Source organism: Microchirus variegatus, assembly GCF_963457635.1.
Source record: "Microchirus variegatus genome assembly, chromosome: 11".
NCBI classification, from domain to species: Eukaryota; Metazoa; Chordata; class Actinopteri; order Pleuronectiformes; family Soleidae; genus Microchirus; species Microchirus variegatus.
Genome location: NC_139812.1, coordinates 23,457,083 through 23,529,171, shown reverse-complemented (window position 1 = coordinate 23,529,171; position 72,089 = coordinate 23,457,083). Strand labels below are relative to the sequence as shown.

Sequence of the window (72,089 nt, the reverse complement as noted above, 5' to 3'; positions counted from 1 at the left end):
CACACACGTGCAGCTAATACAGTAGGATTTATTTAGGATTTGTTATTTAGAGCAGATGTTCTCAGTTTTTGGAAAACAGAGGGCGCCACAGAGCTAAAAGTTATTTACTGCTAATGTCATGTTTTAAAATATATACAAACATAGTAAAATGTTTGACATTTGGAGAAAGAGAACACAAAATGTTGTGCAGCAGGCCTCAGGGTTTCTGTGGCTCTGTGGTGATTGATAGAATCATCTTAAAAAAATGTTCACTGCAAACAACTGAAAACTCTTTGGCTCCCTCTTGTGTTTGTAGACAAAACAGCAGAGGATGAAGCCATAATAGTCTGTAACAAGCAGACTGTAATAATGCCATTATTTATTATCTGTGAGTCTTAAAAACAACGCATTATTTCATGTTTCCAAACATAAAAGGTCTAATTTAATTGACTGATTATCACTGTTTGATACAAACTTTATTCTCATAATATTACGACTTTATTCTCTATAGATTACGACTTTTTTCCTCTAACGATTACGAATTTATTCTAATAATATTACGACTTTATTCCCTAAAGATTCCGACTTTATACCCTAAAGATTCCGACTTTATTCCCTATAGATTACGACTTTATTCTTCTAATATTCCGACTTTATTCTCATAATATTACGACTTTATTCCCTAAAGATTACGACTTTATTCTCATAATATTACGACTTTATTCCCTTAAGATTACGACTTTATTCTCATAATATTACGACTTAATTTTCTAAAGATTACGACTTTATTCTTCTAATATTACGACTTTATTCTCATAATATTACGACTTTATTCCCTAAAGATTACGACTTTATTCCTCTTATATTACGACTCCATTCTCATAATATTACGACTTTATTCCCTAAAGATTACGACTTTATTCTTCTAATATTACGACTTTATTCCCTAAAGATTACGACTTTATTCTTCTAATATTACGACTTTATTCCCTAAAGATTACGACTTTATTCTTCTAATATTACGACTTTATTCTCATAATATTACGACTTTATTCCCTAAAGATTACGACTATATTCTTCTAATATTACGACTTTATTCTCATAATATTACGACTTTATTCCCTAAAGATTACGACTTTATTCTTCTAATATTACGACTTTATTCCCTAAAGATTACAACTTTATTCTCATAATATTACGACTTTATTTTCTAAAGATTACGACTTTATTCTTCTAATATTACGACTTTATTCCCTAATGATTAAGACTATTCTCTAGATTATGACTTTATTCTCATAATATTACAACTTTCTCTAAAGATTACGACTTTATTCTCATAATATTCCGACTTTATTCCCTAATGATTAAGACTATTCTCTAGATTACGACTTTATTCTCATTATATTACGACTTTACGACTCTGGGAATACTAACGTACTAATGAATGAACAGTCTCTGCTTTTGTTATGTCACACACCTGCTGCACACAAACACAAAGGTCATAATCCCGTGTTTACCTGACAATGACTCCTGGCCTCAGATCAAAGTTCTTGTTGACAATATGGAGCAGCTCTGTCTCTGATTTCTGAGAGGAGCCGTGGGTGAACAAGGAGACGGACAGAGGGTGAGCCACTCCGATAGCATAAGACACCTGTGACACACCCCACACAGGACACAGTTATTAGTTATTAGGCTGTGATGCTTTTAAAAAACACTGAAGAGACTTAAACCTTTTAACTCTAACACACCTGAACCAGGACTCTCCTGCACAGTTTGGCTTTGACCAGAGACTTGGCAACCCATCGTGCGGCGTACGCAGCAGAACGGTCCACCTTTGAGAAGTCTTTACCGGAGAAAGCTCCGCCTCCGTGAGCTCCCCATCCTCCGTATGTGTCTACGATGATCTTCCTTCCTGTCACACCAGCATCACCCTGGTGGGCAAAAACATACATATATATATATATTTATATACTGTATATAGATTATAGAAAATGTTGTAAACACACAGGTTTGTTCAGCTATTCTTCTTAGGACACTGCATTGACTTTCACAACTTTATTCTTGAGAGATTACAACTTTATTTCTGAAAGATTACAACATAATTCTCATATTATTACAACTTTATTCTCATAATATTACAACTTTATTCTGATATTACGACTTTATTCTCTAAGGATTACGACTTTATTCTCATATTACGACTTGATTCTCATATTACGACTTTATTCTTTAGAGATTACGACTTTATTCTCAAAAGATTACGACTTTATTCTTTAAAGATTAAGACTTTATTCTCATAATATTACGACTTTATTCTTGAAAGATTACAACTTTATTCCCAAAAGATTACGACTTTATTCTCTAAATATTACGACTTTATTCTCATAATATTACGACTTTATTCTCAAAAGATTACGACTTTATTCTCATAATATTACGACTTTATTCTTTAAAGATTACGACTTTATTCTCTAAAGATTACAACTTTATTCTCAAAAGATTACAACTTTATTCTCAAAAGATTACGACTTTATTCTCAAAATATTACGACTTTATTCTCGAAAGATTACGACTTTATTCTTGAAAGATTACGACTTTATTCTCGAAGGATTACGACTTTATTCTCGAAATATTACGACTTTATTCTTGAAAGATTACGACTTTATTCTTAAAATATTACAACTTTATTCTCAAAATATTACAACTTAATTCTCGAAAGATAACAACTTTATTTTCTAAAGATTGCAAGTTTATTCTCATAATATTATGATTTCATTCTCACAAGATTACAACTTTATTCTCATAATAAGATACTTTATTCTCGTAATATATGACTTTATTCTAGAAAGATTACAACTTTATTCTTGAAAGATTACGATTTTATTGTCATAATATTACGACTTTATTCTTGAAAGATTACAACTTTATTCTTAAAAGATTACAACTTAATTCTCATAATATTACGACTTTATTCTCATAATATTACGACTTTATTCTCACCACTTTATTCTCATAATATTACGACTTTATGCTCCAAAGATTCCGACTTTATTCTCAGAAGAATGCCAAACTAAATAATATATATGCATGTTTTTTAGGGGACATTTTCACCTGAGGTCCTCCGATGACGAAGCGTCCACTTGGCTGCAGGTGGTAGATGGTCTTGTCGTCCAAATACTGAGCAGGGACCACAGCCTTGATCACCTGACACCATCAATAAACGATTAAAAATGAAAACCACAGGGACATGATGTGAATCTGATGTCATCATGGTGTGTTTTCAGAGTCTCTTACCTTCTCCTTCAGGATTTTCCTCTGCTCCTCCAGCGTGATGCAGTCATCGTGCTGGACGGAGATCACGATGGTGTGAACTCTTTTGGGGATGACGGCGCCGCCCTGCTGCTCGTAGTGCACGGTCACCTGTGTGGGAGAACCAGACATTCTTTATTAACTGACATTTATGGAATTCCCTGCTGCAGCAAACTGTATCATTAACAGCATTGTAATGTAACGACGTACAAATTCACATATCTGTACTTTACTTTGTTTATATTTCCAGTAACTTCTGCTTTTACTCCACTACATTTCCTCTAACTATCTTTGTTACGCGTAACGACCAAATAAAATCAGAAGAAGAGTTGCTATTACGGTCTGTATTAGTATATCGCTTAGAAATCTGAACTAACTGCTGCAGACACAGGTGTTTTTTTTTTGTTTTTTTACACCGAAGTCTCACAGGAGCCAGTGTTAATCTGATTTTCCTCAGCTGGTACTGGAATAAATCTCTTGGAAGACGCCCAGAGTAGAAACAATCTAATTCACATTGTGGCCAAAGTGATGTTGTGTTTGTTATTAACTTGTGCATGTGCTGTGATAATAGACTCCCCTTCTTCCGGTTCTCTGAATAACATCGATGCAGAAGTAAAAAAGACATACGTATATAATATATACAGCATGTTTATATGTATATATATATATATGTATATATATATATATATATATAAATACATATATATACATCCAATAGTTGCCTGGCTGCATGGTGTTGGCTAAATTGACAAAAAAAAGGCATAGGTTAGTATGTCATCCAAAAGTTCCCAAAAACCTCATATTATACTATGTTGTCCAAAATTTTACAATTTTTTGAAAAAAAAATTTTGGTGCAAAATTTGACCCAAATGTCATACTTTACTATGTCTTCCAAAATTAGAAAAAAACAAACAAAAAAAACATCATACTATACTATGTCATCCAAAATTTGACAATTTGTTTGAAAAAATCTTTTTGGTCCAAAATTTGACCAAAGCGTCATAATATACTATGATGTCCAAAATGTAACAATTTTTTTGAAAGAAAATTTTTTGGTCTGAAATATGATCAAAAACATCATACTATACTATGTTTTCCAAAATTTGACAATTTTTTTGAAAAAAAATGTTGTTGCAAAATCTTACCAAAATGTCATACTCTACTAATGTCATCCAAAATTTGACCATTTTTTTGAAAAAATATTTTTGGTCCAAAATTTGACCAAAGCGTCATAATATACTATGATGTCCAAAATGTAACAATTTTTTTGAAAGAAAATGTTTTGGTCTGAAATATGACCAAAAACATCATACTATACTATGTTGTCCAAAATTTGACAATTCTTTTGAAAAAAAAATGTTTGTGCAAAATTTTACCAAAATGTCATACTATACTATGTCATCCAAAATTTGACAATTTCTTTGATAAGACACTTTGGTCCAAAATTTGACCAAAACATCATATTATACTATGTCGTACAAAACTTTTGTGACAATTTTTTTTTGTACAAAATTTGACAAAAAAAGTCATACTTTAGAATGTCGTCCAAAATTGCAAAAAAATTTGTGTTTTAAAAAAAAATGGGGATTGGGTGCCTTGCTCGGGGGCACCCCAGCCCTTCACCTGGCAGGTACTCGGCCCGGCAACCTTAAGTAGCCACACTGCTCACATGCTTGGCTGTGTCCTCACCTGTGTTTTGGAGTCGGGACGCAGCCAGGGGACAGTGCCGTTGCGTCTGAGCTCAGCCATCTTTGAGTTGAGCTTGTGGGCCAACATGATGGTGAGAGGCATGCACTCCTCGGTTTCATCTGTGGCGTAACCGAACATCAGACCCTGAAGAGACACAGAGAGCGAATCAGAGTGGGAACAGAAAGATCCAGAGTGTCATGACACAGAACAGAAAAATAAAGAAATAAAACACACTGTGATAGAAACCTGTAGCTTTTTTTGTCCACATCACTACTGATAATAAACCTGAAAACAGCATTACATCGTCTTGTACCTGTCACTTTAAGAGTGAGTCAGACAAACTGTGGTAGTAGTTGTTTTCTTTTCTTCCACTATCAGCCGATCTTGCAGCCGATCTGGTCATCATTAGCAGATGTACCTGGTCTCCAGCTCCAATGTCCTCCTCGTGTCGGTCGATGTGGACGCCCTGAGCGATGTCTGGACTCTGCTGCTCCAGAGCCACCAGCACGTTACACGTCTTATAGTCAAAACCTGCAGGGAGACAGTGGAGCGTTTGAGACAAGTCGAGATTTTTTTTGTCACAAACCGGGACCAAGACTTACAATATTATATAGAAAAAGACCAAAACGTCATACTATACTATGTCGTCCAAAATATTGAAACACTTTTGGAAAAAAAAAGGTGGTTCCAAAATTTGACCAGAATGTCATACTATACTATGTTGTCCAAAATTTGAAAAAAAAACGTCATACTATACTATGTCGTCCAAAATTTGAAAAAAAATCATGTTTTTTTGCTAAAAATTTTTGGGTACAAAATTTGACCAAAACATCATCTTTTGACCATTTTTTGCAAAAAATATTTGGGTCCAAAATTGGACCAAAACGTCATACGTCTATGTTGTCCAAAATTTGAGAACATCTTTGATAAAAAAATTTGGGTTCAAAATTTGACCAAAACGTCATACTATACTATGTCGTCCAAAATTTGAAAAAAAAAATTTGGCCCAAAACTTTACCAAAATGTCATACTATACTATGTCGTCCAAAATGTGACAATTTTTTTGCTAAATTTTTTTGGGTCCAAGACTTGACCAAAACGTCCTACTATACAATGTTGTCCAAAATTTGAAAACATTTTTGAAAAAAAAATTTGGTCCAAAATTTGACCAAAATGACATACTATACTATGTCGTCCAAAATTTGAAAATATTTTTGAAAAAAAAGAATTGGGTCCAAAACTGACCAAAATGTCATACTATACTATGTTGTCCAAAATTGGAAAAAAATGTCATAGTTTACTATGACGTCCAAAATGTGACAATATTTTTGCTAAAAATTTTTGGGTCCAAAATTTGACCAAAACGTCATACTATACTATGTCGTCCAAAATTTGCAAACATTTTTGTAAAAAAAAATTTGGGTCCAAAATTTGACCAAAACGTCATACTATACTATGTCTTCCAAAATTAGAAAAAAAACAAAACAAAACATCATACTATACTATGTTGTCCAAAATTTGACCAAAACGTCATACTATACTATGTCGTCCAAAATTTGAAAACATTTTTGTAAAAAAAAAGTTGGGTCCAAAATTTGACCAAAACGTCATACTATACCAGGGGTCACCAACGTGGTGCCCGCGGGCACTTGGTAGCCCGCGGGCAGCCAATACGGTGCCCGCGGGCTCACTTCACTTCACCTCATTTGCATGTATCCGTATGATCGCTCAGTAAAATATCTTTGATATTGTTTATAAAAACTGGTAATCGTTAGGAGTAAGCACTGGAATTAATGTGTATGCAGTTGAATGCATAATATTAATCATTTAAATGGTAAACAAACAAAAAAATATTATATGGTAGCCCTCCATATTATTTTTTACCCTTAAGGTAGCTCTCTGTCTCAAAAAGGTTGGTGACCCCTGTACTATACTATGTCGTCCAAAATTTGAAAACATTTTTGAAAAAAAAAATTGGGTCCAAAATCTGACCAAAATGTCATACTATACTATGTTGTCCAAAATTGGAAAAAAATGTCATAGTTTACTATGACGTCCAAAATGTGACAATTTTTTTGCTAAAAATTTTTGGGTCCAAAATTTGACCAAAACGTCATACTATACTATGTTGTCCAAAATTTGCAAACATTTTTGGAAAAAAAAATTGGGTCCAAAATTTGACCAAAACGTCATACTATACTATGTCGTCCAAAATTTGAAAACGTTTTTGTAAAAAAAAATTGGGTCCAAAATTTGACCAAAACGTCATACTATACTATGTCTTCCAAAATTAGAAAAAAAAACAAAACAAAACATCATACTATACTATGTTGTCCAAAATTTGACCAAAACGTCATACTATACTATGTCGTCAAAATTTGAAAACATCTTTGAAAAAAAAAATTGGGTCCAAAATCTGACCAAAATGTCATACTATACTATGTTGTCCAAAATTGGAAAAAAATGTCATAGTTTACTATGACGTCCAAAATGTGACAATTTTTTTGCTAAAAATTTTTGGGTCCAAAATTTGACCAAAACGTCATACTATACTATGTTGTCCAAAATTTGCAAACATTTTTGGAAAAAAAAATTGGGTCCAAAATCTGACCAAAATGTCATACTATACTATGTTGTCCAAAATTGGAAAAAAATGTCATAGTTTACTGACGTCCAAAATGTGACAATTTTTTTGCTAAAAATGTTTGGGTCCAAAATTTGACCAAAACGTCATACTATACTATGTCGTCCAAAATTTGAAAACGTTTTTGTAAAAAAAAATTGGGTCCAAAATTTGACCAAAACGTCATACTATAATATGTCTTCCAAAATTAGAAAAAAACCCAAAACAAAACATCATACTATACTATGTTGTCCAAAATTTGACCAAAACGTCATACTATACTATGTCGTCCAAAATTTGAAAACATTTTTGTAAAAAAAAATTGGGTCCAAAATTTGACCAAAACGTCATACTATACTATGTCGTCCAAAATTTGAAAACATTTTTGGAAAAAAAAATTGGGTCCAAAATTTGACCAAAACGTCATACTATACTATGTTGTCCAAAATTGGAAAAAAATGTCATAGTTTACTGACGTCCAAAATGTGACAATTTTTTTGCAAAAAATTTTTGGGTCCAAAATTTGACCAAAACGTCATACTATACTATGTCTTCCAAAATTTGAAAACGTTTTTGTAAAAAAAAATTGGGTCCAAAATTTGACCAAAACGTCATACTATACTGTCTTCCAAAATTAGAAAAAGAACCAAAACAAAACATCATACTATACTATGTTGTCCAAAATTTGACCAAAACGTCATACTATACTATGTCGTCCAAAATTTGAAAACATTTTTGTAAAAAAAAATTGGGTCCAAAATTTGACCAAAACGTCATACTATACTATGTCGTCCAAAATTTGAAAACATTTTTGAAAAAAAAAATTGGGTCCAAAATCTGACCAAAATGTCATACTATACTATGTTGTCCAAAATTGGAAAAAAATGTCATAGTTTACTATGACGTCCGAAATGTGATAATTTTTTTGCTAAAAATTTTTGGGTCCAAAATTTGACCAAAACGTCATACTATACTATGTTGTCCAAAATTTGCAAACATTTTTGGAAAAAAAAATTGGGTCCAAAATTTGACCAAAACGTCATACTATACTATGTCGTCCAAAATTTGAAAACGTTTTTGTAAAAAAAAATTGGGTCCAAAATTTGACCAAAACGTCATACTATACTATGTCTTCCAAAATTAGAAAAAAACCCAAAACAAAACATCATACTATACTATGTTGTCCAAAATTTGACCAAAACGTCATACTATACTATGTCGTCCAAAATTTGAAAACATTTTTGAAAAAAAATTGGGTCAAAAATTTGACCAAAACGTCATACTATACTATGTCGTCCAAAATTTGAAAACATTTTTGAAAAAAAAAATTGGGTCCAAAATCTGACCAAAATGTCATACTATACTATGTTGTCCAAAATTGGAAAAAAATGTCATAGTTTACTATGACGTCCAAAATGTGACAATTTTTTTGCTAAAAATTTTTGGGTCCAAAATTTGACCAAAACGTCATACTATACTATGTCGTCCAAAATTTGCAAAAAAACGTCATAGTATACTATGTTGTCCAAAATTTGAAAAATTTCTTGAAAAAAAAATGTGTATAGAGGCCCATTTCCAGTGTTCTAATGGTACATTGTGTTTGCTAATGGCGTTAGAAGACTATTGGATGATTAGAAAACCCTTGAGAACCCTTGTGCAATGATGTTAGCACAGCTGAAAACAGCTTTGCTTGCACAGGAAGGCTCAGAGCGTGCTATTTTCTCACCTTTGTCTGAGTTGTCGTAGCCGATCTGCTTGATGGCTTCTCTGACCACCTTCTGGTAGTCCACGTTGGCTCGGGACGTGATCTCGCCGCAGAGCAGCACCATGCCGGTCTTACACACCGTCTCTATCGACACAATCGACACATTATATCCAATAAATGAATAATCCACTGGAACACGAGTTTCAGACTTTGGCCTGGCACAATAATACAATAATCTCATCAATGTCTCGCAGACTCGAATTCCCGGTGCGATTCGGGTCACGGGGGTTTATTCTCGTCGAAAAACTCCATGACCTTGGTCTCACTGAGCACTCACTCAGTTTCTCTATTAGCGACTCTTTATTCGTGACACTGACGTAAATGCTGCGACTTGATGTACTTGATGAACTTGATGTGACGTGGGGACGTTTTTCACTCACCACAGGCCACTTTGGCGTCCGGGTCCTGCTTCAGGTGAGCGTCCAGGACAGCGTCGCTGATCTGGTCACAGATTTTGTCTGTGGAGAGAAGATTCACAGCGACGATGTTAGAAATAATGATTGTGCTGTGGTTTCTACACTCTTAGAAATAAAAGTACTAAGTAGAACCATATGTTCTTCGGCTTGTCCTCATTGGAGAACCCTTTTTGGCTCTAGGTTCTACCTGGAACCCTTTTGGAGGGTTCCACCAAGAACCCTTTTAAAACCCTTTATTCAGGAAAGGGGTTTTTAAGGGTTCTCTGGATCAAAATGGTTATTACTGGAACCATTAGTGTTACCAAGAACCCTTGAAAAACCCTTTCTTCGTGTGTCTGAAAGGGTTTTTCAGAAGCAAATGGTTCCAGGTAGAACCTCAGCCCTTGTAGAATGAACCCTTTTGGAACCCTTATTTCTAAGAGTTCTTTCACATTGAATTTCCCTTAAAATACATTAAACAACAACAACTTCATTATCCACTATGTGGCTCCGAATAACGTAAATTACAACATAAGTACAACATAACGTAACAATATCATAATTTAACCATTTAACAACGTGATAAAAGTAGTTTGGAAACCATCATGCTCATGTTTTAAAGTCTTTTAAAGTGAATTGTTCAGTGTTTTAAGTGCAAAATACGGACGTTTAAACTTATTTTAAAGGAGGACGGTGAGCTGGGAGTTTTAGTTGTGTTAGTTCCACGGTTTCCTCGGAGTAAAAAATGCATAAACCAGCGTATGCGATCTGAGTTTGCTCCATTTATTTTTTACGCCACTGTGTTTTAACGTTGGCTCAATATTCTCCTCAGGTGGTTTTTGGTATAAAAAAGTTAGAGAACGCAGCAGCAGCAGGAGGAGGAGGAGGAGGAGGAGGAGGACGATGCCCCCACACCAGCATCACTATAACACGTGTCACATCAGGAATCATCTACAGCTACATTGACTCACAGGTTCATATCTACTGTATCTGTGGTGTAAAGTGAAGTACGTACGCAGGTGGAAACACACGCTGGCCTCGTTCTGTGGGAACAGCACAGATTTCTGAGTTCTGTTATCGAATCAAAAGGCGTGCGTGTGTGTGTGTGTGTGTGTGTGTGTGTGTGCGTGTGCGTGTGCGTGTGCGTGTGCGTGTGCGTGTACGACTTCAGCCAAGGCCACAGGCTTCATGTCACCTGCACAGTTACTTAGAAATAGAAATGTATGTGATAAAAACTTCAGTGTGCAAACTGGGCGTGACATTTTTTTTTTTTTTTTTTAAAGACATTTTTGACATTTTCTTAAATAACTATAACTCTGGTAAAGGCCATCTTTTCCTATAGAACAATAATAATAATAATAATAATAATAAACTTTATTTGTAAAGCACCTGTCATACGAGGAGCTCTAAGTGCTTCAAAATAAATTGAAAAAAATACAATTTAATAAGAAAAGGGATGCATATACGACAATAAAACCCTGTTTTAACTGTGAAATTAAACAAAAGATGCAAATAAAAGAGTTAAAAAACAACACAGGGTGGAATAAAAGAGGCTTTTAGGGTTGGTATAATGTTGTGTGTGCACCTGTGTTTGGTGTTTTTTATTACTTGTATGTACAGTGTATATAGTTATATGGTCTTTTTTCCAAGTGTATACTACTGCATGTATAATTACCACGTAACAAAAGGCAATAAAAGAAAACTTCTGCTGCTGCTTAAAACATTCATATTTACATTAAAAATCCTGGTTTTTTAAAAAGTCTTTCTTTGAGTTCCTTTACATAACACTCACACTTGTCATGTTCTGACCTGATGTGTGTGTGTGTGTGTGTGTGTGTGTGTGTGTGTGTGTGTGTGTGTGTGTGTGTGTGTGTGTGTGTGTGTGTGTGTGTGTGTTTACTGATTATCAATGTAACACAGAGGACTTTGAAAGGTTACGGGTTTGTCAGAGGATTGCGACACAGCCAACACGGGTGTAGAGTGCACTTTAATGTTCATCGTCAGTGTGTTAACGTTATATAATCATTAATACACATTTAAAGGCTTATTAATATACTCTATGTATACTTTTTTTTAAGTACATTTGAGCTTCATTGGATGAAAACAGCAGCATTTCATTTGCCAGGTGTGGAAAAAGTCAAAGATTTATTTATCTTGACAGGCTACAGTGTAATAATATAATAATTATTATTATACATCAGTGAGGGTTGGGACACACACAAAGAAAGAAAGAATTAACTTTATTCAAAAAGTGGTGTTGACAGTAGGAGCAGCTGCTGATATCAGACACAGCCCAGTGTGTCATTGATTAAAGTTGAGTTAGTTTAGTGTGTTACTTATATGAAAGAGACTCAAGGTAAAGATTGTTAATATTTTTGGATTTTGACACACACTGTCAAAGTTAACACACAATACTTGTAAGACAACGTGTGTGTGTTTTTATTGGATGGACAACATTGAGGTTATTATTCCACTTTTTGCACGCCGATGTCAACATGAAAACCTGCAGCTGCAGAGTCCACATGTCCACACTCTGTCCCTGCTCCGACTTTTATTTTTCTCTTTAGCATGCAACCTTACACCACCCTGTCCCTCCCACACACACACACACCCCCCCCCACACACACACACACAGAGTCTGGTATCCATTACTTCAGAGGACATTGCATTAACTTGTGCCAAACAACAATGTCCTCGCCTCCAAATGGAATCATTTATCTTTCTCTTAACTTTGTTTTTTTTGGTTGTTATCCCCCATATTGTGATGTAGGTCCCCACAACAGGACTAAATACCTGACACACACATTCACACATTCACCTCCTGCAGCCCATTGGGCAGAGTGAGGGTGGGGGGGAACCAAGCACATGTTGCTGTGTGAATGGAATACCAACCAGGCTCCGAGCGTAATTACGCAGCACTGTGGAGTTATTTTGGACGCGCACTCAGACTTGTATGGAGCTTATTTAAATAAATACACTGCATGTTTTCCTTATATTTTAAAACACAAGTGTGTGTGTGTGTGTGTGTGTGTGTGTGTGTGTGTGTGTGTGTGTGTGTGTGTGTGTGTGTGTGTGCAGGTGAGGAAAAAATAAAAAATAAAAAAGTTTGATGAAAGTTGTGCAGCTCGTGGACACTCACCTGGATGTCCCTCTCCCACGGACTCCGACGTGAACATGAAAGAGCCATCGTCTAGAACATCAGTCAAGTCAGTCATGTTTCTTTCTTTTTTTGTTTTTTTTTTGTTTTCTTTTTTGTTTTCTTTTACAGGATCAGGTGTTTGACAAGACTGTGGGACAAGAAAGCTTCCTCTGGTCCAGACTGATCTGATCTGAGAGCTGCTTTATATTCCCCGCTGCTGCTGCTGCTGCTGCTGGGTCCCTTTAAGACAGAGATGACAGGAGGACAAACAGCCGTGCAGCCAACACACAAAGACTGTCCCACTCAACTCCACGTCCGTGGACACATAAGTGCAATATATATATGGCCTTAGCCTTACAGGACAGGCACGCACGCGCACCCACCCTCTCTCTCTCTCTCTCTCTCACTCGCACGCGCACACATACATGCACACACACATACACACACACACACGCGTCATGTGAATCCATGGGGCAGTCCATTCTGGGAGTGAGGGGGGGGGGAGTGGATGATGGGTTTGGCCATTTTCAAAACCTTCTTAACCCTTTGTGGACAAAACGAGATTCACACACAAGTATAAAAAAAACAAAAAAACAAAAAACAAAACAACAACATAGAAATTCTCATGGTTGCTATATATTTGCATGTTATGTGTAATTGTGGGGTCACACTGAAGAATTTCATTAATAAAAACCTTGCATAAAAACAGAATAAACCCAGTTTTTCCTCTGTCCTGTCCTGTTTCTCAAGTGACATGAGAAAAAAAAAAGAAGAAAATTACGAAAACATTTTTTTTGAAATCTCGAGTTTCAAAGTCGAGATCTTGAGTGCTAGTTTGCAGTAAAAAAAAACTTGAGATCTCGAAAAAAAATCATAATTTTTTTTTCATATTTTTTGGAAAGTCCAGTTCTGGACTTTGAAACCCGAAATCTCGAGTTTCCAAAAAATAATGAAAAAAAAAAAAACAATCATAATTTTTTGGAAACTCAAGATTTAAATTTTTTTTGTCACCTCAGGGGCTCCATAGTCCTGTTATCTTAAAAAAATAAATAAAAATGTCCCAGATTTCAGTCTTTTTGTCAAATACAACAATAAAAAACAGCACAGGGTGAAAAGGCTTTAGTCAAAACAGTGAAGAAAAAAAAAAATGTTTTAACAGTGAAATAAAACAAAAGATGCAATTAAAACAGTTAAAGGTGCATTATGTAATAAATCTAAAGCAACTGGCCATAAAATCCTCCAAATATGTCACAGAGACACAGAAATAATGTTCATATAACAAACTGAACTCAACAACAACAACAGTACAGACAAAATATTTGCATTAAAAAAATCTTTTGCAGACTGCAAATCATGTTTATGTTTTGAAATCATGTTTTGGCATGATTAACGGGTTGGCAAGGGTTGCCAGTTAGGTCAGAAAACGAAACCTAAAAGACCTCTGTGTTTTAAATTTAAAGTGTAGTAACCGTTTTTGGCCACATTCTTACATATGGCGCCTTTAAAAAAAAAAACAACACCAGATGGAATAAAAGAGGAAAAGGCTCGAGTCAAGAGGTTAAAACCTCTGTTTTTACTTTAAAATAAAGCGAAAATGCAAAGAAAACACAACTTTTGTTGTTTTGTCTGTTTATTTACATTTTTAAATAAATGGTGGTATTTACAGTATATAGTTATTTTCCCCCCAATCGTATACCACTGTATGTGCAACGACCATGTAACAGAAAGCAAGAAAAAAGGTAACAAAAAGGTACAAAAATAACAGAAAAAAGTCCTAGATTTCAGTCTTTTTGTCCAGTCCTTCTTTCCACACAGTTCCCAACAACAAACAGTGAAAAAACAAACATTTTCATCTCCTTAAAACACTCAATATCACTCTTTAATGTCTCCACTGTCGTCTTTTCTGTGTCTGAAGTCGTGACACTTGTTGTTGTTGAGGCTGTGGTGGAGTGGACGCTCAGTGACACCAGTGGAACAGCTCTGTGTGCTGCTGGGCTTTGGCCAGGCTGTGTGGTCATCTGCAGAGAGGGGGAGACGGAGAGAAACACTTACTGTTGTTGTTGTTGTTGTTGTTTATTGCTTACATGATGCAATTAGTCCCTTATGGTGAAAAGAACAGAAGGTAAACAAACACACGATGGCGCAACAACTGAAAGGAACTATTTTCCCGGTGTAAATCATCCTTCATTTGAAGCATTCAAATACTCACTGCACCACATTTAAAAACTCTGTTCTCTGCTTACGTAACACAGTTCATTATTTTACACTTGCACACAATAAGAGATCACTTCCTTTGAGCTCAGTTCCTTTTCCACTGCTGTCTGTAATCGAGTTCAGAGCAGACGCTCGGTCCACCTGTCGTCTAAATGCTCTGCTCCGTCCACGCTCGGCCCCTGAGGCTGTTCCACACAAGTCCTTCAAAAAAAAATCTCAAGCCATTTCCTGAGAGGTGATCGAATAACGGAGATGAGTCCCTGTGATATATCATGAGGCCTCTCAGGTGATGCACTGTGTGTGTGTGTGTGTGTGTGTGTGTGTGTGTGTGTGTGTGTGTGTGTGTGTGTGTGTGTGTGTGTGTGTGTGTGTGTGTGTGTGTGTGTGTGTGTGTGTACTGTATCATCCTGGTGTGTGCAAGTAATGCTCAGACTCACCACTTTTGAATAAAGTAAGAGGGAAACTTGAGTAAAAGTGCAAGTATCTTACCAGAAAATGACTTTGGTGGTAGCTTTTTTTTTAGAATAATATTAATATAATATATAAGTAAAAGTCGTAAAGTTTAGGACATTTGTACTTAAGTATCACAAGGGATTTTCGTGTCGTTGAGCAAAGACACTTAATCCTTTAAGGTACGCACCAAGAAAAAAAGCAAAGGAAAAATAATTTCTTTGCATTTTTTATTATTTTATTTTATTTAGCTATGATAACAATAATGACAATCAATATTTGTGTTCTTTTTTTCAACCCTACAGTATTTCAGATACAGGCCTCTACCAAACGGTTGAGACGTCTGTTCATGATAAACCTGGTTTGCATAATTCATAAAGTACAACATTAAGTGTTAGTGAGTTCAGCTTGATGCATTTTTCAATGAGATATAGTGACTTAAAGTGTGGTCGACCAAATGGTTGAGTAGAACCTTAAAGGGTTAAGACTTTTACTTAAGTAATATTATATATAAAAAAGTGACATTTCTGGTAAGAAGGTACTTTTACTGAAGTATCTCTTTAAAGCAGGGGTGTCAAACATCACATCAACATAATAGTTACCCTCAAAGGTCCAGATGTAACTGTCATACAGAATAAATGTAACTAAATGTAACCAAATATAACGTGAAATAAAGGTAACTACTACGTAACATATTGCTAAATAATTTATTACTTATTCAGTTTCACTCGTCGCGTGATGCATATACAATGATACACTGCGATCTAGTGGCAGGATGCCGTCACTTTGCAGGTCACGCGATCGCCATGCATTGTGGGAAATGTAGTTCATGGTCAGCGCACACCTTAAAGCAGCATAGACCTATTTTAACACAGATTTTTAAGACCAATTAATAACTCGCGGGCCACATAAAATGACCCGTGGCGTGGCGCCTTGAGTTTGACACGTGTGCTTTAAAGGAACAAGGACACAATTAATATTGTTACATTTTTTGATGAACGTAAACCGATTTCGCCGAAATATGGTATATACTGTATTTAAAAAGTACAAAGTCATCAAACTACTAATATTGAGAAGAAAACTCAATGTAATTTTGAACTCAAACGTGAAGAAGAGACAGAAGTGTCCTAATAAATGTTGGAGAACGAAGAGTCGACACAGTTCTAGTTTAGCTTTAACAGTTCAAAATGTTTCGCTAAAAGAAATAAACAAATTCACTCAAAGGTCAAACTTCAAGCCTCTTCAATTATTGCCGCGCAGAGAGGCAAACACGGCGGAATGAAACAAACACAAACTAGATCAAACTGGAGACGGCACGAAATGTCCCGCCTGAAGCCGAAGGGAGCAGAGAGTGAAGGCAGAGTGTGACCTCTGTCCGTGTAGCATCTGCGACTATCTCGCTCACTCTGGACTCATGCAGGAGAAAGAGAAGAAGGAAAGGTAGAAAAGAAAAGAGGGATTTTTTTCTTCTTCTTCTCTGTTTGTGCGCTTTGACTCTAAACACGTGTTAATGACTGACCAGGAAAAGTTGTGGTTATTCGGAAAAAAAGATAGCTGATATCTGAGTTGTCATGCGTCAGCGTGAAGGTTGAGGGGCGGGAACCGCGTTCAGGGAGGAGGGGGCGACATCATCGAATGAGGAGCATTTGAAAACATAATAAAAAGAAGTGTGACGTATGGATTATTGTGGATTATTGATTCTGGAGTGATCTCCACATTCAAACTCTGAGGCGTTTACAGGGGGATAAAAACAGAAGAGGTTAAAGTCTCCTGAGGTGAAAATGTTTGACCTCAATGTTCAGAAGTTATCATGGACACAGAGGTCAGAGGTCAAACCAGGGGAAAAACAAGGCTGCAGCTCACAGCAACGCTAAACTGATTCACAACTTTTCATGGCTCATAAAACATCTGATAATCCATTCATCGGTTCTAGAGTTTTTTGTTTTATTATTACAATTAATACAAGCTTTCTGATTTTCAGCTTCTTAAATGTGAACATTTTCTAATCTCTGAATGTGAACATTTTCTAATCTCTGAATGTGAACATTTTCTAATCTCTGAATGTGAACATTTTCTAATCTCTGAATGTGAACATTTTCTAATCTCTGAATGTGAACATTTTCTAATATCGGAATGTGAACATTTTCTAATCTCTCAATGTGAATGTTTTCTAATCTCTGAATGTGAACATTTTCTAATCTCTGAATGTGAACGTTTTCTAATCTCTGAATGTGAACATTTTCTAATCTCTGAATGTGAACGTTTTCTAATCTCTGAATGTAAACGTTTTCTAATCTCTCAATGTGAACATTTTCTAATCTCTGAATGCGAACGTTTTCTAATCTCTGAATGCGAACATTTTCTAATCTCTGAATGTGAACGTTTTCTAATCTCTGAATGCGAACGTTTTCTAATCTCTGAATGCAAACGTTTTCTAATCTTGAAATGCAAACGTTTTCTCATATCGCAATGCAAACATTTTGTAATCTCAGAATAGGAATATTTTCTGATCTCTGAATGTGAACATTTTCTAATCTCTGAATGTGAACATTTTCTAATCTCTGAATGTGAACATTTTCTAATCTCGGAATGTGAATCTCTAATCTCTCAATGTGAACATTTTCTAATCTCTGAATGTGAACATTTTCTAGTCTCTCAATGTGAACATTTTCTAATCTCGGAATGTGAACATTTTCTAATCTCGGAATGTGAATCTCTAATCTCTCAATGTGAACATTTTCTAATCTCTGAATGTGAACATTTTCTAGTCTCTCAATGTGAACATTTTCTAATATCGGAATGTGAACATTTTCTAGTCTCTCAATGTGAACATTTTCTAATCTCTCAATGTGAACGTTTCCTAATTTCGTAATGTGAATATTCTCTAATGTCTGAATGTGATTTCCAGGTTTACTAAACACTGATCGGCATTTTATGGACAAAAGAAAACTCGAGAAAATAATCAACAGATTACTGGATTCCAAACTGTCATTGTTAATAATCCTGGATAAATACGGATGATCTATGGATTTGTATGCATTACATCTGTGTTTCAGAGCGTTTCTTTATGGGGGTTAAACTTCACTCAGATAAGATCGACAAGGTTGAGGAGACGGGATGTTTTGGAAGATTGATAAACTCATTAATTAATTAACCTCATCCTATAGGAGAGGAGGCGTCGCCAGATTATGAAGATAAATAAGAATAATAAAAATAAAGGCTGCCGCTCAAACCTTCACCTTCAGAGACTGACGAGGAAAAAGAACGGCGATGCGGCGACCTTTGTGTCGCGTCTGTTGTGTAACAGGAAAAAAATAAACACACACACACACCGAGGATCTCCATGATCACTGTGAAATTATGGAACCATGTGGAATGAATACATAATCCAGGTGATTTTTACAAGGTACAGGAATTTGGATGTGATTCTATATATTTTATTTGTTTTATTTATCGTCGTTGTTTTTAAAGTGCTTTATAAATAAAGTTGGATTGGATATCTTTAATATGTGACCGATTATTTCTAATATCAGCGACAAATATCTCCCTTCTACACTTCTGATTTGTATACAATACAATATAGATTAGGGCTCCAAGAATATAACACAAAGTTCAAGGGGTAGGATTAAATAAGATTAAATAAGTCATATAAGAGATAAACATTGAACATAAATATCATAAACATCATTCTATTTTCAGTCTTTTGTCTGCATTACATTTTATAAACTAATAACAGACAGAAATTATTGCTCCATATGCATTTGTATTTTAATTTTAGAAGACATTTTGTGGACAATATCATCTGGCAGAAGGCTTAAGAGCTGAAAAATATAATTTGATACTAAAAGACAAATACATATGGAGCCGCAGTGGGGCAACATTTTTAATTTTTAACATTCTTTTCGTTATAGTTTAACAACTTAAGTGAGTTCAGACAATGTACATATGACGTAATGCCACTTTTATATAGATTCAAGATTCAAGATTCAAGATTTAAAAATATGAAATATGAAAATAAAATCAAATAAGATAAAGTAGAGTAAAAATATAATAAAAATAAAATAAAATAAAAATAAAAATAAAAATAAAAATAAAAATAAAAATAAAAATAAAATACAATTTAAATTTAGAATAATTTCCAGATAAATATAAAAATATTTACAATACACAAGAATAAAAAATAAAAGCAGTAAGATGCAATAAAATACGGATCAAATGCACAATGTTCAATATGTATATAGAATAGAGTATAGAATATAAGAAGTTTTAACATTAGATTTAGATAAGAATTTTAGATTTAACAGGAACGTGAGTTAAATGTGCAGCAAAATGAGTAAATATTTACATTTGGCACCCCATACAATTGGCCCCCCATACAATTGACACCCCATACTTTGGCACCCCATACAAATGTCGCCTTGGTCTTTACTCAATAAAAAATATATATTGTTTGCATCTGAATGAACCTACATAGAAAAAAATCTATTTAATGACTGAAACACTATTATTCAATCTGTATAGTTAACATCTGAAAGTGAGTTAAATGTGCAGCAAAATTAGTAAATATTTGCATTTGGCACCCCATACATATGTCGCCTTGGTCTTTACTCAATAAAAAAAGAAAAATCGATTTAATGAGTGAAACACTATTATTCTATCTGTATTAATCACATTAAAAAGCAACACTCTGTGACTTGGTCTCCTCCTTCCCTCTGATTGGCTCCGCGAAGCGAGTGTCGCCCTGACCCCAGTTGTGCTTCGGTTTAAAAGACACGAGGTCACGGGTTTGGGGTCACATTACATTACGAAGTCAAGAGTCGGCGTCAAACTCGACAGAACAGGATGAGATAAATGAATCCAGGCAGAGTTAACACTGTTGTTTGTCTTTCTCCAAGGTTCAAGGCCATAACGTTTACGTTCCGGCACCTTGTCTTTCTTTGCTCGTCTGGTTAGCAGCCAGTTCCATCTGGATGGCACAGTCAGAGCGAGCAGCCAGACTCAGGTGGATCTCACCGGTCATGAACCTTTTTATTGCGTGGCCAAGAGCAGATAATGTACACACCGCCAACAGGAATTCTACGTCATTTCTTTTATCAGCGCTGATTGTTGCTAAAGCTGCTAGCGCTTCAGCGACATCTCGCTGTTTCATTTATCGGACAGTTATTATAAAAAAAACATTCACTTTATTCAGAACTGTAAACAGTGAAAAAGCAGAACCATCCCTTTAAATGAACACAGAGTATAATTACGGCCGGTGCTCCCTGTCCTTCTTTTACTACTGTTCACTCCACTCCGCTGATTGGCTTCACTGGCGCAGCAAGAATTCAACACGTCAACCAATACCGCGAGCGCCGCGTGGAAGGTGGGGTGCAAATGGCCTGCTGTGATTGGCTGCAGCTCCCCAAACACTCCTCAGGACGCTCTGTATCTGTGTGTGTGGGTGTGTGGTCCAAAAAACATACAAACCTATCTTTGTGGGGACATTTCGTCTGGTTTCTCGGAACATTAAAGGGCCTTTTCAGGGTCAAGAAGTTTTCTTGTATAGGTTACCTCTTTAGGACCATGCATTTCTGGTATAAACACTGACCTGTAGTCCTCATGGAGACCAAAAACCTGGTCAAGAGGACCCAGTTAAGTTTAGGGCTAAGATTGAGGATAAGGTTAAGGATAATGCTAGGTTTATGTTAAGTACAAATGACTGGGACTTGATATAGTGTCCTAAGAGGAATAGTTGGGCAAATTTGTATGTGTGTGTACTTGTATTTCTATCTTTGTGAGGTCCAAAACCAAAGAAACCTATATTTTGCCTGGGCCATTCAACTTTAAGGTGCCTTTTCTGGTGTAAGGACTTGTTTTAGATTAGAAAGGTTAGAATTGGGTTTAAGTTAGCACAGCAAGCGATGTGTCCTCACTAACATGTAAAAACAAGTGTGTGTGTGTGTGTGTGTGTATACGAGCATGACTATTTGTGACGAAAGCAGCTGCTACAAACGGCCTGAGCCTGCGTCGACTTGACTCACTTGAACATTTAGAGTTATATATCTTATATCTTCTTTACCTCCTACGGCTAATTATGCGCAAACGTAATTATTTGACGACGATCGGTTAAATGGTGTTAATTAAGGTCCTTGAATGAGCGAGATAGTGAAAAGCGCTTGTGACCTTTGACCCATTTTGACAGATACGTGATGTGTTTACATATTTTATTTTTGCCACGTGAGATTTGTGTCAATTTGTGTAAATCACTTTAACTTGAGTACATGTTTATTAGACCAGTACTTCTACATGTACTTAACCCTTTAAGGTACTACTCAACCGTTTGGTCTAGCACACTTTAAGTCACTATATCTCGTTGAAAAATGCATCAAGCTGAACTCACTAACACGAAATTAATGTGACTTAATGTGAATATTGTACTTTATTATTATAATTATGCAAACCAGGTTTATTATGAACAGACGTCTCAACCGTTTGGTAGAGGCCTGTATCTAAAATACTATGGGTCTAATTAAAAAAATAAACAAATAAATAAATAAATATATATATTTTGATTGATTGATTGTCATTGTTGTTATCATAAGTAAATAAAATAAAATAATAAAAAATGCAAAGAAATCATTTTTCCTTTGCTTTTTTCTTGGTGCGTACCTTAAAGGGTTAAAAATGTGATCAAAATAGTGGTACTTTCATTTATTTTTCTAATCTTGGTAATGGCAATAGCTACAGGCTAATATCAGTATAAAACTTTATCATTATTTTTTCATTATTTACTATTACTTAACAATTACAATCAAAAAAAGGGGTGGAGTTAGTGTAATTGTGCCTTGTCTTTACACAATGATCACTTTATTATGACATTATTGTGGCTGTACTATTCTGTAACAGATCCTTGTTGGGTTTTCTCGTAGTGTCGTATAATATTATAATGACAGACACTGTGTTAAACTGGCAGCCAGAGAGAGAGAGAGAGAAGGAGAGAGAGAGAGAGAGAGCAGCAGCTGGACCGTCATCCTATCCCATCGTTACTCCACATCATTCTGAACCCTCAGCACATTCCTCTGCGGAGCTGCCACCAAAGAGGGAAATATTACCACTTAAAATCTATACACTTCCATCCAGGACCATTTGCAAATAACAAACGTGTAGAAATGTGTAACTGAAAAGCAACACAACAGTGACGATGGGAGGGTGTAGGTCAGCAGAGGTGGAAACACACCTCACATCCCTTTTACTACACTGGACCTCGGTGTGGACTTGGTTTGTTATCAGCGGTTCCTCCAATAAAGCTGCTATCGCTCCTGTGAGGAGGAGATAAAGGCCGCATTAAAACAGTCAGGATGTATTTGAGGATTGATTTCATCTATAAATACCGGGGTAAACCCTTTAAAAACAAAAGAAAAATAGAGTCTCTATTTACTATCTTCTTAGATTGTGAATGAAGTGCAGTGCTTTGTTTGGGGAAACGGTAAATAAGTAAATAAAGTTCACAGTGTGACCAATACAAAATCATTTTATGGAACAAGAGGCCTTCACCTTATATTGGCATTCCACCAAGTGGAATGTCCCACTTGGACACGGGGGAGGCGGCCTCGGGAGGGTGTAAACAAAGGGAAATCCAACAGATGGCAGCAACTTGAGGGCTGTTTAAGGGAAAAGGAGGAGGTGTTTGACCATGGAGAGCAGCCGGTGTATGGGAAGGACAACACTGGTGTAATATGAGAACTCTTATTTGTCAGTTTGTCCGTTTATTGTCCTCGTGTTATTTCTGTTTTAAGTGTAATTACACAGTCAGCTAAAAACAAACAAACCTCATACTTGGCCAATAAAGCTGATTTTGTCATTTGTTTGGTTTCTTTTCTGCCTTTGTGATTGGTCCATTTGTTTATGTCCTTTTCTATGTGATTATGTGTTTATTTCAAGTTGTTTATTAAAATGATTAGTAGTAGTATTGGCAAATACTAATTATTAAGGGAGTGGGATAAACATAAGTGATTTACATAACATAAGTATGGACTTCTCCTCACTCCTTTTGAACACGTGTCAAATTGTGTTAAGTTTAATTGGTCCAAAATTGGTTTGTTTATTGACAAATCAGATGGTGAGAATTTTTTTTGATGATCATTTAAGGATTTTTTTTTTCAAACTAAAAAAAAAAAAAAAATGTTGATGTCATGTTGCTCTCAAATCAAGAAACTGTACTATGAGTCATATGAATTATTATACTCTGGTAAAGTGTAATTAACTGTCACATTGATGGAAGATTAAAGCATCTGCAGCTGCTGTGTAATGCCACTAATCTGCTGTAGGGGTCACTCTCGCGCTGAGTGTTGATCTCAGTTTCTCTGCAGTTTCTCTGCGACCTGAAATGACAGAAATACATATATATATGCATATATATACATGTATTTCTGTCACTTCAGGTCGTATATATATATATATATATATTCATATATATATATACGTGTATATATATATATATATCAGGAAATTAAAATAAGAGAGGAAGAGCATGTAAACCAACTTAACTAAATACATAAATCAGAAGACATGACCTTGTATATATGTATATATATATATATATATATATATATATGTATATGTATATATGTGTATAGATAGCAGCTTTAATGTGATTAAAGGAATTTAAATGGACTGAATAAAGAGTTAAAGTAAACCTGACTGAGCCTGGTGCTCAACAGCGTCATTGTTTCCCTGCAGATTGAGGAACATTCCTGTCGTTGTTATGTTCACGTAATCTGAGGTCAGTAGGATTAAAGGGCCAGTTGGCTGAAAACATTAGATTCCTTCACATTAGCAGTGAGGCACAGGTCTGGTGGTGAGTATGAAACATTTTCAACTTTTCTTGTTGTTCATAGGTTTCTTTGCCTGATGTGTGATATGTATGCGTGTTTGATTGTTTGTTTGTTTGTTTGTTCAGAAACTCATCACTGGGTCTAATCTGTTGGATCCTGTGGAGATCCAGGGTCTGGTGATGGCGACCGTGACCAAACTGGTGAAGTTTGTGAGCGTGTTCGTCGCAGAGCTCATCAGCTCCGTCACCGACTGGTTCCAGACCAAAGCAGCGTGGGCTCGACTGGAGGTTCTGGAGAACACGGAACTGAAGACGACGGGAGGAGGTGAGTCAGGGAAACAGAATCACCGGGGATTGTCTTACTGTCTTCTTCTGGGTGGAAAGAACAAAAATCTGCTTATTCCAACATTCAACATATATTCAACAAGTAGAACCATATAAGGTTCTTCGGCTTGTCCTCATAGGAGAACCCTTTTAGCTCCAGGTAGAACCTTTTTATAAAGGTTCCACCTGTAACCCTTTTGGAGGGTTCCACCAAGAACCCTTTTAAAACCCTTTATTCAGGAAAGGGGTTTTAAAGGGTTCTCTGGATCAAAATGGTTCTTACTGGAACCATTAGTGTTACCAAGAACCCTTGAAAAAAGTTTTTCAGAAGCAAATGGTTCCAGGTAGAACATCAGCTCTTGTAGAAGAACCCTTTTGGAACCCTTATTTCTAAGAGTGTAGTGTAGGCAGGTGGACTGAACATTCTGAAGAACTAAATGGTCAAAGCACACAGCATGTTTTTAAAAAATGACGTTAAAATTACGGAAAAATTCCAAATACTGTCACAAACATTTTACGTTTACTTTAAGGATGTTCACAGGAAACTTAAATCCACTCATCACTTTTCACATATCGTGCACATCTCTATCCGATCTTAATCGATTCATCGGTTTTAAGCTTTTTTCATGATTAAAACAAGATTTCCGATGGTTTTAGCTTCTTAAATGTGAATATTTTCTTGGTTTCTTTGCTCCACGTAACAGAGAAATCATTAAAAATAAGTCATTTTAGTTTGTGGACAAAACAAGACATTCGAGAACATCGTAACTTCCAGGTTTGACAAACACTGATCGACGTTTTTTTTTTACATATTCTGGAGCAAAGAAATCATCGTTTTATCGAGAAAGTAATCTCTAGTTGCAGCTCTAATCCAAACAATACACATTTTCTCTCTCTTTTTCCTCCACAGTCCATGAACGACACAAGGCCAGAACTCTGTGGGAGGAAACCGGAGCTGTGGTCATGGTCGTACGACGACCTGGATGATTGTTGTGCAGAGAGGTAACGTACGGAATCATCACACAGGCCTGTCTGTCTGTATGAATGTACATTAGTGACGTCACGTTTCAAGCTTATGTATTATCTCTGTGTGCAGGAGGCTGCTGAGCTGTCCTCTCTAAAGTCCCAGCTGCAGGACCTTGAAGTCCCTCTGTTTGCTGTGGTGAAAGAAAACCTCGGCAAAGAGCTGGACAGCTTCAAGAAGTACTTCTCTGGGAAAGTCTACGTGGATCAGCAGGTCTGCTTCTGTAAACTCCTCCCCTTTAATTAAAGATTAAAGCTGCAGTATGCAGTATTGTTAAGTTTGTTGCCTTTTGCACAATAAAATCAAGCAAAAAACGTGGACTGGACGTTAAGTATCCACCACATTCATGTTAAATATCGCTCAACCATGACAGCTTTCACTGATTTAGTGTAATCTGCTTGCTCGTGAGGTCTACAGTTGCACAATTTGAGCCAATAAGCTGCTTTTTTTTACTTTACTCACACAGAGAAACTTCTACGGCCCTCAAGAGCGATGGATGTTCCTCTCCATGTTCCTGCGTATCGGCGTGTGGAGGAGCTTCTGTCGAGCCTATCGGAGAGGCTTCAGGGGGAACCTGAGAGGCGAAGGACTGGTCCTGGGTGGAGTCTTCGTCGTCGGGCCTGGAGATCAGGTGAGCAGAGGGATTATTTTTTTACAACTGTGTCTGTGGATTTTTGTTTAAAGGCGCCATATGTAAGAATGTGGCCAAAAACAGTTACTACATTCAAATTCAAAATACCGAGGTCTTTTAGGTTTCGTTTTCTGACGTAACTGGCAACCCGTGGTTGCTCGGCAGCTGAGACTCTACTGACCGCAATGACTGGTAGACGGCGGTAGGTGGCGCCACATGACGAAACATGATTTCAAAACATAAACATGATTTGCAGTCTGCAAAAAAAAATGTTTTAATGCAAATATTTTGGCTGTACTGTTGTTGTTGGTGAGTTCAGTTTGTTATATGAACATTATTCCTGAGTCTCTGTGACATATTAGGAGGATTTTATGGCCAATTGCTTTCGGTTTATTACATAATGCACCTTTAACTGTGTTTTCCCTCTCAGGGTATTCTACTGGAGCACCGTGAGATGGAGTTTGGGGATAAAGTGAACATGCTGGCAGTCCTCAGAACAGCCCGTAACATGCACGACAACATGGCGAGATAGATCTTCACATTGAAACCACGTTGTTATTTGCATGCCTTTCAGTCTAAATCCAGGATTTTGTCCAATGTATAACACGTTATAATGTTCTCATGAACCATTCGTTCATTGCATGTCTGGCAGGTGTGAGTTATGCAACTTTGCCATTTTAAATGATGGCTGTCTCACTGTCTGTCTGTGTAGCTGCTCTTGGTTTGGTTGACGGTCTTTAGTGTGTTTTATTGACGATCTGTTTCTGAAACTCTGACAGAGAGAGAACAGCCCTGATGCCAACACACTAATACAACATTTAAAACAAGGCACTTTTATGCTGATATGACGGACGGAGAATAAGCCACTGAAGTGACATCTAAACAAAATAAAACAATACACAAGTCATGCAGCACAAAAGGCTCCTGGGCATATCTGTGTTTTTGTTATGTTCTCATACTTTGTGTTTTATGGCAGTTTGTTGGCCTCCAGCTTTTTTTGCATCACCACTTCTAAAAGGCTGTAGATTTAAAATGTTAAATACTTAAAATAGAGAACAAACACTCCATTGAAACACCTGATGTTTGACATGTATCATAGAACACTGACCTGTGCTTTCATAGACATTCAACACACTGTCCACCCATGTTCTAGTTAATAAAAGCACTATTAAAAACTATACCTTTATTTTGAGAACACAGAGAAGAAGAAAAAATGCAGTTAGCTCTACATAACAATTAATTGCCAGTACTTAAAAAATGTGAATTATTAATACATCCATGGACTGGCTTTACAAGAGATTGAGACCTCTGCTCTGAACTGGTGCAGTAACTGTTCTCTTAATCCTCTAATCCAAACAAAGTTGACACTCACACACTTGTTCCTTTGGTGAGTCACATGTCAAGTTTAAAATATCAATCCTTTAGTGTATGGATGCATTAATAACAATAATAATAATAATAACTTTATTATTATTATTATTATTATTATTATTATTATTATTATTAATAATAATAATAATAATAATAATAATAATTTATGAACATGACCATTTAAAAAATAAAATTAAAAAAATAAAAATAAATCCATGGTTTTGAATCAGTGACGCTGCTCCTCACGTTCTCCATCCACACCGAGTTCGATTAGTTTCCCCTGCTCTCTCTCTCTCTGTGGATTGATTAGCCGGCCTGCGCTGCTGCAGTGTTTTGACTACACGTTAGCTGCTTCCATCTGTGTCGCTTCACTCATACCGGTGAGTCACTGCCCTTTTATTTATGTCTTAATATATAAGAATTATCCCGAACACAATTTCCAAAAAACAACAACAAAAACAACAACACGGTGACAGCGTGTGAACGGGTGAAACATGTCAACAACGACCCGTGTAAGCCGTCAACTGTCAGCCGTGCTAACTGCTAGTTTACGCACCATTTGCGTACGCAAATAACATTTTTCTTACGAATAATCACTGCTTAACTTGAAACGTTTGCTTTTCTTACGTACACAGGAGCATCACAGCACATACTACTGTTGGATATGTAGAGTTTTAGGTGCAACTTTTGGAGCCAACGGTTTATATAATCGATGAGTTAACTATTGATTGGATCAAGGTCACCTGGTTGTCCAGTGCGCTCGCGACCTGTGGTTATGTGATTGTTTATTCACAACAACTTTATCACACAGCTGTAAACACGACGTATAATATGCTGCAGAAGGAGTTTAGATAGATAGATGTACATAAATGATCCCAAAGAGTGGGGATTATTGTGTCTCTAGGACAATCCTGTGGGGATTAACATGTACACACACAGTATTTGGTGGCCTGTCAAAATGGAGTTACTATCTGGCCACTTTATTAGGTACACCTTACTATTATCAACAGTGTTAAGTGTCTGTGCTGTACACTGTTTCACTATATTCTATTTTTCTCTCTTGAGGTTCTTATGTGTGAAAATCCCTTTAGATCAGGATAAAGTCCTAATGTAACGACTTAGGTCTCTTCAATACAGCAAATAACTTAAAGGTGCCATATGTAAGAATGTGGCCAAAAACGGTTACTACATTCAAATTCAAAATACCGAGGTCTTTTAGGTTTCGTTTTCTGACCTAACTGGCAACCCGTGGTTGCTCGGCAGCTGAGACTCTACTGACTGCAATGATTGGTAGACGGCGGTAGGTGGCGCCACATGACAAAACATGATTTCAAAACGTAAACATGATTTGCAGTCTGCAAAATATTTTTTTTTAATGCAAATATTTTGTCTGTACTGTTGTTGGTGGTGAGTTCAGTTTGTTATATGAACATTATTCCTGAGTCTCTGTGACATATTAGGAGGATTTTATGGCCAGTTGATTTAGATTTATTACATAATGCACCTTTAATATTGTGGTTGTTTTCATTCAAGGAAATGAGACACTTCCATGTTTGTGGGTGGGTCTCTCTCTCTTTCTCTCTCTCTCTCTCTTCCTCTTATTCTTCCTCTCACTGGTGTCAGTCTCACTTTTCAAGAGCATTTTGGGGAGTTATGAGCTAAGTTTCAGGAGGAAAAAACTGCGTCCTCTGTCTATGGATTTGGAGACAAGTTAGTAACCTAACCATTTCTTTCTTTCTTTTCAGCTTGTCAAAAAAGAGGGGAAACAAATCATAATACAGGATTTTATAATTGTACTTAAAGTTGGCTTTTGTCTTGTTACATTTTTCAGGAAAAGCCGTGTCGATATATAGAGAAAGACTTGTGTTTTTGTGTTTCCGTCTGTGTCTTTTTCTGTGTGTGTGTGTAGTCACAGGGTCAGAGTTCATGCGTCCTCCCTGTGATGGCTCTGTCTCAATGCTCACCAGCTCTGAGGTGGTGGACTCTGTCCCGCCGCTGCTCCGTCCTCTGTCCGCGGAGCAGCCGCTCCTCCACCACAGCCACAGCCAGAGCCCAGTTTTTAAGACCTCACGCGGCCGCTCTGTTTCACCAAAATAATGTCAAAGCCAGTCCCGATTCGAACAAACCCGCTTCAGGCAAGGACACGGAGCGCTTTGACTGCTCACACACTTACAGTAGCAGCCCTTTGCACGGTCAACCCCCACCAACTCTTAAGATTTTTAAGAACGCGACTCGTCCTAGAAACATTTTCTTACATTTCTGTGACGGTAAATAGAACAATGTTTGCTGTTTACAGACTGTGACTGTGGCAGATAACTGATAAAACATCACTGTATGTAGTGGAGAGAAAACAGGACAGCACAAGAAGTGCTGATAAGGAAATCTCTCTGCAAGACTCTGGAGACGGGATGTACGATAGAAATTACTGGGGGAAAAAGGCATTTTCTTTGCCTCCTATTCATGAAATACTTTGCAGTGCACTTTAAAGCTTCGCAGTATTAATCCAAGTTAAAAGGTGATGTGGTCGAAAGTTGCAGCCAAGTATGATTTACATTGTTTTGTGCCGTACGTATGTTTTGTATTCTCTAACTGCGTCACAAAAAGAAATGTCTTTTTAAGGGACTTCCCGTAAAATTGTAGTTTAAATTACAGTAAAAGTGCTTTGCAGTGAAACACTGTAGGTATGAGATTAATAATTGACCATTAAATTTAAAAGTCAACTTCTTTTATTGTTTGTTGATAATTTTATTAGTGGATTGCTGTGCAGGATTAAAGTGTTTTTTTTGCCTTTGATTATATTATGAGAGTTTTTTTTTGTAAAATAAAAGCATTTTAAGCTTCTTTAATGTAGATATGTCTTTCATCTAATTACAGTACAAAGCCAACATGAAAGACAACAGTGGATAAAAAACTCCTCTGTATGATGTTTACGTCTGAGTTGTGGTTAAGTTAAGTGTCTCAGTTTTACACGTTGTTGTCATGGTTTTTGTGTTGCAGTGATTTCCTCCGGAGTGGAGCTGTTTGGGATGGGGATCTGGTCCCTGGGTCTGGGCGCCATCGGAGCTGCGCTGACTGGGATCTTCCTGGCCAACACTGATCTGTGTCTCACTAAAGCTGCCAAGGCCATGCTGGAGAACCTGGGAGATGCTGACCTGAGATCCACCACAGAGGGTAAGCAGTTTAAAACCGGGTTTAAACCTGTGTTTAAACTCCTCATATTCACCATGTGATCATGAGCTTTTACCCATTTTTTCTTTGTCACTGCAAAGTCTTATCTTTTATTTACTGAACTTTAGCTTCTCTAGTAGCTAAAAAAACAACATTAAATTGTTTTGAGAGTGTTTTTTATTATTATTGTTATGTCTGCAGACGGCAAGGTCATCAAAGCAAAGAGCCTGTGGGAGAAGAACGGGGTCGTGGTCATGGCCGTGAGACGGCCTGGATGATTTTTGTGCAGAGAGGTGATGGTGCATGTTTCTGATTAGAGCAGGAGTCGTTACAGTGAAATATCGTGATATTTTTGTGGATTTGCATAACAAAAATTAAATATCATGATAATATCGCAATAGTATCGTATTGTGATAATATCGTGACTTAAATATCGTGACAGTATCGTGACTTAAATATCGCAATAGTATTATGACTAAATTATCGCGATAGTATCCTGACTTAAATATCGTGATAATATACTATTGTGATTTAAATATCGCGATAGTATCGTATCATGACTTAAATTTCATGATAGTTTCGCGACTTAAATATCTTGATAGTATCGTGATTTAAATATCGCAATCGTATCGTGACTTAAATATTGCGATAGTATCTTGACTTGAATATCGCGATAATATAGTATTGTGATATTGTGATTTAAATATCGCGACAGTATCGTATCATGACTTTAATTTCATGATAGTATCGTGACTTAAATAACGTAACTTAAATATCGTCATAATATAACGTGACTGAAGTATCGTTGCTTAAATATTGTGATAATATCGTGGCTTAAATATTGTGATAATATCGTGACTTAAATATTGTGATAATATCGTGACTTAAATATTGTGATAGTATCGTGATTTAATTGTGATAGCGTAACTTAAATATCGCGATAGTATCATGACTTAAAAATCGCGATAGTATCTTGACTTAAATATCGTAACTTAATTATTGTGATAATATCCTATCGTGACTTAAATATCATGATAGTATTGTGACTTAATATTTTGATAATATCATACTGTGACTTAAATATAGTGATAATATCGTATTGTGACTTAAATATCGTGATAATATCTTAACGTGACTTAAATATTGTGACTATAATGTCATACCGCGTTGTCTCTGGTGATTCCCACGTCTGACGGTGTCATTTCTGTGTCCCCGTCTGTAGGAGGCCTCTGAGCTGTCCTCTCTGAAGCCCCAGCTGGAAGAGCTCGGGGTCCCTCTGATCGCCGTGACCAAAGAGAACGTCGGCTCAGAGATCCAGGACTTCAGACCGCACTTCGCTGGGGATATTTACGTAGATGAAAAGGTTAGCAGTGTCAAGATAGCAAAAAATCTAAAAATTGCAATCATCCCCATAGGGCAAAAGGCCCCCTGCAGTGGCCTGGGTTTGATTCCACCACACACTGTGATTTCAGAGATGCTTCTACGGTCCGCAGCAGAGGAGGATGGGAGGTCTCGGGTTCTTTCGCCTCGGTGTGTGGCAGAACTTCATGCGGGCCTGGAGGTCCGGTTACCAGGGCAACATGATCGGCGAGGGCTTCATCTTGGGGGGAGTGTACGTCATCGGAGCAGGAGACCAGGTAGTGTAGTTTTTTTTACACCTTTACTAAAACAATGTTAGTAATGTTAGGGTGTACAAGCATTAACAACAACAATTATTTTCCATTTTTTACTCACCCTCTCATGGCACCACAGCGCCCACAAGTGGCAACAACCATTAACAGTGTGAGTGCATGTGTGTGTTTGCAGGGGATTCTGCTGGAGCACCACGAGAAGGAGTTTGGGAACAAAGTGGACGCTGCTCAAGTTTTAGAAGCCGTCAAGAAAATTGTTCCACTGAAATAAATTGATGTGGAGTCCCTGAAATACTGATACTATCATTACATCTATGTCTTTTCTTTGTAATATCACATTAATTTATTTTATGTTTAAAAAATAAGAGCTGTGAAATGCGAGACAGAGGCAACAACAGTAATAATGATAATAATAATAAGCAATGTTGTTCCTCTTTACCTCTGCAGACACCTTTGAAGTTAAAGTTTACGTGAAACGGGTATTCATTTTAATTTTATTAAGGAGCATCGACTGTTAAATGTAGCTTCACTTGAAGCTGGATTTTATGTCGGTGCATTTTCAATAACCGTCCTGTTTGCTTCTCCTGCTCCTGCGCGTGAATACACCTCCTGCTCCTCATCAGCGGTTAGTGGTTTGTGTGATAATGACGACCTGAGTGTAAACTCAACACTGAGTGGATCAGGTTTGATGCTCAAACACATGAAAGTTCAGCCGCTGGTGTAAGTTTTGGAGGAGTATTTGTGCTGCCTGAAGCAGGTGTTGATTTACTGTGTGATTTAATGAGCCACCGTTTGTACTTTTACTTTGTAAATTAGCTGCAATAAATAAAAAATACATGAAACCTCATCACCATATCGTCACCACGCTCTCTCCTGTTTTTATTTTGTTTGTTCAAGTGTTTTATTAAGAAAGATTGGTTTATTTTCTTAGTATTTCTGTAACAAGTGCTACTCGACATGATTTAGGTTCTGTCATTCCATTTAACCCGTGTTACAACAGGTCACTCTGACTAAATTATTCCAATCGACCTTAGAATAAGGCTCCAAAATTGCTCTTTTATGGTTTTGTTAACAGCAAAATAAGCTATAAATCTTATTATATGAAGAGCAGAATAAACAGCTCCAAACACGGTTGTATTCTGAACACATTTTCATGCAGAAAACTGAAGCTGGAGATGAGTCCTTACATGTCAGAAAGGCCTTCACTATCAGATTTAGATGTATAAGACAGTCATGTTTGTCTTTCTGGTTGTGTTCAACCGCGGCGATGACATTCCCAGGTTATCCTTAGTTTTATCAGTTTTTATATATTTTCATATATATATATATATATATATATATATATAATTTAGAAAAGTCTTGCAGATGCTTCAGCTTCTTACATGCGAGTTTTATGGTTTCTTTGCTCCGAATAATAAAGAAACTGAATCATTTGGGTTTGTGTGGACAAAATGGAGGGCATTTCATAAGATTAATGGATTCTAATACTTGGACATGAATGTTACACATTTTTATTATACTGTTCCGAGTGAAATTCTGCACCTTTCACAATCAACACAACACAAAACAAAAGCTGAACAAAACACTGAACCAACACTAAGGAGTTGGAAGGATATACATGAAGAAAAAAAACAGTGATTAAAATATACAAGGTTATTTTTCTTTCTTTTCATAAGTTCTATGATAGAGAAGCCAAACAGCACCATGACCTAAGATGAACCGACCATAACATTTGTGCCAAATGTGAAACAAAACTCCCTCAAGGACTTTTTAAAGAAATGCATTCACTAAGCAAAAATGTGAGATTTGTGAGGTCACGGTGACCTGAGAGAGCCAACTTCTAATCAGTTTGTTCTCAACTCCCCACAAAAGTCTTCATGGTCATCGTCTAAAAATGCGTCCTGGGGTTTATTTATTTATCTTTTTGATAATGACAAAAGCTCTTTGAAGTTGCTTTTAAACACAATTTGGAACACGTAAAAGCAAAAACATGCATTTCATAATGAGGAAAAGGACAATAAAGCAAATGTTTTAAAAGCCACACACACTTCACCCCTCTTCCCTTCAACCCTGTACAATTCGTCTTATCTTTGGCTCAATCGAACGGCCGTGTGTGATTAAACTCTCAGTGAACCCATTCAGTTTTGTTCTTAACATTTTCTGCACACACACACACACACACAAATTAAAACAGCAGAAAAACAACTGATCCACTTGGTTAGAAACAAAAAGAAACTTTAGATTAGCAGTGACAAGACTCGCAAGATAAACGACGACAACATTCATTATTTTTAAAAGCTCCATTTAAGGCAGCACAGGAGACGTTAAAACGGTGCAGGTTTGCCTTCGGTAGCAAAAACACTGCACGCGGTCATGACTCAGTGTTACATATAGAAACCAGCATGTGTTTGCATGGACGAGGTCTCGCGTAAATATGACGGGTATGTGTGACAAGAGCGTTTAAAAATACTACACAGACATTCTTCTCATACAGGAGCTCTTTTCAGTGAGGAATCTTCAGTTTTAACTGCTTTAAACAACTTTCAAAAATGAGCCACGAGACAATCGTCGTGCATTTGTGCGTGTAAAAATCAGACGCTGTGTCCCGGCTTGTGCTTATTTGCCTCTAAATGGGAACATCATTTACAAAATTGACATTATTCTCTACTGAAAAAAGGAGCAGAAACGAGTGATTGAGACCGTTAAATATCGACTGATGCTGTGATTAAAGTGAGAAGTAGGAGCTCATTTTCCTCACAGGCTTCCGTTCAAACTGAGGTGAAGCGTGGAGTGGAGTGGAGTCGCCCCCTGGTGACCAAGAGCTACTTCTGTCCTACTTGCGAGGCGTCCATTTGCAAACCAGGAAGGCTACACATCCACTTTCTTCATTAAGACGCCACCCTGTCGTGCAGGAGCGCTGTAACACTGGGACACCAAAATCGACCAATTGTACGTCCTTGAACGTCAGAAACATAAACTCGAGCGACAGTAGATCGAATTCAAGTACAATCTCATCTCAGTATTGGGGCTGTATGTGGGGGAAAAAAACACTGTGTCACAGAGTTGGTGATCTGTGACACAGTGTTCTTGCTCAGTAATCGAATTCGAGAGCTCGTCAGCCCTGAAGCTACAGGAGCAGCGTTTCATAAATGAGGGGCCATCTGGTGGATTCACCAACAGAAAACACTACACACCTTCAAATCTCTAAGAAAAAAAACCCCTCATGCATATGTGCTCAATACATTTTACGCCATATTATATATATATATTTATATATGCAAGAAAAATATACTCTGACATCACACACAGACAGACGGGACTTCCCCCGTGTACGCGTCATTACGACACTACTCACAAAAAGTTTATGCTACAGTGATATTCTAGCATGAAAGCAGGGCATTTAAGGAGAAGGATGCAATGGTCGTTTCTTTATCTCAAACAAGAGTTAACAACAGTGGTGACAAAACCACAACACAACATCTCAATAACTTGATCAATTTTAAAGTGTTGTCTTGGTCTCATGATGTCAACAATTGAAACTCATGATGAAGACGACAATTGAACCACTACATCAGACAGTTGTTGTGATTTTTGCAGTTAATCACCTTGTTAGAGAACAGCATGTTATTCAATAAGTATTGAAACACTGAACAACTGGAACATGTGCGTTTAAATGTTTACAGAAGGTTAACTTCAGTTCACCTGTACAGGATATAGTGCACTTTAGGTGCATTCTGAGCCAAACATCCCTAACTTTTTGTGAGTAGTGCATCTAACCTCAACAAATTTGAACAGAGGAGTTGAAACTGTCCACTTAAAACGAATTCTCGACAAAGATTGCACACAATTATCCACTGCTCCGACCTGGATATAAGCACTAAGCTTATTGCTAAAAACATTTTCTACTTTTATTTGGTTACAACATTAAAAAAAAAAAAATCCTTTAACCTCCAAAGCGTGGACATTAAGCCCAACAAATTGGGAGTTCGATTTTCAGATCAGTAAATCTTGCTCTGTGGTCTGATCCATCAGGATGTTCCTCTGCACCAAATAACTCTTCAACAGACGCCACGATCGCCTACAACAATCTAACTATTCATCATATATCACCACACCAAACTGCCTCTGCCTCTGTGATTGTAACAGTACTCTGTGATTGTAGTAGCTTCAGTATCACCATTCCTACACATGTACTTACTTCAGTGCACTTAGGCGAAAGCTGAACACGAACAAGAAGCTGCAAAGGATGATAACGAAAAGGCGAGGCAGAAAAACAACAGAAAGAAGGACCATCTTCACCAAGGTTTTGGAATATTTCAAATGTTTTCTACAACAAAACAACAACGGGGGGGGAACTGGAAAGGTTCTACCATAATATTTCTAAGTTACATTCAGATGCAATTGCATAATATGTGACTAGTGAAGCAGTGCTCTTCATTTTTAAACTGGAGCAGAAGTTATTAGGACCTGTCCGAGCCTGAATGCAACACAATATACGCGTCACGGCAAACGACAAAAAGGGTGGGGGGGGGGGTAATTTTTCATTTCTAAAAGGAGTGTCATGAGTGTCGCGGATGTTTTCTCTCATAAAGTGTCGCGTTTCACTTTCTCAAATAACTCTTACGCTAAAAAACAAAACAAAAACAGACTTACACCAGAACACACAAAACAAAAATGCATAAATAATCTCTGTATTGTCCTCCCACTTGTGCCCGTGTGTGTGTGTGTGTGTGTGTGTGTGTGTGTGTGTGTGTGTGTGTGTGTGTGTGTGTGTGTGTGTGTGTGTGTGTGTGTGTGTGTGTGTGTGTGTGTGTGTGTGGAAGAGTGTTTGGCTGGATCTACAGGCCCTTGTTGAAGTAGACGGTGGTGGTCTGGGGACTGCTCTGTCGTATCCTCTCCTGCAGATCTGCTTCCAGCCCGCTCACGCTCATCGAGCTGCAAAGAAAGACCAGCGAAGATTATTATTATTATTATTATTATTATTATTCATAATAATCTGTGGCTTCAGTTTCTACACGGTGTGACACAAGAGTGATGGTGGAAGAAGAAGCTGCCCGTACCTTTTCTGCGGGAACAGAGCGCAGCACAGAGGGGTCGCAAACACCAGGCTGTAAATAACAGAGTGAGATCAGCATTTTATTCAATGTTACTGTTCATACCTTAAAAGTTCTCTCACAAACCTGGGAGTCAAACTCGACAGGGAAAAGGTCATTCATGCGTTTATGCCCTTTATGTGGGGGCAAATCAAGCAATAATAAATCACCTCCAGCTCGTTCAAAACGCTGCACTTGCTCCCTGTGCGTTAGCGGACTGGATTCAAAGTTCTTTTATTTGCCTTTAAATGTCTTCATAAACATCCCCCTCCCCATCTTTACAATCTCCAGCAGCCTTATGTTCCCTCAATGTTGCTAAAATCTGCAGATCAGCTCCTCTTCGTTGTCCCAAATTCAAAGCGGAAGCATGAAAAAAAAATGCTAGTGCAATCAATGAACTCACCACAGACCGACGAGTCCCACCTGGACCGGAGCGTTGAGAATTGGAAACCGCTACAAAAACAAGGAGAAAACAAACAAACAAACAGCTGTGAGTTAACGCCTGTGGAATGTGGCAAAACTCATTTTTCACTCGCCCCACAAAACAGCAGTGCAAACAGTCAAATCCATCACCAGAGAGTATGACAGTCAAGTATGCGGCTGGTTTACCTTCATGAAAGCTCTCTTCTCCAGAGCGTCCATGATGACAGGAGGAATGGCTGGAAGAGAAAGAAGATAGAGGTAGAAAAGGTAGTATTATTATTATTAGCAGTATTAGGCGCATTTATGTTGCACTCTGATATTTTATACCTCATGCTCTGAATAGCTGTTTTGTACATCCTTAAGTTGTATTCCCATTTCCTCATATAATGTGCTTGTATTTTTTTAACCTCATATTTATGTTGTTGTATTTAATCCCTTATATGTTTGTTTTTGTTTTATATTGTGCCCAAGAGTTTTTCAGTTTTCTACAGCAACCTGAACCGACTGGAATTTTTAAGCAAGAATTTCAACAAAGTGGTCAAGCTTTGTCCACATAAAACAAGAAAGAAGGGGGAAATTGACCAGGCACCTGATATAAATATATAAAGGCTGATTTCAAGGTAAATAATAAAAACAATAATTCATACAGTCAGCCTTTAAAAATTGTAAAATGTAATTCCATCACACTGGGCGTTTACCAAACCAGTAGATAACTTGAAATTACCCATTGCCGGTACTGCCATGCCGATCCTGGACACCACCACCTGCATGATGGCCTGCCTGGCAGCATTAGGAGACTCTCCTAACCTGTTTCCATTCTCATCAGTCACAGGAATACCGAACTTCAACTCCCTGCCAGAGGGGAAACAAAAAGGTCACGAGGAGGAGGAGATGTCACAGTTCCCAAAAGCTCCCGAGCTGATCGACGACGGACGTCAGAGGCTCTTGACGTGGGGAGATCTCACCTCTGTCTCATGAAGGGAATGTTGATACAGTTAGCAGCAGCGACAGCAGCGAAGGGGACAAAGCGGCTGACGATTGGAGGGAGTCGCTGCAAACGTGAGAGAAACACTTTCAAAAACATGCATCAAAATACATCATTAACTCAGTGAAGACGCTTAATCTGTTTGAGTGAAAGCACAGGCTTTACCTTAGCGAGAGACTTGAGCGATAAGGCGGTGACGACAGCTCCGGTAGTGGCACTGGCGTAGGCCACGCCGAGCTGACTGTGAGGAAACACACAGGTCACACACACACACATTAATAACCCACATTGTCCCGTTCAGCTGTTTCACACATCGTAAAACACAGTAGCTAACGAACGCCACAGCACACGAGCAGCGCGGTTGGTAGTTTGTCAGCGATACTAGAGTAACAAAATAGCACTTTTCTCAGTAACGGTGCAAATTCATGCCATGTACAAAAAAATCCAATGCTAAATCAACATTTAATGCATAACAAAGCATAAGAAGTGACTGATGTATAGCATTCAATTACATGCTTAAAGAGATAGTTCCAGTGTGTTTGTATGAGGTATCGTCACACCATCGTCTCACAGAGCACTGCCACCATGGAGAGAATGAAACAATTAAAAAATGTTTACACCTGCTCAAGTTTTTTGTTATCTTAAGACAAGGTTGATCACACCATTTGACAGACTTTTCCTATTTTAAAAATGCAAAGTTTACTCTCCCACAACCAAGTTTATAGAGGAAAACGACAGGATTTAGCATGCATGCATACTTCTCATTAACATAACTTCTAGACCATTTGTGATATCTAGACAATTCAAAAACTAACTACAAAGCGGAGAAATAGAGATTTGCGCCCTCGTGGGACGATCACAGACAAGCATTCACCGGCATGTCACAAACAGCTTCTCAGAACTGAGTAATTCCTAAACGGTTTAATAACTGCCAGATATCGAAAGTGAAAGTTATCTTGGAAAAAAGGGCAGAAAGAAGCACTCTGGGTAAATTTGAACAAAGAATTTCAAATGCCAAAGTCCAAAAAAAAAACAAATCTGAACTTACTAATGGAGGCTGCAGTGGATTAACTTCTCTCTCTGGACTGTGTGTTTTACAAGCTTCGATTTCCAGCAGGAAAAGTCTGTCTCATAAACACATTTTTAAGGTGACAGACTTGGGCAGGTGAACATTTCTTTTTTAGATACAAGCTAAAAACTGTTCTTCCTTCTGTCCCTGACGGAGGACAAATGTCGAGGTCCCCTGACTGAACAGAAATGTGTCAACACCTCATACAACCACACATTGACTACCTCTTTGATGCATGAATATGCATTTGCGCGTGTCCTGAATACAAAAACTCTTGAATGCATGCGTCTGATTATGCAAATGCAGGTTGACCTGAAATCAGGCTCACATGGAGCTGAACATGCTTAACATTGGAGCGTAATACCGCTGCGAGGGAAGGGGAGAGGACAGCGGCTCCCACGGCCTCCGTACAGACACTTAGTTTAGAGGGTAGGACAGGAATGATCTAGAGTGGAAGTGAGGTGAGAAGTCCTCCCTACTTCACGGTGATGGGGGCATCTCCGCTGCGGTTGGTGTAGTTGACGACGGCGTTGAACGACTGGTTGACCCACTGCCAGAACACCACGGCTGGAGTCGTCCTGCAAGCCACAAGGGAAGTGAGATTTCACGCAGTAAAAAAACACAGAGGAAATAAAACAATGACCTAATGATTCGGTAAAAGGTAACACTCTACAGAGCAGTATCTGAACCCAGCAGTTTAGCTTTGGCTACAGCTGGAACACACAAGATAAAGAATGAGATAATGGTGTGGTGAAACGTTTCCAGCTACTTGAAAATGTTAATTATCTTGTTGAGCTGCAGAATTCACCACAAGGGGAGTCCCCGCCCATGTGCAAGATCACTAAACTGTTACATCATTCAAAAACCCTCTTCTAACAATAGAGAGTTTAGGACTTCAATTTTAAGTGTAGATGAAAACAAACAGAGTAGCTGGACTGAAATCTTAACACAATAAAAGTATGTACACCAGTAACTATTGTGCGAAAAAAACTTTTCTGTCGGCTCTAATGAGACTACATTTGCAGTCACATCATATTTTATTTAACATTTTGAACATTTTGATCATACACTTCTATTAATATAATTTAATTTTCTTAAAAATCTTGTTTGTATACATTTAGGATACACAAAAAGGATTATTTCTGTACCTGTAGAAGGTGAGCATGCAGCCAGTGATGGTCATGTTCATTGGCACCTGAGCAGACATCCGCCCAATCACAAACATCTTCTCTCCTGTGTCGGGGTGGAAGGCCGAGTCATAGATGTACTTGGCCCTCCACAGCGCGTCCTCCGTCAGGCCGGGCTTCACAACCCCAGCTCTGAAAAGGTCAAAAACAGAGGCCTGATTGAGTCAAAACATCAGAATCAGAAATACTTTATTAATCCCCTTTGGGTCTAATAATTATTATATAAAACTTAACATGGTAGTACCTTAAAATTATTATTATTATTGAGAAACCCAACATGGACACAATGAGCAAACACTTGGCGACAGTGGAGAGGAAAAAAACGGTATTTAAACAGGACGAATTCTCTGCCAGAAACAGACTCGGGGTGTACGGCCATCTGCTCTGAACAGTTGGGATGGGAGAGAAGAGAGAAGGGGAAGGGCGGTGAAAAAAGAATGGAAAGAAGAATTGGAGAGAAGACAGAGTCTGGGAGTTTGAGTCGGGTGCTGTAACGACACCAGGAGGTCACTTGACCACGAATTAACTAAATCGTCTCCTGCTGTGTTCTCAAAGGACAAAACGCGACTGCAGCGGACATTTACATTCTCATATACATCGTATACATAAAAACATCAGCATGAAAACATTTCAAATCCATCTAAATTGAAAAATATTGTAATAAATTGTCCTATGACTTTTGTTCCTGCAAAAAGAATACTTAGGCAAAACAAATCTGAGGCAATACATTCAAAGCACATCTCACAAGTGTGTTTGCACGTCGGACACACACGACATTTAAGGATCTGTTGTTGTATTGTTATTGTAGAAAAAGATATCACAATATCAACTACTAGTGAATTATTGCCTAGCCCCAATTCAGCCCCTTCAAACCACCACTGCAGATAGTCTAAAAGCTGCTTACCTGTAGTCCTGTACTATCACTCTGGCCTCCTCCAGGGTCTGAGAAGACAGCAGGACAGTTCTGGGATCTGTGACCTTGAAGAAGTGCTTGGCGCGTCCCATGAAAGTGCCTTGGTCCCATCGTGGCTCCTGGATGTTTATGTTGCTGGAGACCTCTTCAGACATCTTTCCTTTATTTTTTTAAATGATGACAGAAAGAATGCAATTAATATTCCCACTATCAATCTAGATCTTTAATAATAACATTTCAGGAGGCATACCAAAACATGCAGTTAAAGGTCCTACTTCTGCTCCATTATGAACTCTGTTGCAGTACAGAGTTGTAATTAGGCAGAGCCCCCGCCCCTTAACAGCATCAATCCAAAAAAAATACACAAAATTGACACATAGACAACCCCCAGACAGTCTTGTTGTACAGGTTTATCACCTTCCTATGCTGTTCAGTAATTCCTGAAAACTAAAGAACATGGTAGCAGCTTGCTTAAGAATCTGACGTGTAATTGTTGCTGTGTAAAAAACAAATACATGTTGAATGCTGAAAAAAAATATATTTATTGTCTTGATAAAGTCTTGGCTCTTCAGGAGTAACCTTTCACCAACCATCTGCAAACTAAGAGCTGTATTTTTATCTGTGAAACATAACACCACTTACAGGAAAAAAAGATTCCAATAAGGGGCAATTATTTGGTAATTTTATATCATGATCTATATTGAAAACATCCATTATCTACCTTAATGCATTTGTTCAAAAACAAACAGATAAGGTTACCTTGGAACATTTAAGGACCATAAACGCCCCTAGTCCTGCTAACCGTACCTTTGATCACATCCAGTTCCTCTTTTTCTTATCAATTGTAATTCGCAAAAATAGTCATGAATCCAAACCCTTTGCTTTATCATCAAATAATGCATTTCCTCTGACACATTTTTCCCCCGTTTTTAAAAGTGTGTCATATCCCATTGAATACCTACAGACAAAATATTACACAACACATAGATTATTACATAACAACATTCATTCAATCCTGTTCCTTTACTTCATTGTAGTGACAATGCTTTTTACTCTCTACACAACAGGCGAGTAACAAGATACATCTGCTAAGATAACCTTGTCATTGTTGTGTTAAAAGGTGTGAAAATTGACAATGAGAATAAAACATAATAGCGCCCAAAGACCCAAAGTAAGACAAAAACACAGAGTTTTATCCTGAAGTAAAACCTCTCAATGGCTGACTGGTGAGTCACACTAAGAACTAATCTATGTGAGTCATATTGTATGAAGTTAATGGAGGAAATTCCGTGGGTTTGGGGCGAAGTCACGACAGGACACCGGTACTTAACAACGACACAGCTAACAAGCTAACACTCACTGCCGACTACGGACACCAAAAACAGGACGTTAACAGCACATTCGCCCATCTACCGCCATGAAATACCTATACAGGGGAGAATATACAGCTGTTCACGCTGTCAAAACAAACCACAAATGACCCGAATAACGTCGAACCGTACAACTAGCTAGAGCAGCTTACAAGCTAGCTGGAGTGATGCCGCTTCATTTCGTGTTGCAACGGTGTAAACTGGGGCGGGTTAACGGTCCAATTCATCGTATTGTGACTCGAATATATGAAATATGTGCGTTCAGTCAGCGGTTGACACTTACCTGGCTTGTTGTCGGTGTTTCCACGAAATGTATGACCTCTCTCAATAACACAGCACCACCGGGTGGACCTATGTCGTCTTCACGCACTCGTGAAAGTATCGTAAATCGGAGCTTCACGGCAAATTAAAAAAGGGAAAACATATTATTGTACAATTATTGTTGCAATCGACTGGGTTGAACGTTGATAATCAGTGAACGCCCAAGTTCAATGATAGATACACAAGAGTTGCTTCAGTAAAGTATACGTAAAATCACTATTTAGTTGAATAAACTGCCAACTAGTGTTGTTACAATCCAATCCACGTTATTTTATTTACAGTTTGAGCCACACACAATGAGGAAATAAACATATTCCTTACCTTATCTGCCTCTACCTTTGCTCTTTAAATTGCACGAATAAAAGTCGTATTAAAAAAAATGACACTAAACTGAAACCAATAGTAAAACACGTGGAGCCAGAAAAGCTGAGGCTGCCGTGAAGTCAACGAACGCAACACTATGCGGCGTCACACTGGAGGGGGCGGGGCTTACCGTGACGTCATGATGCGTTTAAAAGCGCTGGGCGTAGAGGAAACTACAAAACCTGATTGGTTTAACCCTCTGTGGGTGTGTCAGTGTCACATTGTGAAGAATGTATACTGACAACAAACCGGGAAAAACATTATATGTACATATATATATATGAGTATACATATATACATATATCTATATATATATATTTTTTTTAAAGTTATTGCTTCATTAATATGGGTTTATGGTCTGTTCCCCAATGTTGTCTAATATTTTTTATTTTTTTATTTTTAATATGCACTGACCAGGGTTGCATTTCATTAACATCCTATCATGTTCCCAGTTATTATTGTTATTACTGGATTCATTTTGAATTTTGCATCATAAAATACGTCTATATTGTCAATTATTTATCGTTCCCTATCAAAACAAGCCCTTTTATTTTGAAATGATGTGAAATATGGACCTCCCCCTTGTTCTTGTATTGTAAAATATAAAACGCAATAAAAGTGTGAACCATACACACACATATACAGTATAATAGCTGTGTTAAATAAACTTTATTAAGATATGACATGACATGACGTTGACGGCCACTGGGTGGGGCTGTTTCTTCATCTCACTCATGTGTGGGGGTGTTTTTCCACCTGCGCTTCTCTGGAGTTTTACCGACAAATACTAACTTCACTAACACACTATCAACACCATTGTTTACCTGAGGACCAGCTGCAGTGGACTCGACGTGTTTCTACAATGTTGTGTAATTAGTCTGACCTGGTCTGGTCTGGTCTGGTCTGGTCTGGCCTGTTCTGCTAATGGACTGCACAGCTGCAGGGGGCTTTGTGTAAAAGGCTTACACACCTCTTAAGACAATAATGGTCGCCTGCGGAACAAATGAGGTGGCGCTAATACTAACGCTAATTCTTTGTCAGTGACGCGGACCAGTGAGCGTCTGCTGTCCGGACTCAACACATGGACTCAACAGGTAACACATGTAACGCTGCGGTCACTTTTGGTTTGATGTTACTGTAACAATGAGGGGGTGAGGGTAGTCCGCGCTAAAGTAACCACTTTTAAGGGTGCCAGGTCCGGTTAATCTAGTTAATGAGGTGCGAATTTAATAATCCCACTTTTGTTTGTTAAGAATAATATCCTGTATCTATGTCGCTGTCCATGGTGCTGATCGATGCAAAGAGGATGCTTCTTACTTTTAGATCTTCTTTTGTTTTTCCAATAAAACGTTATAAACACGTTATTAATCATTTATAAACCATTAATAAAACATAAACATCCTTCATGTTGCCAGGTTGTGTAAAAATCCTCCTCCATCTTAAAACAATTTGGGCTGCATGGCACGTGGTGGGCCACTTAAACAGATTATTATAAGTGTAGAATAGAATATAGCAGTTAATTAATCCGTTCATTTTCTGTGGTAAAGGCAGAAGGTGGGGTACACCCTGGAGGTGAGTTATCGAATAAAAGACAAAGGCTAAAGAGAATTCTCTACAACCTGATTACTCACAGTTAGTTCAAATTAAATATTTATAGCTGATCTCTTAAAGTATATAAGAACCCCCCGTTTTCTCTTACCAGTTGTTTGTTTGTCTTCTTAAAGCCCAGGTGAAACGTACACTGTCGTCCACGGAAGTGAGGGAGTTTTATTTTCCCCACCAGCATCTGTTCTGATCTCTGCATTATCTCATCAAGGAATATTCTCAATTCTTCTCACAGATACACATATCCCTGTTAATTAAACATGACCCGAGGGGAATCACCATGCACTGCTGACTCCTCTGCAGAGAGGCCGACTGAGGCACCATGAACTCTGTTGAGATGCACTCAGTGGACGCAGAAGACGCCTGTGGATTATACCAACGTGTGTATTCTACTGGGGAAATAAGGATTCCTTCCTGGGGTAAGATCTTTAGAGATTTTCTAAACCTTATTTATGGCGTAACACTTGTTCTTAGTGGTCGTGGATAATACCTGTAGTTTTTTAGTGAAGAACATCTCTTGAACCTCACCTCCTCTCACCACAAATCCCAGGCTGCACCTCGTCATCGTCCTGACCGCAGACTCCTGATATCCTCCCGTCTGGATGACTCAGGGAGGAGCTGCCAAACACAAAGCATGGCTCACTCCGCCACTCACCCCTCTGACAGGAGGGAGATGACAAATGGAGCGGGACACCCCCACTTCAGCAACAACGGAGGTCAGAGCGGGGGTTCCCACAGCGCCGCGCGCTACATGCTGAAGAAGCAGCACCGACACAGGCACAGGTCCGCGTCGCCCATGGGCCGAGTCATCCTCATCAACGCGCCGCTCGACGGTGAGGTCTGGACACGAGTGCACAAAAAACCTGTATGAACAAAAAAAAAGTTTTGTTTTGTCATGAAACCTGGTTAAAGGTTTAGTGTCAAACATTTAGTAGGGTTTCCTGGCAGAAATGATACTACTACTACTAAATAAAAGCCTTACAATTAGCTAATTCTTACTTTACTATGTTTTAACGTTAGCCTCCATATACAAAATAATAGTCTGCGTCATCCTTTTTGATATGTGAAGGCCACCGTAGTTCCCTGAGTTGCTTGAGAAAAGTGAAGTCAAGACTCAAATTCTTACACACTGAACTTTAAACATCAATATTTCAGTATTATCACCGTGAGCTTGTCCACACAATTTAAACGTTTTTGTGTTTTGATTATTAAGAATCAATAATTCTGTGATTAGAACTTCTTTTTTAGCTAACCCTACAGCCTCACAACTAGTTAAAGGTGCCATATGTAAAAATGTGGCCAAAAACGGTCACTACACTCAAATTCAAAATACCGAGGTCTTTTAGGTTTGTTTTCGGACGTAACTGGCAACCCGTGGTTGCTCGGCAGCTGAGACTCTACTGACTTTAATGATTGGCAGACGGCGGTAGGTGGCGTCACATGCCAAAAACATGATTTCAAAACATAAACATGATTTGCAGTCTGCAAAAACACATTTTTAATGCAAATATTTTGTCTGTACTGTTGTTGTTGGTGAGTTCAGTTTGTTATATGAACATTATTCCTGAGTCTCTGTGACATATTAGGAGGATTTTATGGCCAGTTGCTTTAGATTTATTACATAATGCACCTTTAAGGTAGAGAGCAGACTGGTCCAAAGAAACCTAGAAAAGGTTACCTACTGCAGCCTTAACCTTCAGATTAAGTCCATGTCTGTGTGTGTTTTGTGTGCAGGAGACGACTGTGAAGACATTCACACGTTGACAGTGGACAAAAGCCCCGATGGACGTCTGGGCTTCAGCGTCCGTGGAGGTTGTGAACATGGACTTGGCATATTTGTCAGCAAGGTGGAGGACGACAGCTCTGCAGGTTTGTACCTATGTGTGTGTGTTGTGTGACCAGCGCGTTGTCTCCTGTGAGTGTGTGTGTTACCTGCGAGTGTCGTCAATGAATTCCACCCTCGGGCGTCTGCAGCGCAGGCCGGGCTGACTGTTGGCGATAAGCTGGTGGAGGTGAACGCCGTCAGCCTGGAGAGCATCACCATGAGCAGCGCCGTGAAGGTGTTGACGGGCAACAACAGGCTCAGGATGGTGGTGAGGCGGGTGGGCAAGATCCCGGGCATCCGCTACTCCAAAGAGAAGACCACGTGGTGAGTCAGTCATATAAAGCCTTCCAAAAATTATATTTGACCTCATCTACACCTCTTTCTTTAGGTATCAGGTATGAGGTGTTTTAGAGATCGGCTTTTAAAAGTGTTTATTTGAGTAGTGTTGCCTTTTTTTCATTTTGAACCATATTTCTTCTCTATTCTGATGCCCCGGTTTGAACTTCTTGAGCTTGTCTTGACCTTCAAGTCTCCTTCATGCGATTGCCTGATTACATTTTTGCGTTAATGATTTGTTGCAGCTAACATTATGCAATTATTAAAACAAGCTCCAACCTTTGTTAGCAGCACTCATAAATTACATGGCTGTTGTTTTGTGTGCTCTCTTGTCCACTCGACTGTAGCTCACACTGGTTATCTTTCTTTTGGGATATACTGTATCTTTGGTTTCATGTAGCAGCTTTGGATGGATTACCACCGTGACCTTTACTGATGAGACCCGGACCTCAGCTAAGAAGGAGAAATCGGTTAACAATGAATGTTTGTTGAATGTGTGAATCAAATCAAATCAGAATCAGGCGGTGAAGACAAGATGAGCTATTGTTTTCCTTGGTATCCAATATAAAGGAATATAATAAGATCTGCCGAGGTCTTAGGGAAATCCACTAGGTAGGAACAGTGGACTGATAGAGCTGAGGTGGATCCAAGTGCAGAAGAAGGATTGTCTTGATAACAAATGCACTTTTATACATCAGCTTCACATAAATCAACAGTTAGATTCCCAACCACGAAGGGACTCGAACCCTCAATCTTCTGATTCGAAGTCAGACGCCTTATCCATTAGGCCACGTGGTCACTTACTTAGAGAGGCGTGGCTTGTGAACACACAGTGCAAACTGCTTGGGGCTGATAGGGGGCCCCCGACACTCGGAGCCTGAGGGCTGTTTTTACTGAAATGTGCAGTGACCAGCTGCAATGGGTGACATCTCAGTAGGAAACCTCCCTAAAGGGGCCCCACCTCACATTAACCTGTGTGAAGTTATCGTTCTGCAAGATGGAAAATGAAGAGGATTATTTACAGTGTAATGCATATCTCAGTATATATATGTTTTTTATAAGCTATTTACAGTATTTTATTGTTCTTTACATTTATAGTTTCACATACTTTTTAATTACAAGAAAAAAAATACTTTGAACTCATTCATTTATCGTTGGTGTCAGATTATCTATAACATAATGGTGATGAACACTGGTTGGAAGGAAGGGCCCCCTGGGAATTTTTGCTTAGGGCTCCTACAGACTCTAGAATCGCCTCTGCTTACTTAAACATGGCCCACCAGAATTTTTCAGTAATCATTCTAAAATATCTTATCCATATGAAAATGAGAACAATTATGTTAGTTATTAGTTTGAAGTTGATATAGTCCAGTTAAAGTGCAATATCAACAATATAAGCTTAAATAAGGTATTACTTATTTTGTGGGGGATCTATTTACAAATTTTCACATCATGGGGACAAAAACCCATAAGTCCTCATCATGTAGATTCTTACATTTTAAAGCAAAGACATGCTGCATGGTTAGGTTAAGTAAGGTTAAGGTCAGGGGTCAGGGGTCAGGTTCAGGACAGGGGTAGAGGAAATCTCCAGGAAATGAATGTAATGTCCTCTAAAGTCATGGAAACCAGACTGTGTGTGTGTGTGTTTAGGGTGGACCTCATTCACCGCCGTATGGTGGTGGAGGAGAACGGACGGACGCCGTCAGAGGCCAGTACGGACAGCGCCCTCCGCAGGATCGTGCACCTCTACACCACGTCGGACGACTACTGCCTGGGCTTCAACATCCGAGGAGGGAAAGAGTTCGGACTGGGCATTTACGTTTCCAAGTACGAGCCAAGTTGAGTTATGAAATACTGGCATCTTAACAACATGATGGATTCCTCGCACGTCTAATCCACCCCTGACCTCCGTACACTTTCCCCCTCTCTTCAGGTTGGACCCCGGAGGCCTCGCAGAGCAGCACGGCATCAAAATGGGCGATCAGATACTTACGGCTAACGGCGTGAGCTTTGAAGACATCACCCACAGCAACGCAGTGGAGGTCCTGAAGAGCCACACCCACGTGATGCTCACCATCAGGGTGAGAGTGAGAGTTTTATATCCACAAGGCATAAGTGAAAAAATTAAAGAAAAACATTTTAACATATAAAAGTACTTTGAGACATATTTAGATATCTAAATAGAGTTGGGCTTAAGTTATTTGGTTTTATTCTGTAGAGATTGTCCCGTCTTATATTAGAGACAGGGCAAACAACGTGTACGTGTGTGAGTAAATGCTGTGAGAGGAGAGCGAGAGTGAGCGAGCGGATTTTACGAGCGTCAGTGAACGCATCGCAGTCGAGCAGAAATATCGCTTTGAGTCACAGAGGAGACGAGAGAGACAGCGCGGGTGATCTTCTTCTTTTTCCAATTTTACAATTTTATAGACATCATACCACCAAAAAAGAGTGGCAAATCAGCATTAGAGACATTAAAGGATTTTTGATAATAATATAGTAATAATATCATAATATTGAATGATTATGTATGTGTAATAGGTAAGTAGGTAGTGAAGTCACTTTTTACTTAGAAAATATAATATCAACTTATATTAGTTAATGCGTTAAAAGTGACACTGGTTTGATGTAAATAAGGGAGTACTGGCCACAGGGTGGTGGGAGGGAGGCCCCCCAAATTCAACTTAGGGCCCCATAATGGTTTGATCCGGCCCTGATACACACTGATGGCACACTGCTGTATAGCATCTTCACCCCTGAAACGAAGGGACAGTGGTTTAAAACTTCTCCAATGAAATGTGATGACGCTACGAAAAGTCAAAAAAAGTTATTTTTATTTATATTATTTTGTTTTATTTCATACTTCTAATTCTTTTCCAGGAAGGTTTTATTTAGATTTTCATTTCTCACCAACGCTGTTAAAAGCAGCATATTGCAGTTTATGAGGCCACCTGGGCTCATTATACTGCTATTGTCTGGCAGTGTAATGAGCCCAGCATAACATTGTTATCTTATGAAATTATAGAAATGGCTTCAGATGTAGTTCAATGTAGTTCTCGCCTGGTTTATTTGAAGTGTTGTCCTGGATAAATTCCACTTAAAAGGCCGTGCAGCTCCACGCTTTACATCTCCAAAGCAATCACAGAATCAGCACATTTCTTCCCCTATTATGCAAAAGTGAAATGTATAGGGTGATGTAGAGAATTTAGAACTGGGCCAAAAGTCTCTGTGATCTGCTCGTAAAGTCATTTTAATCAGGAAAAAAAGAACAAAATGTTCCTGAGTTTGCTCGACGTGTGAAGAAACAGTTTCGGCCAACTTGACTTCACAATAAGGTGATAATAACTCAGTGTGTACAGACTGTCACCCTGAAATATCCAAACAAATAAAGCGGTGCTTGTTTATGTCCGTGACTTTGAGATATGTGGTCACAAACACGTCACATTCAGCCGCAGAGTCTGTGTACGGAAACATCCGTCACTGGCTCAGGGGGTTTTAATAAAAGAATTGATCGTGTGCTTTGAGTCCAGTGACACTTTAATAAATGACACAGCACGTTAAATAACACCAGCTCCTCTCTCAGAGCAGACAGCTGCCTTACAGCCTCAAGGTCACTTCACTTAACCTTGTTTTTCACATAGAGGAATCATGTTTATGCTGTGGTGTGTATGAATGAGCATATGTGTGTGTGTGTGTGTGTGTGTGTGTGTGTGTGTGTGTGTGTGTGTGTGTGTGTGTGTGTGTGTGTGTGTGTGTGAGCTCTCGCAGCTCTCTAACTTTGCCGTGTGCTCATTTTACTCCTCAGATCTCAGGTTCCACGTGTGAAAAACAGCCAGGGACGATGTTCATTATTCAAAGGCAGTCAGGGATCAGGTTATAATCAACAGAAAGCCAAATTTTATGTCTTCCGTCTGTGCTGTGTTGGACTGTGACACATTAGGGATTGGGTCACAGTCACATGAGTGAGGTGGAGTGAGGTTTAGAAGAAGTTTAGATCTGCTCTTTTAACCTGATGTGTTCAGGTTGACAATCCTGACACACAGTAATTCTTCTATTCTGACTGTGACATCCAAGCCTTTTATAAACGTACAACAGTCACCAATTTTTAAGGTATACCAGGGCCGGCCCTATGTGTTTTGGTGCCCTAGGCGAGATTGGGATTTGGTGACCCCCCACTACTAGTGCAGTGCCCATAGGAAGTATAAGAAGATTTTTCAGTTATGGTAATGCATGATAAGGAATGTAAAGGCTAAAATAATACAAACAATGATGTTTATAATAATAATAATATTTTCAACGGATCATTTCCTGAGTTTCAAAAATTCATTAAAATTATTCCTTAAGAGGTTTTCAAATATTTTCAACGGATCCTTCTTCAGGGCGATGCCGACTATTATGGTGGTAAATTTCAAGTCATTCCGAGATACTTTTTGTTTTTGAGAAAAAAGTCAGCTCACTGTCAAAGTGCATCAGGGCAAATGGATAATTTTCTGAATTTCAAAAATTCATTAAAATTATTCCTTAAGAGCTTTGCAAATATTTTCAATGGATCCTTGTTCAGGGTGATGCCGACTATTATGATGGTAAATTTCAAGTCATTCCGAGATACTTTTTGTTTTTGAGAAAAAAGTCAGCTCACTGTCAAAGTGCATCAGGGCAAATGGATAATTTTCTGAATTTCAAAAATTCATTAAAATTATTCCTTAAGAGCTTTGCAAATATTTTCAACTGATCCTTGTTCAGGGTGATGCCGACTATTATGATGGTAAATTTCAAGTCAATCCGAGATACTTTTTGTTTTTGAGAAAAAAGTCAGCTCACTGTCAAAGTGCATCAGGACAAATGGATAATTTCCTGAATTTCAAAAATTCATTAAAATTATTCCTTAAGAGCTTTGCAAATATTTTCAATGGATCCTTATTCAGGGCGATGCCGACTATTATGATGGTAAATTTCAAGTCATTCTGAGATACTTTTTGTTTTTGAGAAAAAAGTCAGCTCACGGTCAAAGTGCACCAGGACAAATGGATAATTTCCTGAATTTCAAAAATTCATTAAAATTATTCCTTAAGTAGTTTTCAAATATTTTCAACTGATCCTTGTTCAGGGCGATGCCGACTATTATGATGGTAAATTTCAAGTCAATCCGAGATACTTTTTGTTTTTGAGAAAAAAGTCAGCTCACTGTCAAAGTGCATCAGGACAAATGGATAATTTCCTGAATTTCAAAAATACATTAAAATTATTCCTTAAGAGGTTTTCAAATATTTTCAACGCATCCTTGTTCAGGGCGATGCCGACTATTATGATGGTAAATTTCAAGTCATTCCGAGATACTTTTTGTTTTTGAGAAAAAAGTCAGCTCACTGTCAAAGTGCATCAGGGCAAATGGATAATTTTCTGAATTTCAAAAATTCATTAAAATTATTCCTTAAGAGCTTTGCAAATATTTTCAACGCATCCTTGTTCAGGGCGATGCCGACTATTATGATGGTAAATTTCAAGTCATTCCGAGATACTTTTTGTTTTTGAGAAAAAAGTCAGCTCACGGTCAAAGTGCATCAGGACAAATGGATAATTTCCTGAATTTCAAAAATTCATTAAAATTATTCCTTAAGTAGTTTTCAAATATTTTCAACTGATCCTTGTTCAGGGCGATGCCGACTATTATGATGGTAAATTTCAAGTCAATCCGAGATACTTTTTTGTTTTTGAGAAGAAAGTCAGTTCACTGTCAAAGTGCATCAGGGCAAATGGATCATTTCCTGAATTTAAAAAATTCATAAAAATTATTCCTTAAAAGTTTTGTAAATATTTTCAATGGATCCTTATTCAGGGTGATGCCGACTATTATGATGGTAAATTTCAAGTCATTCTGAGATACTTTTTGTTTTTGAGAAAAAGTCAGCTCACTGACAAAGTGCATCAGGGCAAATGCATTATTTCCTGAATTTTTAAAATTCATAAAAATTATTCCTTAAAAGGGTTTGCAAATATTTTCGAAGGATTCTTGTTCAGGGCGATGTCGACTATTATGATGGTAAATTTCAAGTCATTCCGAGATACTTTTTGTTTTTGAGAAGAAAGTCAGCTCACTGTCAAAGTGCATCAGGGCAAATGGATCATTTCCTGAATTTCAAAAATTCATTAAAATTATTCCTTAAGAGGTTTTCAAATATTTTCAACGCATCCTTATTCAGGGCGATGGCAACTATTATGATGGTAAATTTCAAGTCATTCCGAGATACTTTTGTTTTTTTTGAAGAAAGTCAGCTCACTGTCAAAGTGCATCAGGGCAAATGGATCATTTCCTGAATTTCAAAAATTCATTAAAATTATTCCTTAAGTAGTTTTCAAATATTTTCAATGGATCCTTGTTCAGGGCGATGTCGACTATTATGATGGTAAATTTCAAGTCAATCCGAGATACTTTTTGTTTTTGAGAAGAAAGTCAGCTCACTGTCAAAGTGCATCAGGACAAATGGATAATTTCCTGAATTTCAAAAATTCATTAAAATTATTCCTTAAAAGTTTTGCAAATATTTTCAATGGATCCTTATTCAGGGTGATGCCGACTATTATGATGGTAAATTTCAAGTCATTCTGAGATACTTTTTGTTTTTGAGAAAAAAGTCAGCTCACTGTCAAAGTGCATCAGGGCAAATGCATTATTTCCTGAATATAAAAAATTCATAAAAATTATTCCTTAATAGGTTTGCAAATATTTTCGAAGGATTCTTGATCAGGGCGATGCCGACTATTATGATGGTAAATTTCAAGTCATTCCGAGATACTTTTTGTTTTTGAGAAAAAAGTCAGCTCACTGTCAAAGTGCATGCAGACAAATGGATAATTTCCTGAATTTCAAAAATTCATTAAAATGATTCCTTAAGAGGTTTGCAAATATTTTCAACGCATCCTTGTTCAGGGCGATGCTGACTATTATGATGGTAAATTTCAAGTCATTCTGAGATACTTTTTGTTTTTGAGAAGAAAGTCAGTTTACTGTCAAAGTGCATCAGGGCAAATGGATCATTTCCTGAACTTCAAAAATGATAATTAAAATAATAGCAACATCTGGACTTCCATACACTCTTTTTTGTCTTAACTATTCTAAAATTATCAGGTTATGTTTACTTTATAAGGAAAGTCAAGCACCAATGGGTAGATTTTTCTTTCTATTATTGGTGATCCCTCCTCACCATCTACCCTCCAGTATGCCTGGAGCCAGCTGTTGATATCTCAACAAATACAGCTCTACTGCACAGTTGTGTCATTTGGTCTTTAGCTTAGTTCATTACATTTTGATGCAGACAGTAGTTAATCCTGTACTTTGGTTAAACAAATACACAACATTAATGTTAATATCAGCCTCACAACAAAGGGTTACAACAACACACTGGCTTCACATCAACATGACACTGTCATAAAATGGTAAAAGATGGATTCTGTTGACGTTATAGTCTCATCTATGCTACGATGATTTTTACTGTCTTTATTGTCCCTCTTTATATTTTGGCACTTGAACAGGAAGCGGGCAGATACCCAGCATACAAGGAGATGGTGGCTGAGTACGGCTGGCTGGACAACTGTGAGTAGACTCCTCCAACAGTGTGTTTTTATGACCTACGATGCAGAGTTTCATTTATAAAAGAAACTCCCAGGAAAACCTTTAACTTCATGTTCTGATTCTCTGAAGCTTAGAAGATTAAAGGGTTTAATCCAGTCAAAGCAGATGGTGTAAAATAAGGAAATGAAGCTTCCAGCTTGTAATTCGGGATTTTCTTCTTCTCCAGTGGCCAACGGGGGCCCCGCGGCGTCCTCTCACGGCTCAGACTCCAACTCGTCCGTGTCCTCGCTGTCCTCCAGCACCCCTCTCAGCTCCCTCAGTGGTCTCTCCCAAGTCCTTTTCCCTCCCGCCTTCGGCTTAGACATGGTAGACGTCGCCATCTCCACAGAGGACCGATACCGTCGCCCGAGCAGCGCCGAGCGGACCGCCGACACGGCCATGCAGACTGACCCCTACCCTCCAAACCACGTGGAACATCCTTCTGTCCATAACGGATCGATCCATGACAAGCTGGTGGGGACGGAAACCAGCCGGACTGTAGGTGCCACAGTGCTGCTGAAGGACACGCTCATACGTGGGAAAGGGGAAGGACCGAGGGAGATGGGAGGAGCCGGGGAAGGAGGCAGGGGACGGACCAGGACGCTGTCGACTGGGGACCGGGAATTAGTCAAACACTCGCCCAAGACGGCTGCACTGATGGACCTGAGCAGACCACGGAAACCCATCAGACGTTCGCAGAGCCACGTCACCGTGTCAGGCGAGACCTGCTGCTGGCTCACACAGAACATCATTTTCATTGTTTAGTTTGAGCAACACGTCAAACCAATGGGTTTAGATGGGGTTTTATTTATGTCAAAATGGTCAATGGTTTCCTAAGAAATTGCAAAGTTAAAGGTGCCATATGTAAGAATGTGGCCAAAAACAGTTACTACATTCAAATTCAAAATATCGAGGTCTTTTAGGTTTCATTTTCTGACGTAACTGGCAACCCGTGGTTGCTCTTCAGTTGAGACTCTACTGACTGCAATGATTGGTAGACAGTTGTAGCCGTCAAAACATAAACATGATTTGCAGTCTGCAAAATATTTTTTAATGCAAATATTTTGGCTGTACTGTTGTTGTTGGTGAGTTCAGTTTGTTATATGAACATTATTCCTGAGTCTCTGTGACATATTAGGAGGATTTTATGGCCAGTTGCTATAGATTTATTACATAATGCACCTTTAAGGTGGAAAGAAAAACAAGCTGTTTGATACCAGTTAAAGGGCCCATTGAGTGGTCCTATCGCACATAATGTGAGTTATGGAGGTCTACTACGTCCTAGTTCTTCCTTTTAATGCCTGATTACTCCTTCGCTCGCGATCGAAGGCTTACAGCCGGGGTGTCGCTAAATACACCAGATTTTAGACATTCCCATGTGCTTAATGCACGTTTTCAGGAGTTTTAAAGGCACCATGTGTAAGAATGTGGCCAAAAACAGTTACTACATTCAAATTCAAAACACCGAGGTCATTTAGTTTTCGTTTTCTGACGTAACTGGCAACCCGTGGTTGCTCGGCAGCTGAGACTCTACTGACTGCAATGATTAGTAGACGGCGGTAGGTGGCGCCACATGCCAAAACACGATTTGCAGTTTGCAGTTTGCAATCTTTAATGCAAATATTTTGTCTGTACTTTTGTTATTGTTGGTGAGTTCAGTTTGTTATATGAACATTATTCCTGAGTCTCTGTGACATATTAGGAGGATTTTATGGCCAGTTGCTTTAGATTTATTACATAATGCACCTTTAAGTCTATTTAAGTGCTCTACAGTTCACGGCATTGTTCGTTTTGATTCTTGTGTCTGACCCTGCGCATGGTATCGGCTCAGCTCGGAACCTCTTCAGAGCAGGTACTATCGCTAATGGAAAAGCAAAAAAAAAAACATAGGTGGCGAGGCGAGAGTCGCGCAGGTACTGTGTCGTGAAAAAGCGGCATCTAATAAGTCTAATAAGTCATCTATACAATTTGAGGAATAAATAGGAGTAAAGCATATTTAGAATTATCCATTCCAAACCTTTGTGGGCCAGTTGAGTTATTAGCCTCCACTTTATCCACACCTTCAGGAGCTAGTAGGCAGATGCTTAAGGTCCAAAGCCCTGAGGTCTGATTGGACATTTGTTATGTAAGCTTAGAATGGATGAGAGGCCTGTGTTCACGTCGCTGTCGCTGCCGTTCATCAGCGTTACAGGCGTCAGATTTAGTGCAGTGCACAGAGGAGGTGACAGAGAGAGGGATGAACAGTTTAAACCCAGAGCACAGAGTGTGAATCACACCTTATAACTGTTTTTTTTAGCACTACACGGCAAATGTGACACGTAACGTCTGTCCTTCTCTGCCTTGTTGACTTTACTGACGACACACGTGGGACTTATTTGTTTCTCTTTCTGACCCTCCCTTCAGAGGACAGACAGAAGAAGAAGAAGCATCAGAAGGAGAAGAGCTCAGGAGACGGTAAAAGCAGCCTGCAGCGCTCCAAGACCTTTGTCAACCTGCTGTTTAAGAAAGACCGGAAAGAGAAGAGTCGCTCCAGGTCACCGTCACACCATTCTGACAAAGGTGAGAGTTCTTTTCCTCAAACTTCATCATTTACCGTGCACACTGCTGTATTTACAACTTTTTTGGGGGCCGATTTAGATAAAGACAGAGGTGTTTGATCCTTCATCAGGGAATGTCATCATCACTTATTGTCATTAATGATGCTATGAAGTTGTGAAACACACATTTAGAAAAGTATCACTTTTATATTATTAGCAATTATATGTATACAAGTTGTTATTCCACTCCAGCTGTAGGAGCTAAAATTTGGTTGAATTTATATATATATATATATATATTTTATTCCTAACCCTTTTTTGAAGATGTCACTTCCGGGTGTTGGCAGAGTGTTGGGGTGTGGTTTCATTGATAAATTAAATTTTTTAATGATTTCTTTGTGGAACAAAGAAAGAAAGAAAATATTCATATTTAAGAAGCTGAAACAATCAGAAATCTTGTTTTAATCATGAAAAAAGCTTCAAAGCGATTAATCGAATCAAAATAGTTGACAATTAAAGGTGCATTATGTAATAAATCTAAAGCAACTGCAACAGTATAGACAAAATATTTGCATAAAAAAAATATATTTTGCAGACTGCAAATCATGTTTATGTTTTGAAATCATGTTTTAGCATGTGGCGCCACCTACCGCCATCTACCAATCATTGCAGTCAGTAGAGTCTCAGCTGCCGAGCAACCTCGGGTTGCCAGTTATGTCAGAAAACGAAACCTAAAAGACCTCGGTATTTTTAATTTGAGTGTAGTAACCATTTTTGGCCACATTCTTACATATGGCACCTTTAATTTAGTAATTGATTAATAATCGATTAATTGCTTCAGCTCTAGTGTATAATAACTAACTTGATCTCCTCAGGTAAAGAGCGGGGTCATCCTTTCCAGCTCCTGACCTCGCCGAGAGAATCCCGCGCCGGAGTTAAAGACCACGCGGCTCTGCCTCGTCCTGAGACGCTGCGGCACGTGGAGGACGTGGCAAAGAGGCTCCTCAGCCACGACGAGGTGGTGGCCGTGATGAGACACTGTCAGAGGGTGAGGTCCTGCCGCTCTGAGCATCATCTCATCTGTGAATGAAAAACACAAGAAGTGATAGATGCAGCTGTCAGCAGCTGTGACGGAAGGCCATCATTTATGATCAACTGTCAGCTCGTACCCTTGTCTCACTTCAGCTATTTCACTATAGCATTCTACGTCCACTTAGAGGCAGATTTATGTATTTATTATTAAGTGACGGTTCGGGATTTTGGACAGCGAACTCGGCAACTAGAAGAACTGAATGAAATTTCTTGAAAACGTCTCCAGACGTCTCCATCACACCGGCTGAGTTGGAAAATAGGTCTTATGTCCAAAATTCCGAACTATCCCTTTAATAGTTGTGCAAGTTTTTAACCTTTTCATGTGTTTTGTGTTGAATAAGCCACATTTTCTGTGTAAAATTGGTGTATTGTTCCTTTAAAGAGTCTCTAATCTTTCTTTCCTCATCTCTCAAGTTTTTGTCCGACAATGTGATCGAGGATTTAGTGCGCCCCCTCCTGGCCATCTTGGACAGACCCGAGAAACTGCTCCTCCTCAGAGAAATAAGGTGAGAAATAAGTAAACGTATTTACGTAAAACTTATAAAGTTGTGTTCTGCAGACAGACTGTGAACTGTGTCGTCCCTCTGCAGAATGCTCATACCCACGGCCGTGTTGGCTCGCTTCGACAGCCTGGTCATTCCCTTTGAGCTGGAGGCGTACGACACGCTCAAGAGTCGCTCGAGTAAGCAGCGAATTATCGATTAAAACAAAAGGAATACAAGCTGTTTATAGTGAGATTTGAACATCTGCTTTCCTCTCTTCTCAGTGCGTTCTCCAGCTCTGCGCTCGCCTCGCAGTGGAACCCCTCGACGTCACCTCATCAACCCGATCCCAGGTTTGTGTTTCCTTTCTCTAGATTTACGAGACGCATCAGGAGCTTAAAACGCTCACCTTTTCCCCTCCCACTCTTATGATTCTTCCCTCACGTTACTTTATTCCTTGTAAATATTAAGCCTAAGTTGACACAATCAAATCAAGTCAACTTTATTTCTACAGGACATTTAAAAACAACCATGGTTAGACCAAAGTGCAGGGCCGGCCCAAGGTATAAGCAAACTAAGCTGCTGCTGCTTAGGGCCTCGTGACCACTAGAGGGCCCCCAAGAGCAATTAACTAAAGAAAAAGTTTGGATTGCTGTAGTTTATTTAGAATTTTTCTCCCCATTTTTACCAAAGCATTTTCACAGTTTTTACATAGTTGTACATTTTATTTATAAACCATTTTTATTATCTTGTTCTGGGTGCCTCTGTTGATTTACATTATTATTTAAGTATTTGTTTGTTTATTTTATTTAATGCTGTGTTTTTTTACATATTAAAGTCAAATCTTTGTATTACAGGAGTGTATTTTGAGCCCCCCCACCCCAAAGATTGTGCACATTTTTAGATTTTCAGACCTTAATATCTTAATATTTTATTTATAAACCGCTTGGTTTTATGTATTGATTCTCTGTGTCACCAGTAGGGGGAGTTGCTGATTTTGCCAAATGTTAATTGAAAGATTTTTCCGTAAGTTTGCAAATCTGGTGCCTGCTTCCATGCAAGAGTAGAATAAGTAGAATAGCTTTAGTATAGTAGGTGTGTGAATGATCAATAATCATTATTATTGGCAGTAACAGAGGGCCCGAAAAATCTAATTTTGCTTAGGGCCCCATGGAGGCTTGGGCCGGCCCTGCCATAGTGCTTTACAGAGTTAAAGACACAGCAGCAGCAAATAAAATCAATAAAAATAGAAATAAAACAGTAAGATCGTGACATTATAGAATTGTAATTGGGGCGATCGGGACTTTTCCTTAGCTGCCCCCAAATTAAAGCTTCCCTTTAAACATTTTAAATCACTTTTAAAGAGCCACCTCTTCAGAATAGTCAACCCGGACACTTCTATGTAGTTTTTACTATTTTACTATTTTATTATGTCACTATTTATGATGTTTTATACCTTTTATATTGCTGTGCTTTTAACTCTGTAAAGCACTTGGTTGTTTTATGTGCTCTAGAAAAGTGTATGGTAACATGAGCCTAATTCTCACTTGATTTATATAACATCAGAAAACTTTTTGGGTATCACTTTAGATTAGGGAACACATATTCACCATTAACTAGGTGCTTACTAACATGCATTTAAGTCGCATACTAGCCCTTTATTAGTTAATACATGCTTAATATTTACACTTATGTAGGAAACATCTTATAATAGAGGTAGAATAAGGTGTTAATATGTGCTTAATGATTACTAATAAAGGGCTAGTATGCGACTTATACATGTTAGTAAGCACCTAGTTAATGGTGAATATGTGTTCTCTAATCTAAAGAGTTTTCCTGCTGAGTTAATGCAGTGATATGCACCTCATGGTTTACTGATGACGACAGTGTTCCTGTCTTGATGTTCATCCAGACTACGGGGGAAGGTTCCACCTCCAGTCCGTCCAGAACCCTCAGGCAGAGAGGCAGCTGATCGAGGAGCTGGAGAGGCTGCGTCTGTCTGGACATCAGTCAGGACATCGTCCGTCTGCAGCCCAGGTCTTCACGCCTCTGCTGGACGTCCCCGTGGACAGCTTCTCCGTCTCCGGTGCACGCTCTCGCTCCAGGAGTCCGTCGTCCACGCACAGTTTCCTTCTCGCGGAGTCGCCGCACAGCACGCAACGCCAACAACAACAACAACAACGCCGCTCGCCACACAGGCGTGAGAACGGGGCGTCGCAGTTCGACGACTCCTCGCTGCTGTCCGTGCACGATCGGAGGAAAGACGACGACGACACGGCTCCCGAGCGAGGGAGGTCGCCCGTGAGGAACGGACACGGGAGAGAGAGGAGGGAGACGAGTCCTGACAGCGTGGACGGCGGACGACAGACGACGTTCACAGAGGTCAGCGTACACGTGCCCTCACAGAGAAGAGGCAGAACTCCTTTAGCTGAGGTGTTTGAGCCTTCAAGAGACAGGAGCAGAGACAGGAGCAGAGACAGGAGCAGTCCACAGGTGCACAGACATCCACAAACTCCACCACCTGAGCAGTTCAACATCAGCACTGTGACCATCTCAAAGGCCAAGCAGTCACTGGGTGAGAACAAGACAGAACCACACACATCTTAATGAACCCTTAGAACACACAGAATGTGCAATATAGAGTGTCTTATAGCCTTTTTTTCAGCACAACCTATAGGCAAACAAAAAATATTTTCACCAACACACCTGAGCAAGAGGTACTCAGAATGTTTAAAATCAGATTCAATTTGTGAAATTTTCGAAATACGTCACAGTTCAAAGTTCACTTTCACTCAAAAAGAAAAAGAGAAACACGTCTATTTTGTGATTTGTGCACAGTTATATCACTGCTATATAAAATGATTCATAACTTTGACTCAAGAACACATAAGAAGATGGAAAAAAAAATCCTGAATATGTGACCTAGAAACCCAGAAACCTATAAAATTAACTCAAATTGCTGCGGAAAATGTGCATAGTTTTTGTCTTTGTTAAATTATTTCATACACGTTCATATGAAATGATTTTTTTTTTTTTTTTTCTCTGCTGGCAATTTTGAAAGGTTCTATTTGAGACACAATACTTATTATTAATAATAAGTATAACTAATAAAAAACTAAACTAAAACTAAGCATTTACAAAAAAAACAAAAAAAAAACTGGCAAAACCGCTCTAAAAACAAATTAAAACTAATAAAAAATATAAAAAATGTATGAATAAATAAATAAAACTAATGAAAAATCCTAAACTTTTATAACCTTGGACAAGAATATAGATGTGAATAGAAAACAAGAATACGCACTAATCTAAACCTTTTGGTGTTTAAAAAGGCATCAGTGTCTCTGGAGGGATCGAGTCCAGGATCCAGCCCATGATAAAGATTGAGAAAATCTTCCCAGGAGGAGCAGCAGCTACTAATGAAGCTCTGAAGGTGAGTTATTATTATTATTTTATTTATTTTATACCTTATTTATGTCTTAATAAACGTGGTTAACTCATTAAAACAACTCACTCAGGTGTAGGTTCTCTCTGCTGTAGCTCCTGTAGTTCTTCTGCCTCAAGGTTCCACACGTTGTGCGTTCACAGACAGATGCTCCTCTGCATAAGTTGAAATAAGTCACTTTTTCCTGTTGCTCACGTGATATCTTCTCTTTTGTCCAGAGACCACTCTCTGTAAACACTAATCCCAGTGGATCAGGAAGTGTTTCTGAAAAACTGCAAAAAAAATTCAGTGTTAGAAATTCAAATTTAGACTCAGATGGCACAGATTTACTTCCATAGATGTGGCCTTAGTTTAGGTTCTGAATCAGTTCATATTTTTTCAGAATAAGAGCTCTGAAATCCATATGACATCTTCGCCAGATACTGATTTGATAGTGATCTGCTCTGTCATTGGCTGATTAGATAACTGCGTTAACAACAGTTACACAGTTCATAAAGTGCTGTGTGTGTGTGTGTGTACGTTTGTCCCCTGATTTTAAAGGACATTGTGTACATGTGATCCCCTGACATTAGATGTCCATCACCTGTCACACACGACAGTCATTATGAGTTATTGTTGATCAGTGACGAGAACAAAGAGGCTGAAGAAGAATGGACACCAGACGAGTAAAGAGCAATATCAAGTAGCTCATCACCTCCATAATTGATGAGCTACACGGGCGCTCGTCTGCTAATGTATCGCTAATATTATCGGCTGCACGCTAACTTAACGGTTACACACACGCATGCACACACACACACATTCTTGTACTTGCTACATACTGAGGACCGGGTTGCTGACAAAGTGAGGATCAACATTTCCACTTTATAAATCAACACAATTACAAATACTTAGATGAATGACTATCTATAAAGAACTACTGGGTGCAGTACCATAAAATGTCTGCAGGTGGAGCCCCAGAGCAAAAATTGTGTGAAACACCAGGGCTGGAAAACGGGCTTTTGTACCAAATTGAGGAGCTCTGTTAAAAACAGAGTATAGCATGTTTACAACCTAAGGAAGTGATTTCAATGAAAACAAAGTGAGGACCGGCCAAAATGTCCTCACTTTGTAAAAATGACCTCACTTTGTTGGTTAAAAACTCTCACTGGTCCTCAGTATGCCGCAAGAACAAGAACACACACACACACACACTACAATTAACCACAGGCTAATTCTTTAAGCTTCAAAGTCAAAGTGAACAGCAGACGAAATACATTTTTAACAGGTAACAGAAGACTTTAAATACCTGAAATAACAGGTTATACATGCATAATCATATATATATGTATGTATATATATATATATACATATATATACATATATGTATATATATAAACACAGCTAACCTTATCCATATTTAATGAGGGGATGATTTATTGCAGCTCTCTTGTATGTGGTGGTGGTTTGGATCCTGAACTCAAATAAATAAAGTCAATTTTCAACGTTAACCTTCAGGGAACACTTCAAATGTTTAGGATACGTTGGAAAGTGTTGAATTTATAATGATAGATTATTATTTGTGGATTATTTTCAGTATTTTAGAAAATCTTAATCTGTCGAGAGTCAGTACACACACAAAGATGCAAAAGTTGAGGTGTTATTTTTCACTACTTATACATTTTTGTTACTACCAAAGAGAGTAAAGTGCTAAAACTCAGTGTACTGGTACAGAATAACAGTTATCAGATTAAATGTGAGCGATACACAACCATAGTTGGACTAAATTAGATTTAGCACGGTGTACTGACACTGTATAGATCCACACTCTCCTTAGCCACAGTATAATCTGCTGTAATTTAATATATTTGTTAATTTTAATTGCAATGTAACTCGATTGAAGAGAGAAAACCCCCCGCAAAGCGCTGCATAAACGTCTGTAAAAGTAGAGGTGACAGAAGAGGCCCTCGATCTGTTTAATCTCATTAAACGATCTCGTCTTTGCTTTAAACGAGAACTCGGGTTTGTCGGAGTTCTGCGGCAGATACTGTGCGACGAGCTGTAAGAAAAAGCTGCCAAGACAAACACAGATGTTACCTCCTTCCATGTGTGACCCACAGCACAAAAGAACAGAGTCAGAGGGAAAAAGAATCTATTTCTGACTAATGAATGGAAAGGAAAAAGGGGGAGAGGGGAGAGTGAAGACATGATGATTGCTGGAGCTACAACAATGGACGTGGACCTTTGCACGTGTCTGCGTCTGTGTGTTTCTAACCTGTGCTGAAGCTGAGGCAGGTGCATCCTCGACGAACGCTGGGTGACATCAGGGGAAGTTCCTCTGCTCGGGCTCCGAGGGTTTGCTCACATCCTGCAGGAAACAGCCAGAAGAAGTGTCTTCACTCTGTGTGTGTGTGTGTGTGTGTGTGTTGTCTTTTTAACAACCTTGTGCTGAAGGGGAAACTTTGACTGTGCACTCGTGACCTGCCTTCATTGTGAATATATTACAAAAACTATGTGGCATAAATCAGGTTTTTCACTCACTGCAAATTTATGGACCCTGTCAATAAAGTTATAATCTGTTTGATAATGATATTTAAATATTCAATATTAGACAAAGATAATCCAAGTAAACACAATGCATTGTTTTAAAGTGATGATAGTATTTATTCAGTCAAAATAAACTTATCTAAACCTGCATTGCAATGCATTTTGTGTTGACTTTGTCTAATATTTAAATTTGATTGATAATCTGAAACATTCAAGTGTGACGAACATGCAAAAACATGCAGTGACCTTTGACCCCGTCACTTTAAAACTGTAGTGTGTAACTTATATCTTTTAAAACAAACGTCCGTTACACTTAAACACTTTAAAAATGATGAAAAAGCCCCGAAAGAAGTCCTGCCCTGCGCACAGGAAGTGACTAATTTTAGAGACGACAACTAGCGTCCACAAAAAGTGAATTCTACTGCTCAAAAAAACCCTGATCCTTCCTGCGGCGCTGGTGTATACACACAAACGCTCCCTCAGTCAGGTCTGATAGTATTGCCTGACAGTGTACGTTTTTTGATTTAAATGTTGCTCTGGTGCCTCACAGCTAGAAGAAGGTTGCTGGTTCATCTTTATATAATGTACAGGCGACTTGTCCAGGATGTGACCCCCTGCCTTTCACTCGCTACGTCAGCTGGGATTGGCACCAGCAGCCCGGCGACCCTCACGTGGAGGATAATTCAGTAGACAATGGCTGGATGACAGAGGCAGAATAATGACATCATCCCCTCACCACACTCTTAACCCTTCCACCTGTGCTCGTATCTGCAGGCAGGACACGAGCTGCTGTCCGTGGACGGTGAGAGTCTCCAGGGAGTGACTCATCAGCACGCGGTGGGCGTGATCCGCCGGGCGTTCAGCAACAAAGCCAAAGAGTCCATGGTTTTCGTGGTCAAGGTCCCGACCGACCGCTGACGGTGAAGAATGAAATAGAGAACTTTCCTCCAATAGACAAAGTGTCTGCCATTCCAGGCGGTGTTTTCACACCTCTTTGTCTACTGTAGGTATCGGGGAGCCGACTCCCTGCGGATGTTGTAGGAAGGTGTCAGTTCAAGCTAGACACACAATACACGATATACAATACACAGGTATAGGGTGATGGGCAGTTTTAGCTCCGAGTCAGAGAAATTGAATTTACCATTACAACAGCAGAAACATGAACTACTGTATGTTAAACCTGTACGTTTTCAAAGGTCCAGTGTGTAATAATGAGTGTGACAAACAAAGGAGTTCCGACACTCACCTCCTCCATGCCTTCACAATCAAAACATGGCGTCGTCTCTCTTCCGTTTGTGACATGAACTTCTGCTTCACGTCGAAAAACACGTGATCTGGCTAAACGTACACATGAAATACTTCTTCTAAGGCGACATAAACCACATTTGTACACATTTATGTGTCGAATAACACTGGGTTACAAAAAAAAGTTGTCTATTTCTTTTCAACTGAATTAGGACCATTTTGCACCGCTGAATCCAATCACGTCAGGTTTTTATGCTAATTTGATTTAGAAAAACCAGATCTTCTGACTAAATTGATTACATTTTTGTGACATTATACCACATTTAATAGCAAAATAAGCACGGTAAGTACGCTTTATGAAACTTGTGACTAGATTCCTGTCTGGAACAATGGTGTATTCACCAGTAGCAAAATACATCAGGCTTATTATTATTTTTGCAAGATATTCTCGACGAAGCCATTTCATTCACTTTTAATATATATATATAAAAAAACAATTAGTCATAAGTTGGCACATGCAAAATCTTCAGAATTTGTTTATTGCAAGAAATAGAAAAGAATTTTGCACCATATGACGTGAAAATACCCGAACATGTAAACAAATACGTAGCTATGTTCAGACAGTTGACCTGATTGCGCAAAACCAGTGGGATTTTTGGATTCAGCACATCACAATGAGCCTAAATCAGCAAAAAAAAAACGTAAATAAATTTGGTGTTGACCAGTGTTATTAATGTCTGCTCCTAAATGTCACACACTGGACCTTCACGAGTGCTGCAGGATCAACAATAACCAGAAACCGCTCGCTCTGCCTGTTTTCCTCCACGTTTGTAACTTTTATAAATGAAAATGAAGTTTTCTACAAGTCTTTTTATTTTAAATCGAGATCACGTGGTCCTTGAACGAAACCGTGCCACTTGTTTTGACACCCAACAAACCCCCAAACCCTGTGACCTCTGAGCTGAGTCAGCGGTCTGCAGGGAGATTACTCTTGTCTGCGTTATGAGATTTTTTTTTTTTAGATTTATACCCATTTGGTTTTTAGTGAATATCTGGGATTATTCCAGTCATTTTTGCGCTGTATGTCTCTGGAGCAATCTGCCACTTTAGAGAGCTTAATTACACCCTGCTGTGGAACTGAGCTTACGCAGAGACGTGTGGAGGAGTCGGGGAAAAACAACACGTCATTGAGAAATGCGGGACGTGGATCGTCAGTGGCACCGTTTGGATTAAAGTAGGCTGCGGAGATACGAGCGTGTGATGCACAGTGCCTTTACTTTCTGTTGACTGAAACTGCAATTAAAGAGAACACCGAGATCGTCTTTGTTTTTGAGGTGTGACAACTTGTTCTTTAATTAAAAACAGTCAATTGTACAAGAAATGTACACGTAAAAACATACACACACACATGGGGGATGGGGGAGGGGGGCGAACTATATTTTATGAATTAATAACACAAAAAAAGGATGAAAAATGGCACACACAAAAACAAATGTGTTATGTTGCTTTGGTCTAATCACAGTGGCTACATTTTTTGAAATAGATACTTTATACTATTTAGTGTTTTACATATTTACACAGGAAACAGTTACGTAACAATAAAAGAATAAGAGAGGGGAGGGTGTGGGACGCACACAGTGCTTTGTAGACAGTGTGTTGTTGTTGTTGCTGTTGTTGTTGTTAATCCGTGTCTGTGGAGAGTAACAGTCGCAGTCTGGTTAGAACACAGAGTGAGTGAATGATGGTTCAAACAGTTTCCATCGCAGTTTTAATCACTATATTTCACTCAAACCCACACGACGACTGTGTGGTAACGTCAGACTGATCCAATTCTGCTGCAAAGTGGTTTTTCCCAAGTACGGGGGAAAATGAGAACAAAGACGTGGATGCGTGATGATATGATCCTGACGATCAAGTGACGGATATGCAGTACACTGCCGTTCAAAAGTTTGGGGTCACCTATACATACATTTTTCTTGTGTTTTCCATTAAAAGTCACACTTTTATTCATCAAAAAAGTTGCAAAATGACTAGAAAATATAGTCAAGACATTGACAAGATGACTTCGCTTTCGTCAAAGAACCAGCAAAACTGTTTTCAGCTGTGCTAACATCATTGCACGAGGGTTTTCAAGGGTTTTCTAATCATCCAATAGCCTTCTAACATGATTAGCAAACACAGTGTACCATTAGAACACTGGAAATGGGCCTCTATACACTCTTAGAAATAAGGGTTCCAAAAGGATCCTTCTGCAAGGGCTGAGGTTCTACCTGGAACCATCACTGTTCTTGGTAACACTAATGGTTCCAGTAAGAACCATTTTGATCCAGAGAACCCTTTAAAACCCCTTTCCTGAATAAAGGTTTTTAAAGGGGTTCTTGGTGGAACCCTGCAAAAAGGTTCTACCTAGAGCCAAAAAGGGTTCTCCTATGAGGACAAGCTGAAGAACCTTATATGGTTCAACTTAGCACTTGTATATCTAAGAGTGTATGTACACATTCCATTAAAAACTAGTCGTTTACCACATTAACAATGTATAGAGTGTATTTCTGACTCATTTAATGTTATATTCATTGGAAAAAAAGTGCTTTTCCTTCAAAAATAAGGACATTTCTAAGTGAGCCCAACCTTTTGAACGGTAGTGCGGTAAAAACGGAGACGACGTTCGGTCATCGGATTATATCACGCAAACAGATTTTCATGCATTACGATACTGGGTCGCCTCCATTTTGTCGTTGATTCCGTACAGTGACGCGTGTTATAGATCTGTATACTTTGCATATTGTTAAACCCACACTTACACCACGTACTACAACAAAATATCTCCAGGTGCTATGTATAAAAAAATATACAACATCTCCTCCGTTATATAGATTTCAATTCTAACTATGATTCCTTGATATAGACATTTGTGTAAAATAAAGTTTCTCAGTCCACTCCATCCCCCCCCCCTCCTCCCCTCTTCTTTGTAAAGAGAAAAGAAAGCTGCAAATCTTAACTTCCTCTTCCACGGGTTTATATTTAGGGCTGGAAACAGCCGACCTGCCTCGAGGACGTTCAGTGCCGCAGCTCCTGGATCTGCAAAATCCCTTCTCCAAAAAAAGTGATGGGAGCCAGCATCTCTGTGAAATCTGATATAACAAAGACATGCACACATGCCACTCTCACTACCTGTATAGCAATCATAGAGGATTATAGTCTGAAGCAGGAGACGAGGAAGACTTTAAAGTGTTGTTTGGCTTCTTGGCTGCCAAAAGCTAAATAAAGAGCACTAATGGAGGGGAAAGAGAGAGGGTGGTGGGGGGGGAATAAATGGAAACTCTTGGAAAAGGCATGCGTAGAATTCAAACACTGGCTTAAATCTCTCCGTTTATGTGATGACTGAAGTGAAAGAATATGCTCCATTTTTAGTTTCCTGACACTGACACCAGAGGTGCTTTTCACTGTTATAAAAATAGTTCAGAGGAGCAGAAAGAGAGAGGGAAGGGAAGAAAGAAATCAGCAGCATCCTGACGATATCTACAACGCTACAGCCGGCCTCCTCCTCCTCCTGCTGCTGCTGCTACATATCTGTGAAATGTAAATGTTTGTGCGCCAGAGCTTTTGTGAATGAGTCGACGCGCGTTGATTCATCGAGTGCAATAAGCGAGAGACGTTCGCCCGGTGGTCTAGAAAAAAACAACGAGCGGCGTCCAAATAAAGCGTTTCCCTTTGAGCGCCTGCTCCGCTGCGTCTGCCAAACGACAGAGAAAGGAAAGGAAGTCGTCGTGTAAGCAGAGCCAAGAGTGGTTTAAGTCGGATATCGTTTGGAAAAATTGAAAATAACACCGTGTTTTGAGCAGATTCTGTCACTTCCAGTGATGAACTCTGCTACACTGAGTATAGTAACTTAGCCACGATACTTTCCTACTCAGACACAAACCTGCAAAACTGCACAAAAACAATGAGGCGATAAACTGCTGCCCACACGAACACGGTGAAAATATGTTGTGTTGTTGGTGTCGCTTCCCATTTAGCAGCTTTCTCAACTACTTGTTGATGTTATTTTGTTGAAATCCTCTTCACGTCCATGAATAAATAAAAGTTGTAGGAGTCTGGAAAAGATTTCATCAAATCCCCTTTCCTCAAAAACACACACTGAGTGAAACTGAGTGGAGAACAGAAATCCATGTAAAAACATCCGATTAAACTGATCCTGTTGGACCCTGCACAGACAAATCTGCTCACACCTCACACCTCTACACTCTTAGAAATAAAAGTGCTGAGTAGAACCATAAGGTTCTTCGGCTTGTCCTCATAGAGGAACCCTTTTGGAGAGTTCCACCAAGAACCTTTGTAAAACCCTTTATTCAGGAAAGGGGTTTTAAAGGGTTCTCTGGATCAAAATGGTTCTTACTGGGACCATTAGTGTTACCAAGAACCCTTAAAAATAGAAGCAAATGGTTCCAGATAGAACCTCAGCCGTTGTAGAAGGACTCATTTGGAACCCTTATTTCTAAAAGTATACAGTCCAGTTTGGTGGTATTATACTTATGTTTTGGTCCAAAGTAGTAGAAGTCGACCAATCAAAGAATCAAAGGAAACTGCCACTACAAGAATGCAATATGAGATTGCAGCAGCTTCCCGTAGACATGAAACATGGTACGACCCGGTCTGAACTGCCCAGATAGGCAAGGCAGTATATATTTGATCAGTACATGAAGAGGATTTCATCAAATAAGAATAAAAAAAAGGGCGATTTAAGAACAAATGACTGACTCTAACTACTATATACTATAACGACTATGCCTGCTGGTGGCCTTGTGTCTAAAACCTTGTGTGACAACTCTTTGACCAGAACGCCGCTTTGCATGTGTTACATGTGTTTTTTTTGCTTGAAGTTCCCCCCCGTCCATGTTTTGTACCCTGATTTGAACGAGGTCCGAGAGAAGAAAACTTGATTTCTTTAACTCAAAGTCTTTGTGCTGGCTTTGCAGTGCAACTCTGCGAAGAAAGAAGAAGAAGAAGAAGAAGAAGAAGTCACAAACCTTCGAGAGATTCTGACTATAGTGGTGAGTGCTCACGCTGTGGTCCAGGTAAAGTTCAGTGTTTTAGGATTAAGAGTTGAAGTCTTTTTTTTCTGCTTTCTGTTTCTAAGTGTGAGTG

At 38.6% G+C, this 72,089-nt stretch overlaps 5 protein-coding genes and 1 pseudogene across 7 annotated transcripts in view; 3 read left to right on the top strand and 3 right to left on the bottom strand.

The window, feature by feature from the left end:
• Positions 1–1,492: 1,492 nt before the first annotated feature.
• mat1a (methionine adenosyltransferase 1A) lies at positions 1,493–12,975 on the bottom strand (the record flags this gene model as incomplete). The annotated part of the gene is made up of 9 exons (XM_083897445.1): positions 1,493–1,630; positions 1,728–1,910; positions 3,091–3,183; positions 3,274–3,399; positions 4,978–5,121; positions 5,396–5,508; positions 9,327–9,449; positions 9,746–9,823; positions 12,900–12,975. The coding sequence occupies 9 exons, from the start codon at positions 12,973–12,975 to the stop codon at positions 1,493–1,495; spliced, it is 1,074 nt and encodes a 357-aa protein (XP_083753571.1).
• A 4,398-nt stretch (positions 12,976–17,373) lies between these two features.
• Positions 17,374–26,983, top strand: LOC310933874 (peroxiredoxin-like 2A; annotated as a pseudogene). Its single transcript, XR_014593143.1, has 6 exons — positions 17,374–17,385; positions 24,502–24,700; positions 25,610–25,701; positions 25,796–25,936; positions 26,190–26,354; positions 26,785–26,983. The product of XR_014593143.1 is annotated as a peroxiredoxin-like 2A (transcript).
• A 1,050-nt stretch (positions 26,984–28,033) lies between these two features.
• selenou1a (selenoprotein U 1a) lies at positions 28,034–33,365 on the top strand. Of its 2 annotated transcripts, XM_083897637.1 has the most exons (7): positions 28,080–28,105; positions 29,635–29,860; positions 30,723–30,896; positions 31,095–31,186; positions 32,116–32,256; positions 32,366–32,530; positions 32,700–33,365. In XM_083897637.1, the coding sequence occupies exons 2-7, from the start codon at positions 29,668–29,670 to the stop codon at positions 32,793–32,795; spliced, it is 861 nt and encodes a 286-aa protein (XP_083753763.1). In that variant the 5' UTR covers positions 28,080–28,105; positions 29,635–29,667; the 3' UTR covers positions 32,796–33,365. The 2 variants fall into 2 exon arrangements, with proteins under 2 accessions (XP_083753764.1, XP_083753763.1); XM_083897638.1 differs by lacking the exon at positions 29,635–29,860 and having other exon boundaries at positions 28,034–28,105.
• Positions 33,366–36,574: 3,209 nt separating this feature from the next.
• sfxn3 (sideroflexin 3) lies at positions 36,575–43,913 on the bottom strand. Its single transcript, XM_083897938.1, has 11 exons — positions 43,848–43,913; positions 42,186–42,354; positions 41,243–41,413; positions 40,574–40,672; positions 39,191–39,266; positions 39,006–39,091; positions 38,765–38,892; positions 38,227–38,276; positions 38,021–38,070; positions 37,585–37,632; positions 36,575–37,459 (listed from the first exon to the last, which is right to left on the bottom strand). Exons 2-11 carry the CDS (start codon positions 42,347–42,349, stop codon positions 37,363–37,365), a joined length of 969 nt encoding a protein of 322 aa, XP_083754064.1. The 5' UTR covers positions 42,350–42,354; positions 43,848–43,913; the 3' UTR covers positions 36,575–37,362.
• Positions 43,914–46,487: 2,574 nt separating this feature from the next.
• Positions 46,488–66,617, top strand: pdzd7a (PDZ domain containing 7a; the record flags this gene model as incomplete). Its single annotated transcript, XM_083897444.1, has 15 exons — positions 46,488–46,686; positions 47,588–47,722; positions 47,828–48,002; positions 49,665–49,841; positions 49,948–50,095; positions 55,542–55,602; positions 55,808–56,338; positions 58,024–58,179; positions 59,033–59,205; positions 59,664–59,755; positions 59,840–59,931; positions 60,016–60,084; positions 61,644–62,306; positions 63,061–63,161; positions 66,474–66,617. The coding sequence occupies 15 exons, from the start codon at positions 46,488–46,490 to the stop codon at positions 66,615–66,617; spliced, it is 2,916 nt and encodes a 971-aa protein (XP_083753570.1).
• Positions 66,618–71,835: 5,218 nt separating this feature from the next.
• Positions 71,836–72,089, bottom strand: part of LOC310934115 (leucine zipper putative tumor suppressor 2 homolog) — a gene marked incomplete at its 5' end in the record, with an annotated part of 6,681 nt that continues 6,427 nt past the window's right edge. Inside the window, 1 exon segment of the mRNA XM_083897763.1 lies at positions 71,836–72,089. This exon segment is cut by the window's right edge and continues 192 nt beyond it.

Coding starts and splice junctions, on each gene's coding strand:
- sfxn3 (XM_083897938.1), bottom strand. CDS start 42,349: ATGTCTGAAGAGGTCTCCAGCAACATAAACATCCAGGAGCCACGATGG. Junction 38,277..38,764: donor CATGGCAGTACCGGCAATGG/GTAATTTCAAGT, acceptor TTTCTCTTCCAG/CCATTCCTCCTGTCATCATG. Junction 37,460..37,584: donor GCTCTGTTCCCGCAGAAAAG/GTACGGGCAGCT, acceptor CTTTCTTTGCAG/CTCGATGAGCGTGAGCGGGC.